The sequence below is a fragment of the Triticum aestivum genome, chromosome 3A (genome assembly GCF_018294505.1).
Source record: "Triticum aestivum cultivar Chinese Spring chromosome 3A, IWGSC CS RefSeq v2.1, whole genome shotgun sequence".
Classification (NCBI taxonomy): Eukaryota; Viridiplantae; Streptophyta; class Magnoliopsida; order Poales; family Poaceae; genus Triticum; species Triticum aestivum.
The window spans coordinates 340,755,630-340,827,718 of NC_057800.1; the positions used below are offsets into that span (position 1 = coordinate 340,755,630).

Here is a 72,089-nt window from a genome sequence, read left to right on the forward strand (position 1 = left end):
ACTTAAGGTGGCAAGTTTCATACACATCTGAGTGGATTGAGGCACCTGGGGAACCCAGTGTTGCCTGTATTTTTGGAAATCCCGGGGTACCGTGTGATTCTCCTATGGACTGCCACCCAGGCTCAAAGGGATCATAAGATTATTCGTGCTAGAAACTTCCGTGTGCAGCCACATGCCATTATGGGCTCTGGCGTAGTTGAGTAGGTTGTGGGGAACCTTTCCATGATGGGCTAGCAGATGTAGGGGATTGTAGGTGTACAGGCCTATCTATCGGTTAAGGAGACCTCTTCGGAAAGACTGTGTCTTAGTCATCCATTTCTGAAACATCATGTAGTGCGAGAAATCCAACGGAGGAGATCTGGTCTTGTGGGGAAAAGTGCACAAACCTTTGCAGAGTGTACAAACTAATCATGGTTAGCCGTGTCCTCGGTTATGGACATCTTGAGTATCTAGTTCTTGGATTATCATGTGGATCTCATCACTCCTAATATAATTCGATTGGGTTTAATGATGATGCTTAATTGGGATTGAGTTGGGTGAACCTTCTCAATGTTTAACAACCACCATGATAGTTAAATAAAATGTATTCCTTTATTGTAGGGGAAAATTGGCTTTCCGCAAAACATATTAACCATACAACCTCCACCAGCCAAATATGCATGTAGTGATAGCATTATTCTGTTCATTACTCTCTTGTGTTACATTGCCAGCATATTCCATGTGCTGGCCCATTTTCAGGCTGCAACGTATCATGTTGCAGACTATTCAGACGACGAGTAAGGAGCCTTAGGTCGTGGTCTTTCACTCAGTGATGACGTTGGAGTTGATGGACTCACTTTATCTTTCAAGCCTTCTGTTGTTATCGTATTAGATGGCCTTAAGCCATATTTATTGTAATAAGTTCTCTTTTGAGACATCCGATGTAATAAGTGTGTGATTGTTACTCTGTTATAAATCCTCAAATACTGTGTGTGTCAGCATTACCGATCCAGGGATGACACTGATGCGCAGAGATCACACTGTTTGAGGTCTGGTCGCTACAATACTTCTCAAAGCGACGATGTATTTCATTCATATTATCATTTGTCGAAGCTTTGATCTATATGTTGTCATCAATTACCAAAAAGGGGAGATTGAAAGTGCAACTAATCCCTGGGTGGTTTTGGTAATTCATAACAACATATAGCTCATTGAACTAATATTCATTCAAGTTTAATATCTTAGAAAGTTCAATGAATGGCATGGCATGGACTAGAGATGTGGACCCCTCAAAATGCTAAGGACACATATTGGCAAAAGCTCAAGACTCTTCATTTATATTTTAGTGATCCAAGATCAGATTGAGTCCATAGGAAAGCCAATACTATTAAAAGGGCATGAGGTGTTGCTTAATGGTCTACTTGCTCAAAATGCTTAGTGATATTGCTCCAAAGCCCTCAACCACTTTCTCATTCCAAATATGTCAAAACCCTAAACTCTAACTCGGCCTCACCGATTCTTTCTACCCGGCGCCACCGAGTTCATTTGTCATAGCCAGTGCCAAAAACCCTAACAGGTTGGTCACACCAATATGGATCTCGGTCTCACCGAGATGGCCTTGCCAAGTCTCTGTTGCCTGTTGCAATTATTTCGGTCTCACTGAAATAGCGATCGGTCTCACCGAGTTGGCTTGACATCTTCTCTGTTGCCTTATTGCTTCACTTCGATCTCATCGAGTTGATGCAATCAGTGCCACCGAGTTGATGTTTGCCCTAAGCCCTAGCACATCGGTCCCACCGAGTTGTTCCAGTCGGTCCCACCGAGATTCCTAACGTTCAAATTTTGAACTAAATCGGTCTCACCGAGTTCTTCTATTCGGTCAGACCGAGTTGGGTCAAATATGTGTAACGGTTGGATTTTGTGTGGTTGCTATATATACCCCTCCACCCCCTTCTCCATATGTGAGAGAGCCATTAGAACGTGCTTACACTTCCAGCATACATTTTCTGAGAGAGAACCACATACTCATGTGTTGAGATCAAGATATTCCAATCCTACCACAAGATTCTTGATTTCTAGCCTTCCCCAAGTTGATTTCCACTCAAATCATCTTGCACCATATCCAAACCCGTGAGAGAGAGTTGAGTGTTGAGGAGACTATCATTTGAAGCACAAGAGCAAGGAGTTCATCATCAACACAGCATCTATTACCTTTTGGAGAGTGGTGTCTCCTAGTTTGGTTAGGTGTCGCTTGAGAGCCTTCGACAAGATTGTGGAGTTGAGCCAAGAAGTTTGTAAGGGCAAGAAGATCGCCTACTTAGTGAAGATCTACCCGAGTGAGGCAAGTCCTTCGTGGGCGATGGCCATGGTGGGATAGACAAGATTGCTTCTTCATGGACCCTTCGTGGGTGGAGCCCTCCGTGGACTCACGCAATCGTTACCCTTCGTGGGTTGAAGTCTCCATCAACGTGGATGTACGATAGCACCACCTATCAGAACCACGCCAAAAATCTTCGTGTCATCATTGCGTTTGCACTCTCCAAACCCTTCCCTTTACCTTCATATGCAATGTTTTACTTTCCACTGCAACACTTAGAATTGCATGTGTAGGTTGATTGCTTGACTTGTGCTAATTGATAATAGCTGCCCACATCTAAAATTAGGAAAATGTTAGATTTTTATTTGGTCAAGTAGTCTAATCCCCCCCCCCTCTAGACCTACTTTCGATCCTACATGGTGAGACCAACCAAGAAAGCGTTTATGCCAGGGCAACACGTCCTAGAGGGGGTTGTTGTCTTGCATGAAATGATTCACGCGTTACACTCAAAGAAACTTGATGGAGTTGTCTTCAAAGTGGATTTTGAAAAAGCCTATGACAAAGTTAGATGGCCATTCTTGCAACAATGTATGCGCATGAAAGGCTTCCTGAGAAAATGGTGCCAATGGATTGACACATTTGTGAAAGGAGGAAGCGTAGGTGTCAACATAAATAATGACATTGGTCACTATTTCCAAACACGAAAGGGTTTGCAACAGGGAGACCCTATGTCGCCTATTCTTCTCAACATTGTGGCAGATCTTCTACGGATTCTCATTAGCCGGGCCAAGGAAGCGGGTCATGTTGCGAGCTTAATTCCTCATCTTGTGGACAGTGGGGTATCGGTACTTCAGTATGACAATGACACCATATTCTTCATGGAACAAGACATTGAAAAGGCAAAAAATATGAAACTTATTCTTTATTTATTTGAGCAATTATCTGGTCTCAAAATTAAGTTCCACAAAAGCGAACTCTTCTGCTTTGGAAAAGCCAAAGAAGAAGAGGATCAGTACAAACAACTGTTTGGTTGTGAGTCAGCCTCTTTCCCCTTTAGATACCTTGGTATCCTAGCATTTCCGTAAACTTCTTAATAAGGAATGGAAAGGTATTGAGGATCGCTTTGAGAAAAGGTTGAGTTGCTAGATTGGTAAGCTTATGTCTTATGGGGCAAGGCTCACTCTAATCAATGTTGTTCTGACAAGCTTGTCTATGTTCATGTTACCTTTCTTTAAAATACCTAAAGGGGTAAGAAAAAGATTGGATTACTACATATCCATGTTTTTCTGCCAGTCTGATGAACATAAGCGTAAATACCACCTGACAAGGTGGGATGTGATCTGTCGCCCTAAAGACCAAGGAGGTCTAGGGGTGGAAGACCTTGAGATTAAAAATAAGTGTCTGTTGAGTAAATGGCTTTTCAAGATACTTACCGGGGATGGGTTTGGCAAGAATTACTTAGGATTGAGTACCTTCATTCAAAAACCCTCTGTAAGGTTCAGGCAAAACCAACAAACTCGCATTTCTGGAAAGGACTCATGGGAGTTAAAAATGATTTTTTCGCGAAGGGATGTTCACTGCAGGAAATGACCTACCTACTAGGTTCTAGGAAGATACATGGCTAGGGGACAAGCCACTAGCCATGCAATACCCTCGTCTCTATCATACTGCACAGCAGAAAGATGTCTCGGTTGCCTCTGTGATGGGCCACATATCGTTGAATGTTGCCTGAAGACCACTGATTGGGGACAGATGGACAGACTTGTTAAACCTTGTTGAAAGGTTGATGATGGTCAACCTTTCACACGAATAAGACACATTCCGTTGGAAGTTGGACTGCTTCTGGTGCCTTAACAGTCAAATCCATGTATATAGACCTCATCAATGATGGGCAGCCTTTTCACATCAAATATATATGGAAAATGAAAGTCCCATTGAAAATAAAAATCTTCATGTGGTACTTGGATCGCAATGTCATCATGACAAAAGATAATCTCAAAAAAGATTGGCAGGGATGCACTACATGTTGCTTTTGTGGTGATGAGGAGTCGATTCAGCATCTATCCTTCAATGCCCACTTGTCAAGCTACTATGGCGAACAGTCCATATAGCTTTCAATCTACCTCCACCCACGAGTAGTACGAATATGTTTGGAAACTGGTTAGTGAGGGTGCACCCCAAGTTGAAGTCTCACATCTGTGTGGGAATTTGTGTTTTACTTTGGGCCATTTGGAACACTAGTAATGATTGTATTTTTAATAGAATGAAAGTTTCGAACTTTGTGCAGGTTATCTTTAAGGCTGCCAGTTGGATCCATATATGGTCATTACTACACAAGGAGGATCGGGCACCCACGGTTTTTTGGGTGCAACCAATGGGAAATGGTCTATCGAGATTTATTCAGCCGATTTGGTTGGTGGACTACTAGTAGGTTTGTGATACATGAGGCTCATTTCCCTATGATTAAAAATTTACCCTAAGGGTAGTCATGTGTGACAATTTATTGGTTGAACTTTGTTATGGTCGGATGATGAACTTTGATATGATAAATAAAAGGATATGTGCATCACTTGATGTAGAGGCCAAGCGATGTCCCCTTTTTACGAAACAAAAATACGTAAACAAGACTAGCCAGAAAAGCAGACAAACAAGACCAGCCAGAAAAGTACCTAGCAAACACCCACATGGTAGGCAAGGTCGGCCATGCAACACTCACACCCCGTGTCGTGTGCACAAGCTCACGCGGCGCATGCGTACGAGGCAACCTAGCGGCCAAATTTAGTGTTTTGACCCTTTTTAGAAAGTTAAGCCGGATATGACCTTGTTTTAAAAAAAACGGGATCTAACCCTTTTCCTATCGTCGGGGTCGATGGCGGTAGGGTATAACTGCCTACCGCCGAGGCCCCTTGCGGTAGGATTGACGGCAAAGGCGGACAACCGTTGGTTGTTGCTGATGTGGTTACAGTGTACCTACCACGAGAGAAAGTTGCGATAGGGTGAAGTACCCAACCACCAATGTATCTAGCAGTAGGCTTCAAACACCCCCCCCCTCCCTAGACACCGAGCTCCAGACGGTTCTGGTCCTGAAATTGGGGTTTATTTTGCGATAGCCTATAATACCCTACTACCAACTACCTCGGCGGTAGCTGTCGAAGAGGGGAAATCTATGTTGTTCCTGAGAGTGGGTTATATTTTACGATAGGGTATGCAACCCTACCGCCAAAGACCCTGAGGGTAAGGGCTGGCTTGGTGGGTAGACCCCGCCAGCCGGCTTATAACTGTTCAAAACCTACCGTCAGGCTCGCTAGCAATAGGGTATAACAGCCTACCGCCAAAGGCCTCGGCGGTAGGGTTGACGGCACGGGTAACAAGTCCTTTACTTAAGCTGACGTGGATAAGTGGCCTACCGCTAAGGGCCTCGGCGGCAGACAGTTATACCCAACCGTCATCTACCCCAACAGTAAGGATAGAGACCAGATCCTGAATGTTCTTCGAACCAGGGTCAAATCCAGCTTAACAGGTCAAAACACTAAATTTGGCCCAACCCAGCAGGGGCGACGAACGCCGGCCGTCCAGACAAGCACGCACATTAAACCAACTAGTAGCTAATCTAAAAAAACATAAAACCAACTGGCAAGCACGCAAATAAAACCGACTGGCGTACCAAGCACTGCCAGTTGGCCCTCTCCAAACAGCCGTCTGTCCCATGCCGAGTCGGCCACGCATGCCCGTCTAGAACGATGCTGACAGCCAGCCTCCATGCGTGAACTGGTGTCGCGGGCGGAACGCACGCCCCGCCTGTCGCAACCGGGCAGCCGACACGTGGCGTACAAGCCAGCCAACAGGCAGGTCCAATCACGCCATCACGAGCAAGAGGGCGCAAGGGGGGCTCCTCACAAGCACAACCGAATCTGCTCCATGATGGTGGCACCACGCCTGCCCACGATCCACCTGTCATAGACCGCCGAGGCATGTCGCCTTGCCACCGCGGCACCAGCATCCTTTATATAGGAGTATAATCGTCATTGTTGAAACAAAGGGTGTGACACTTCCAAAGGAAAAAGTGATAACATATGATCAGCTACAATAGCTGGCCAAATATTCTTCTAAAAGCTTAAATCAACGTGAATGGACAATTAGCATGCCATCGTTCTTGATGCGCAAAAGGAGAAAAGCATGCCAACTTTCTGTAGACAACGATTTGCTCCTAACAACTATGCAGAATGAATTTAAAACAACAGGGTTTCTCCCTCACGGCAAAATACAAACCTCTGGATCCGTCTACTTTTACCAAAATCTGTCGTCAACAGCTATCTTTTCTTCAATAATGGACAAATGGCAATGCAACCACGATAACGAACCATTACAGCCAGAACTTACGATTCAGCATTGCAAGCACATTGAAGATTTGTTGGTTTCCATCTTTCAATTAGGAGGACAGGAGTTGGTGCATGAGTCGATTGATCATCTCATAACTAGTAAAAGTAATGACAGCGTTCGGCGTTGTTCGCAACAAATTTGTAGCACAACCTCGGTAGAATCCAGCAATCCCCTCCTTCTGTAACACTTGCTTTATACAGTCCGTTACACCTATATACCGTATAGCACCATGGGGAACACGGCCTTGTTCTTGCAACTTAGATCGTACAACCTGCGTGTAAAACAATGACTGAAAATTAAAATAATAGCAAAGGGCCTTTTGATGTGCCAACAGAAGGTGATTATTCCTTGTTAAATTAAAAACATCTCTCTGTTTCTTTCTCTAATTTAACTCCTAAAGGAGATCAGATATATCATACTCCATCCATGTCAGGGTCTATTTTGTTTCATCAAGGCATGTTATTGGTGTCACTAGATATGCTGTCCAAAGAATCCTGATTGTGACTTTGTAGACGCAAACCACATATTAATAGACTAATTATTGGTCAAATCCTCGTCTGGCCAAAAATACGGCTTACATTTTGTAATGGATAAAATATTTCTTTAGCCTCTCATTTCATAAGCTTATGTATTTCATTTGAAAATAGACTCCTCATTTGTAGTAGGCAGTAACAACTGCTCCATTCAGTTATCCCAGTGAGAAGTAAAAAGACTTTGTGAATTGTTGCACTCCATGATTTGCTATTCCATAATGGGGACACAAACAGATCTGGCAGACGTTACAAACAACACTGCACTTGTACTACCATAGAAGGAGAAGCATGTATGCAGCAAATGATATAGCATTTGGATGATGAAAGTATACTATCGAATAGGGAGGATCGATAAACATACCTCATGAGGGTATGTTATCAGCGAGGCTGCTATTTTGGATCCTGAAGAACAAATTGCTACTTGACCAGGGCCAAGCTTGTCAACTGTAGTATTGTCTGGAAAACACATACACTTTTCAGTCAATCTCTTGCCCAGATTCGTCTCACTTTTCATTGTAGAAGATATCTCATTACCTCTTTTGGCAAGGTACAGCTTCGCCTTCTCGTATACTGGGAACTGGATGGCTACATGAGTAACCCCAGCTAAAGAAGGAAGAAGACCACTGTTGTTGTGGAAGAAACAATCAAGGACACAACAAAAAGTAAAAACGATTGAGCTTTATAGTCAAAATGCAGCCAACCTGTACAATCCACGGAGACCTTCTTCTGCTGCAATCCTACGTAACGCAGATAAGACGCTCGTGTAAGGCACCACGCCAGGCCTCATCCCTTGTGTCTTCAGGAGAAAACAGAGTAATATAGTTGTTGAATATCATTCAATGTGCCACACAAATGCAAGATTGTGCCCCAAAATTAAGCAACAATGAAAATTCATGTATGACTCCTTATAAATGATCAGGTCCAAAGATCTTGTGACTTAGTTTAAGTTGTTAACGATAAACATTCAATTAAATCGGAGAGAAGTCCATGTTACAACCCTGAATTGTCATCAAAGTCTAAAGATACAACCCCGAACTTCAAAACCGTCTACTTTACAACCTCAAACTTTCAAAACCGTTCAAAAAACAACCCTAAACCGGTTTCACACAGTTTTGACTGGTTTTGACCATTGACTGCCTAGTCATCCCAGCCAGTTTTGACCATTGACTGGTTCCCATGATATTCAATCAGGGAAAATTTCAAAACGTTTTGCCAAACAGATAAATAATTATAAGGAAAATGCATATTCAGGACCTTTTGGGCTAAAAATTGGCAACAAAAAAAAAGTCTCCAGACCACGCCCAGACCTCAGGATCCGTCAAGAAACCAGTGCTCAAGGTCGACCTACATGGGAAGATTCTGGGACTTGGTCCACTGAACTAGGAAGTCGGACAGGGCCTGTGACTTTATCACCTTGCAAGACTGGTAAGTGATCTTGAAGGGAAGGAGCTCGATGCGCCAATTGGCGACCAGGCCCATGGCATTTCTATTGTTGATGATGTCGGCCAGGGGTGTGTGGCTGACCATAGTGATCAGGTGAGCCTGGAGGTAGTGTAGCAGCTTCCGAGCCACCATGAACACCCCATAGGTGATCTTTTCATAGTGGGTGTAACGAGACTTCGATGGGGACAACACCTCACTGACGTAATACGTCAGGTGTTGGACCTTCTAAGCTCGGCCTTCCTCCTCGCATTAAACCACGACCACCACGCTTACAATCTATGTAATAGCACAGATATATAAAAGCATGGATTCGTCAGTTCTTGGAGCGGCCAAAATTGGTTGCTTCACAGCAGCTGCTTGAGGTTGTCCGGTGCCGACTGGGCCTCATCTATCCTGACGAATTAGTCTGAATTCTGAAGGAGACCGTACAGCAGCAAGGCCTTTTCGCCAAGCTGGGAAATGAAGCGGCTTAGGGTTGCAACCTGCCAACTTCTGGATGTCCCTCGGCTTCTTGGGTTTGCCGAGCTTGGAGATCGCCGCCATTTGGTCAGGGTTTGGGCTCGACGTCGCACTGGGAGACGATGAAGCCGAGAAGCTTGCCCGAAGGAACCTCGAACAGGCATTTGTCCGGGGTTAGCTTCATCCGGAATCGGCGCAGTTTAGCAAACGTCTTCACAGGCAAACGTCTTCGCGAGGTCGGCCAGGTGTCTGTCCTCCAAACCTTGACTTGACCACCACGTCGTCGACATAGGCCTCGACGTTGACGTTGATCTACTCGCCGAGGCACTTCTGCATGGTGCACTGGTATGTTGCGCCAGCATTCTTGAGTCTGAAAGGCATCATGATGTAGCAGAAGGGCCCAAAAGGCATGATGAAGGAGGTCCTCTCCTGGTCAGATTCTTTCATCCGGATCTAGTGATATCCCGAGTAGGTATCCCGAAAGCATAGGCGCTCACACCCCACAATGGAATCGATCACCTGGTCGATGCAAGGGAGCAGAAATGGATCCTTGTGGCATGCCTTGTTGGGGTCGGTGTAGTCAGACGCACATGCGCCACATGTAGTTTTTCTTCCAGACGAGGACTGGGTTTGCCAGCCAGTCCAAGTGGGAAACTTCTCGAATGAAACCGGCAGCCAAGAGCCAGGCTAGCTCTTCTCCAATAGCTTTACACCTTTCTGGTGCGAATCAACGCAGGGCTTGCTTCACGGGTCGGGCGCTCTTCAAGACGTGCAATGAGTGCTTGGCATTTTTTGCCGATACACTAGGCATGTCAGCAGGCTGCCATGCGAAGATATCTCGGTTCTCACGGAGAAAATTGATGAGAGCACTTACCTATGTGTTGCTCAGGTCAGCGTTGATCTCAACGGTCAGCTTGACCTTCTGGGTGTCCTGGCCGAGCTAGAAAGCAGAGGTCACTTGACCTTCTTGCTCGACGAGAGGGCCTCGGGATCCGCCGTCTTCTGGATTTTGGCGAGCTCAGCTTCAGCTAGGTCGACATTGCCACCATGCAATCATGTGCGCACTTGAAGTTGCCGCTGACCATAATTACCCGGCTGGGGCCCGGCACCTTCAGCTTTAAGTACACGTAACATGGGATTGCCATGAATTTCGTGTGCGTTGGTCGGCCGAGGAGGGCATGATAGGCAAGATTGCCATGAATTTCGCGTACGTTGGTCGGCCGAGGAGGGCATGATAGGCGCTCCTGAAAGGGATGACCTCGAAAGATAGTGTCACAGCCGAAAGTTTGAGAGTGACAAAAACAACCTCCAAGGAGATCCATCCCAATGGCTGGGCACACTTCCCCGGCACGATGTCGTGGAAATAGCTGGAGGTCGGCTGCAGGCGTGAGATATGCCCATCTTTTCCAGCGTGAGATGTAGAATATGTTGATGTCGTCTTCCATCAGGACCTTGGACAGCTGACAACCCCCATGACCAAGTCGAGCACCAAGGTGAATCTCCCTAGGTGAGGAATATGTAGTCCGGAAGGTTGGACTGGTCAAACAGAATCGCACAGTAGGACCAGTCGAGGCATTGGGGGACGTCGGGCACTAGCACATTGCCTTGCACTGTGTGATCCTTTAGACCCGCTATGATTCGAGGCCGCAAAAGACCCCATCACCTTCTTTACATCATGAGGGAAGTCCTTCTCGGGATGACTGCCACCCTTGGGGCACTGTTCTCGAAGTCGTCGTTGCTTGTTGGGTTTTTCGGCGACCAACTAGTCGTTGAAGTTGCATTGTTGGCTTGCGTGTGTCGCCTGGTAGCCCAGGTAGGTGTGGTAGCTACAAGGCCATCCATTATCTCATCATAGGTTTTTCTTGGGGTTTTCCCCTTCAGCTGCCACATGCGCTACTACTTGTTTCCAGGGCCGCTTCCTTTACATCGGGGTGTTGTACTCGGCTGCGGCGACAAGGTCAGAGTCCGACTCGACATTCTTGCGCTTGCGCTTCTGGTTCTGCCTGGAGCGATCATGGTAGCCCCTTGACTTGGAGGACTCGGGCTTGTCCTGGCAGGTCCAGTTTTTCCTGCCAGCTCACACGATCTCTTCTTCGGCCGCGAAGTCGTTGGCGATTTCCATGAGCTCGCACATACACTTCCTGGCCCCGAATTTGGCCTAAATAGCCTGCTCACTGGAAACATCGTCCAAAGAGTTTCTCTTTGAGCAACCACGAGATGAACCAGCGGATCGTATCCTAAGGCTCTTGAATGCAATAAGTGAGGTCATAGGCACTGCATGACATCTGGTAGGTGCCTTCAAAATTTGTCATGAACGCATCCTAGAAAACCTGACACTCATAAATAGAATTGGCTACGGACGTAGCAAAGTGCATTCAGTTCATCTCCTCTGGCTTGGTTGACGACTGTGAGGTAGTCGGCTAGCCAGTTGTCCGACTTGGAGTCGCTCATATATTTGTCGACGCCCTACACCTGGAATGTTGGCGTGAAAGGGTGCTCGAGGATGTCTTTGATAAAGCATGCCAGGTTGATGAATGCCGCCCGACTTGAGTGAACCAGGCTAAGGACCTCTGGGTCCCATCGGTATCGTGGTGCTCTACGAGCGTGAAGGGCTTGGATGGTATCCCACGCATCGGCCGACTTACGAGTCGGTCTTGAACCATGAGGGTCAGATCGAATGGTGACGGGCGGCCTAACGAGTTTGAGCTACAGGTCAGTTGCGATTGGGCGCGAAGAATTGACGTTTGTGCGCAGCTCAGAGGTGATCGCTAGTCGGTTGCGCATCTGGGTTGACATGTCGTGCTGCACCACTGCTGCCTTGATCACAGTGTTGAACCACTCGGCCATCGGTTGATCTGGCATGAGGTTGATGTTGTCGTGCAGATCCACACGACCGCCATGGGGTTCCGGAGAAGGGTGAGATAAACCATTGCGTCATCGAGCTACCAGTCCAGGATGGAAGCACGGGATGGAAGTTTAGCTGAGAGTGCACACGAAGCAATTACCCAAGTTCAGGCCCTTACGGTGGAGGTAATGCCCTACACTCCTGCTAGATTGATTGGGTTTGGAGTACAATGATCGCATAGGTGTATTGAGACTAGATTAGATGTCTATCCCTAGGCCTCACTTATATAGGGGACAAGGCCTAGGGTTTACATGAGCCCAGGTTGATTACGACCCGGTGGAGATACCCCGTGATCTCCGAGATAGCCACGCTTGATCCCCAAGTAAATAGCCATGCCCTGAGGAGCCCGCCAGCCAGAAAGCGGGCATGGGCCGCATCATGGCTTGATGGGCAAATGTCCGGCCTGGCGGGTCAACTTCCGGCCCGCTGGTGTAACCCGGTACATGGCACTGTCATTCTTGTTTCCCTTTTTTTCTCAGCTTGCTCGACATATCTTTCACAACGATGCCAAATGGGGCACATAGTCATTTTTCGAGCAGCTTCGGGCATTGGCCATCGCCTGATCAGGTTGATCAATAGCACTCCACTCCCCACATGCACCGTGCCACTATTGCCACACCGCTGATAATCTCGCCTCCAGCAATGTGTGTCGTTGGAGATAGTTCGACTATGCATGGCTCGCTACACATGGTCCTTCTCAGCTCTGGGTTATCTCAGCAATAGAGCAAGAGAATCACATAGTGGCACCCCTTAAAGTGCCTTTTCTCACCTCTTTGATTGCTTGCCTTGTCGCTGTTAGACTGTTACCATTACCGAAGAGAACCAAACAAAATGAGCAATAGTCTCAATAGAGACACAACACGTTGTAACCTAATTACATTATCATTTGTGTTAACAATGCCCTAACCAAACACTTCCTTAGTTTCAATAACAAGCATCCAAGTAATACAGCTGATCTTTGCTAGATTGGTCAACATCCTAAGTTGTGTGTGTATTGTACGTTGTGTTCTCTTCTGGTTTGGTAAAACAAAATATCAGGTTTTACAACTTAAATTTGGGATCACCATATATATGCCCGTGGATTCATGTGAAGACGATGCCAACATGCGACACCCCAATGGATAGCATCATCCCTTACAAGGTTGAGACTAACCTTGCTAAATATCTTGTGTCCGGGGCTAGGATTTACTTGAATTAGTTGTTAGACAATTATGCACCTTGATCAACATTAATACAAGCACCATTTACGCTAACGCTGTGTTTGGATGTCTGTATTGGGCTGTCGAATTGGATTTGGTATTGGGCTGCTCTCAATACAGGTGTTCCGATGTACTCTGAAATATCACACCAAAACTGTAACGAATACACAGGCATTACAGCTCGCAGGCAAACTATCATCCCAACGATTCGGAGCCCTCTCGCTCCGATTTCGGTCGAATTGGCTCTTCCGCAAAACATAGCGGTTAAGGATGATATGTTTCGTCCCACGACCATGAACAGAGAAAATGGGAGGAAACGAGCCCTCTCGCTCCGATTTCGGTTGAATTGGCTCTTCCGCAAAACATAGCGGTTAAGGATGATATGTTTCGTCCCACGACCGCGAACAGAGAAAAGGGGAGGAAACGAGGACAGGAGAGAACACAGCGAGGCAGTCGACGGCGGCGCCCAGCTAGATCAACCACGGCAACGCGGGTATCTTCGGCAGGCCGTCCCTTCCCTTCCTCCTCCGCTGTCGTCCCTTCCTCTCCTCGCCACAGTTCGATCTTGTCCTCCCTGGCCCTGGCCCCATGCCGCCAGGTCCCATCTGAGCTCAAGCCCGTTGCTGCATCCCCTCCGACACCTCCAAGGGGGAGCTGATGCACTGGTTCACCGATATTCAAGGAGCCATTGGATGTTGAGATCGATGTGGTTCATGCACTGTTGGGCTCCTCCGGCTATCCAGCTCCGCACCTCCTGCAAAGCGCACGCCGTCTGCCCGTAAGACCAGGGGCCAGCTGCCAGGAGGACCAAGGGCCGCTGCCCGCATGGCGTGGCGTGTTGTCGGGGAACCAGCCCTCTTCTGTATCTCAAGAAGCTTTGGCTCGACAGGAACGAGCCCTGTTCTGTATCTCTGTTCTTCAGGTTCAGTTGCTGTTCTTTCGTCAGTACTATGTTTCCGTCAAAATCTGCGTGCTTATGTTTCGCCTTTATAGAACACTTCCAAGTGTGTTTGCCATATAGTTAATGGATAATTGCAACCGCGGGATTTTCAATCGGAATGTCATAGGGCTAAACAATCCAGCGCGCCACAAGGTTGAACCTGAACCTATCTATTGTTTTGTCAAATTTGGAACTATGTCATGTTTAACTTGAAGCTATCTGAACTATTGTGTTGTTAAATTTGGTAAAAGAAATCCTATATAATCATCCAATTATAGTCACACATTGTAAACAAAATTGTTTTGATGCATACATATGTTGCTATGCAATTCCATAGTTTGCCATCCAAACATGATTCCGTACTGAAACCTCAGTATGATTCCGTGAGCCAATTCAGTTAACACCCAAATAACCGAATTCGTATTCATGTCCATTACAATTTCATGTGAGCCAATTCAGTTAACACCCAAATAACCAAATTCGTATTCATGTCCATTACAATTTCATGGCTGAACTGGAAATGAAACCAATTCAATATGGAGGCCTCCAATACAGCCATCCAAACAACAACAACAACAACAAAGCCTTTAGTCCCAAACAAGTTTGGTAGGCTAGAGGTGAAACCCATAAGATCTTGCGACCAACTCATGGCTCTGACACATGGATAGCAAGCTTCCACGCACCCCTGTCCATAGCTTGTTCTTTGGTGATACTCCAATCCTTCAGGTCTATCTTAACGGACTCCTCCCATGTCAAATTCGGTGTACCCCGACCTCTCTTGACATTCTCCTCACACTTTAGCCGTCCGCTATGCACTGGAACTTCTGAGGCCTGCGCTGAATATGCCCAAACCATCTCAGATGATGTTGGACAAGCTTCTCTTCAATTGGTGCTACCCCAACTCTATCTCGTATATCATCATTCCGGACTCGATCCTTCCTCGTGTGGCCACACATCCATCTCAACATACGCATCTCCGCGACACCTAACTGTTGAACATGTCGCCTTTTAGTCGGCCAACACTCAGCTTCATACAGCATTGCAGGTCGAACCGCCGTCCTGTAGAACTTGCCTTTCAGCTTTTGTGGCACTCTCTTATCACAAAGAAGGCTAGAAGCTTGGCGCCACTTCATCCATCCGGCTTTGATTCGATTGTTCACACGCAAACACAGCGTAAAGAAAACTAATGCAAGCCAAGGTATACAATCAGTCTTGCATGATCTTAATGATATCATACTCCATCCTTTTGGGTTTACAAGGCCCCTCACAAAGAAAACCCATACCAAGACAGTCATTAACATTTCAATCTTTTTTATTAACCACATCCTAAAATGCTCGCTATAATCTCCCACCTAATTTCCCCCCTTTAACTCTGCCCATGCACAGCCAATAGCACAAAGGAATTGTTTTGCATATGATGATTTACATCTGATCTGTGTACAGCAACGTGATCCTATGCTTGTTTTTCAAGTAGCGATGTGATCCCTTGGTAATTGGCTACCGTCGGACAAAGATCCAATGAGAAATCATCGGACATGTAGCACTACTCATAGCATAGTTAGTGCTCGTATTAAACTCTGCACATCAACCAATGAGTAAATGGTCTAGCGAGTAATGTGGGGACAGGATGGCAAGGGTAATGGAATTTGCATTAGCAACATATCTGATTTTGGTAAGAGACCTTCTAAACCCAAAAGGTGGGAATATACAAGACACAAGTTTGGAAGTAATTTGCAACACCATAAATCTACAGAATCGATATGTGCCTCTGTTACAAAAATAAATTGGGCCTTCTGAAATAAAGACAAGCATAGCAATGTAGTATACATACTTGTAGTCTAGTCTTCACAACCCATAATGGATTAGTTGCAACAGCTGTTGCAATCCCTGCACAGGAAGCAGCTAAAATATTTTCCTGTATGGACAGTTCGCCATTTTTAGTATCTGCAAAATGAACAAGAATAGTCAGGAGCTGACACCAGAGTATGTACGTTGTTCTATTATCTGCATCAACAAAAATAGAACATGGCTAATGTTTAATATTTAACATGGTATGCTGTCAACAATCAGTACAAATTAAATTCTTGTTTAACAAAATCCACTACTGTGGGTTAAAAAAACTACCGTTAATTTATCATAACAAAAATACATCTGCAGACAAAAAAAAACACCACGTGGGTAATATTTATGCCAAATTTTCTCCTCGACAATGTGATGTTACATCAATTGCCCAGACACTCTGAAAAACACAATTTGCCAAGTACCATTACAAAAATACCAGAATTTGCTAGAAAACAGTCACTAAATTAACTCCACATGTTGGGAGGAGAAATAGCACCTATGAAATGCCTAATTTGCCCCTGGCTTGAATGAATCAAATTGTCTCAACCGACTGAACATGCATGTTCAAATGTTGTTAAATTGCTTCAGCTAGCTAGGTGATAGCTGTAGTGATATATGTGTGCTTGAGCTTGATTGCTAGTGATATGTGTGATTATATCAGCTTGTGCTTTTTCTAAGTAAATTGTTAAGAAAAAAATGGTGAATAGATGTGTTAAAACTGCTAAGTGTGGTGCATGGTGCAAGTGAAAAAAAGGTAAAACCATTTTGGCTCTTGTAGCAGAGGATAATAAATAGGTCTCCATAACCGAATGGTTAAATAAACACATTTTGCATGCAAAAGGCACTGAATCAGAAAGACATTACGAACTTCATGTAAGGACAAGGAACCAAATACTTTAAAATTATCAAGGCCACTAGTAGCAAAAACCAAAGTACAACTTGGCACCTGGTAGTGACAATCTTTTAATGTTGCTAACCAGGATTAAGATATACATTTGACCTGATAATTTATCAGCTCAGTAAAAAAGATGGAACATCTTTCTTGCAGATTGAATGTATTTCAGGTGTTCAATCTAAAAGTCCAAGTGGGAAGAAAGAGAGAAAGGCGAATCCTAATACAGTATAACTGTGTACAGATAAAATTTTCTTCCATTCCACAGTACAAAATCAATTCAACTTCAACTCGCAGTATCTTCCTTTCATCTGCATGGGCATCACCCAAACTACTCCCTCATTTGGAGATGTCCTATATGAATGTCAAAGAACCCCTATTTCATGTGAAATTCAATCGCTGTTAGGTCTGATGAAGTTAGGTGCATTTAAGATTGTTGCAATAACATGGTGTTGTCCTGTGGAACATGTTGCTGTGAAGAATGTTTGCTATGATTAGCCAGGTTCTGCTATTTTATTGTATGGCTCTGAGCTTACCTGTAGTTAATACAACAAGGAGCAATGTGCTAAGGCGAGGCGCTGCAGCATTGAGGGAGGGGCCTGAAGCGCGCGCGCGCGCGGGGGGGCGGGGGGGGGGGGGGGGGGGGGGGGGAGAAGAGAGAGGATGGGAGAGGGGCCAGATGGGGAGCAGCAACCGGAGAGGAAGCTGGCGGATCTGGTCGCCGACGGCCGCCTAGAGAGGAGAGCAGAGGAGGGCGGGGAAAAGTTAGACGAGGGGAAAGAAGAGAGGATGGAATCCATCCATACCTTGTTGCCGGTGGCGCAGATCTAACCGACTCCTCAAGCTCCAAAGCGGACACCTTCTGTGGCTGTCAAAGGCAAGCTCGACGCCTTGAGATTGGAGGGCACCCTGACGCCTTAGGGATGCCTTGAAAACAATGAGAAGGAGTTAGATTGTTGTGCTATAATGGAACCATGTCCACCTCCAGTTGATGCAATCATCATTTGTGGCTTCTCACTCTTGGCTTTTATCCAACAATTTGAATGTCCAGGCCCCACCAGGATCCACACCAGCCAAGCTAGGTCCGACAGGCCCTAGAGGAAAGGATCGCGGAAGGTGCCCCCAAGTGGAGCCAAGAGAATGACGAGGCGCCCGGAGCTGACCGGGATCTAGTTCTGAGGACCAGAGGGCCCCGAAAGTCAACCTTTAGTCAAGGGCCCAGCAAATGGACATGAAGCCCTTTCCGTGGCTAGTTTGCCGGCACTGACGGAATTCAAAATCCCAAGTCAGGCTAGCATATGGACACGAAGCCCTTTCTGTGGTCAGTTTCCTGGTACTGACGGAATTCGCAGATGAATACAAGGTCTCCAAATCCCAAAAATACCTCTCTTACATTTGTAATCACTTGCATGGCATTTTGAGTTCATTGCGGTTCGCTTCCAACTTCTACAACATCTTGAACTCCAAACTGCTTGAGTCATGCCACTAACCCCTACTGAGCTCCACTAAGTCATGCCTTTGTGTGTAGGTGTGAGGTTGGACAAGATTCATCACCAAGTGCACTCATTTCACATTGTCAGCTGTGAGATCACTTGATCCTTCACCCTATGTTTTTAAGGCGACGCCTTACCGCCTTAGGGAGGGGGGGCGCTTTGGCGCCTAGGCGACGCCTAGGCGGGCGCTTTGGACGCCTAGGCGCCCAAAGCGGTCGATTTTCCAAAGCGGAGGGGGAGCGCTTCGACGCCTAGGCGTCGCCTAGGCGTCGCCTTAGGGACGCCTTTAAAACATAGCCTTCACCAACATCAAAAAGAGGTAAATTTGGTATTGTTCTTTTCCATCTCTACTTACACCTTGTTGAGTGTCATTACGGATAGGGACGGTACATCTCGCCCAGTCTACGGCAACCAAGAGGATGCGAACGACTATGTCACCAAGACGCACCACTTCAGCTTAAAACAAGCTATGAATGATGTGAATGCCATCTTGCATGAGTGCATCAACAACCTCGCCACCGACTTCCGTGCAGAGATGCGCAAATTCGAAGCTCGCAACAAGGACTACCTCGACGCCACAATGAAAGGGCAAATGGAGAGCATCCAGGTCATGTTCAACAACCACAAGTCTTCATGATATTCGCCTTCTTCAAGATGGCGATCAAGTACCCATGCTTTCGAGATACCTTCCAGCGCTATTCACACCGGGCTCGACGACATCCCACCATGAAGACCAAGCGCCACCTCTTCATAGGGGCAATGGACTTCGGAACCCCATACTCCACTGTGAACGCCGTGAAGAAGCTCATGAAAAACGCGTCTAAGAGGATTGGGCACCACAACTTCGCCAAGAAGAATATCGACGTCGTCAACATGAAGTGTCGCCTACAAGAAGAGCGCATAGTGCATTGCCAATAAGAGGCTGACCGTGTGGAGGAAGCAAACCAAGCTCTCCATGATGTCAACACTTTGAAAAACTTCCTCTCTCTCTCAGTCAAAAACGAAGAACAGAGGAGACACAAGAGTTTTTGTGTAGCGTACTTAATGCTGCGTTTCTCCCTTTTATTCTTGCAGGATTGCATGCTCTCCTACTGGACCGCGCCATCCCATGACCGACAGCATGCACTATACTTGCACTCATGGTCAGACATACCGCGTCCTCGATGTAGTCACTCCAGTGGGAGTTACTGCCATTGCAGGGCTTTCGGCTGAAGCCAGATTTGCAGTCGTGGCAGCATTTTCCCTTGCCATGGCAGCGTTTTCGTTGTCCGCTCCCCCATGCACCATGTACTCCACGGTGAAGCTGCCGGACCAAAGGTCAGTCGCTTGTCCAGCTTGTCCAACTTCCGATCTCAGGGTAGCGTGATGAGGGCAAGGCATGCCTTGGTGAGTCCTTGAAATGGTTGAATCTGGACCTCACCGAGGCTCCGGGATGATGGGCCAAAGAGCCGAAAGCTTAAGGGCCCCTTGAGCTCTTGGTATTGGACATTACCAATCGAGCCCGCCCCACGGAGATCACCGCCTGCAAGGCGGCGGCTTCCTCAAACTAGACCCGGATCTAATGCAACTTCTCATGTCCCGGGACTCCTTCCAGGATCTCAATTGCGTTGGCCGCTATCGTAACCATGATGAGGTTCCAGACCGGAGAGGAAGACGAGGACTCCTCTTCTTCAGGAGACCGAACTAGTTGTTGACCTGAAGAGTGTGGTCACGTAGCTCTTGGAGGCGTTTGAGGCGTCGGGAGGTGAACTTGTCCTTCTGGCGCTTGAGTTCCTACTGCTCGACGGAGAGGTGGAGGCGCATTCCTTGAGTTGTGCGCCCGCAGGGCTTTGCTCCGTTATGAGGGTTGACAGGACGTCATGACTTCCGACAGCGCCGAGGATCAGGCCCGTCATGAAGACTTCTCACGCTAGCCCATGGTCAGCCCAGGGCCTTCTTTGGCACAGATTCTCAAGGGGCAAGCAAGGCGGCCGAGTGGAGACTACAGAGCACGACCCAAGGACCCCGGTGACGAAGTCCACGCCCTCGAAGCTAAAGGCCTACCCCTTACGGAAAGGGGTGGGAAGGATCCAGGCCTCTGCCTTCTTTGAGACGAAGTAGAGGATGCGAAGGGTAAGATCTTGGTTCGTCACAGAACCGCAGATCATGGTTGCGGAGGCCATCTCGATTTGGTAAGTTAGATTTGCATACTTTGCCCCTACTTGGTGCGCCAAATGTCGGTAGTACAGGCAACGCCGTCAAGGGACGACGTTTTGTTCGATAGGGCAAGCACACAGCGAATCGAGATGATGAGGCACAGGGTGAAGGATTTACCCAGGTTCAGGCCCTCCGAGAGGAATTAAGGCCCTACTCCTGCCTCTGATGTTTGTATTGATGTGGTGCACGCCATGGATCGAGAAGATCGCCGAGGAGATCTATATCTCTTGGGTTACAAGTCTCTCAGCCTGGCGCCGGACAAGTAAAAGAAAAGAGATGGGTGGGAAAATGACTTGCCTTACTATATATACTTGGTCAAATCAGGGTTACATGGCTAGAGTCGGACCAGTCTCGAGCTAGCTCTATTGGGTTGCGCCGAACAACGTCTGTTATGTTTCCTTCTCCTCCAAAGCTTACCGAGCCCATGAGGTCTCGGCCGTCGACTTCCTAGCACCTATGGCCAACGTATCCATTCCCAGGATCCTTGTCACCCCTCTACTGATCAAGGTGCCGTTTTATCAAGGCGCCTAAACGGCGACGATCCTTGCGTCCTGCGAGTGCCCCACCCTACAACCTCCAAACCAAACATTGGCTACAACACCTACATATTGTGAGACCGACGGCTTTGGACTGAAGGGGCGCCATAACTTTATATCGTCAATACGGTGACGATATGAGGACGACATAAAAACTATGCACTATTGTTGGGCCTGAGCAAATTAAAAGCAGCATGAGCAACATAGCGTTGGTCAATACTGACTCAACTCATCACCAACCGCAGAGACAAGAACTATCAAACAAAGAATCCAAAAAAATGAAATGGTACCTAGCTTTATCAAGGGGAATGCACAAACACTTCGAAGAATAACTGTACGAAACATTCTACGACATCAATAACTTGATGCGAATATGCTCACTTGCAAGCAAGATCTAGAACCAACATCCCAGAAGGTGCATTTTATGAGGAGGTCCACAACCCTTCAACAAAAGGAATTCTAAAAATCAATTTGCTTACAACTAAGCAAGAAGATTGGCACTCAAAAAATATGAAAATACTTGGGAGGAAGTGAAGCCAAAAGCGGAAGGTGAAGAACTCATAAAAGGACATTCAAGAAGGCCTCTATGGGTCACTTGGTGCCAAGGCATGCCACCATTCTATTGGCGGACAACCCTGTCAGGCGCCCAGGAATTTGTCAAGAGATGTCTACATGCCAATGGATGGCATGAGATGCAAACAAAACAGCTCATGAGTTACAACCGATTCCACCAACTTGGCCCATCACAAGATGTGAAATAGATCTAATCGAACGACTGAGCATAGCCCCCAGAGAGGCGAAATACGTAGGTGTGCCTCTAGTTAAGAAAGCAATAGTCGTTGTCCAGCAATTTGTCTCGAAGTTCATCATTTGCAGATCTGAAGTCCCAAGCAACCTCATAGTAGACAATGCTAGACAACTTGACTGCAGGACATTCGAAACATTTGTGAGAACCCAGGCATCAAGCTATGCTCTGCATTAATGGGCAATCCAATAGCAAATGGCCTTGTGGAAAGGGCAAAAATAACCATTTTGACAGGATTGAAAACATGTCTTGATGATTTAGAGAAGAGACGATGAGTAGAAGAGCTACAAAAGTTACTACAATCCACCAAGACTATGGAGACTTGACCAATAGGCTTCACCCCATTCAAACTGTTATTCGGGGAAGAGACTGTCACAATAGAAGAGTTGAAGCTCAAATCAATACGCATTGCCAACATCCTAGATAACGACAAGCACAAAGTCACAGTGGAGAACGTGGAGCACAGTGACCGACCTTGTGCTCAAGAAGAAACGCACAAAGTCACAATAGAGAACAAGCACAGTGGGCGACCTTGTGCTCAAGAAGAAACTCAATCCAGAAGAAGGAAAGCTAAGCTTCAAATGGGGAAGGCCATATGGGGTCTCAGGGGTAACAAGGCCAACCACATTCAAGCTACATGAAATAAATTGCCATGCCCATTACAGTTAATCACATAACGCTGAAATATATTCTTGTAAAGAAGCATCGGACTCTAGAAATGAATACGCCTTCACTCAAAAAGTCACGAATTAAATATGAAAGATAGCATGACCTTACTCTTATAAAAAAACATATTTTTCCTAGCTGAAGCACTTTGATGGTATCACAAAGGAGATTTCATGAACAAACAGATATCAGATTTTCATTGACATTGCCAATTAAACATGGTTTAGTGCTACAAATAAAAAAACAAAAGCATATCAAGATGGTGATGTTCTTTTGAATGCTTCAATAACTGAAAATAAAATTGTAGATGTACAAAATAAACATAATGCCACTCAATCACAACTATCCACCTACAAAAATGACAGTTCTGTCCACTACTAGTAACATGTTACACACATAATAAGACCGATGCGTAAAGTACGGTTGGATAACCTTGAGATCGAAGAAGACCCCTCACGTAATTATAAACTGAAAATGTAACCTGCAGAAAAACAAAAAAGACATTGAAGGTTGTTGAAAGTATAGCAAAAAAGTGAACTACGGACAAAAGATTATGTGAGTTTTCCATCTCGCAGATTCATGATTACTCGACCATTCAAGCCTTGAATTGAGGTATATAGTAATCATTAATAAGGTATATTAGAAATAATAATAAGGTATAGTGGTATTATCTATATGGTATATGAAGAGCGGGAGTACATACTCCCAGGAGTACATATACTAATTTTCTGTACTCCTAGGAGTATGTACTCACACGTTCAATATACCTCATAATCAAATGTTTTATACCTCTTTTTCATTCTCAATATACCTTATTAATTATTCTAAGATACCTTGATACAAATTTTATAAACAAAATCTAGGCCCATAGTCTCTACTCCTAATGGAGCAGTTGGTAACCTCGTACGGTTTATTTTCGTCCCACCTTCCATGGTTTTTTTATACCTCCTCCCACCTTCGCTGGTTTTTTTTGTCCCCTCCCTCCACCTCATTGGTTTATTTTCGTGTCACTCTCTAACACAACGAAAGAAATCTCAGTAGATCAGAACTTTCCATACTAGCGCAAGTTATTTAGTAATGTAGAATCAATCACGAACAATCTCTAAAAATAAAATCTAAATTGATGCGGTGGTTGGTGCGGTTGTGAGGTTGTTCGTGAGGTTGTCCCCTCCCTCCACTTCCCTGGCCGTGAGGTTGTTCGTGATTGATTCTACATTACTAAATAACTCCCAGGGCCACGGCCAGGGAAGCCGCCCTCCTTCCCTGCCCGTGGCCCTGGGAGTTGGTGCGGCACTTGAAGGACCCGGCGTGAGTGGCCGGCGTGCAGACGCACTTGGAAGCGGGCCCGTGGCCCGCGCCGGACGGCGCCGATGCCGACCCGGGCCACCTCCTTCGCGTATTCTTGGAGCTGTGGCTAGCCGATTTACATGAAATTAATTCCCTCAGTTGTGGTGGCAAATATAATACACATAATCCATATTGTTATGCACTAGCGTGTGTGTGTGAAATAGATGGATTATGGTCCCGTACCCAATAAGCTGGATATGTGTGTGTGTGTTAGAGAGAGAGAGAGGGAGGGAGAGGGGGAGAGAGAGTGAGGAAGAGGGAGTGAGAGAGTGTGTGTGTGAGTATTTGATGGTAAAAAAGGTCGCCAATGTAACTTGATATTGTATAAGAATATTAATATTGAACTCTTTAAGTTAATTGACCCCGTTGCAACGCACGGGTGTTCTTCTAGTTTGCGTAATATACCATTTGTACGTACAAAAAAGCAGTTTGTGCATATAAATAATATACATGCACCCAAATGAAAAAAAAAATCACAAAACTAACTTTGAGGTATCTAGTAATCATTAATAAGGAATATTAAAAATAATAATAAGGTATAGTGGTATCATCTATGAGGTATATGAAGAGCGGGAGTACATACTCCCAAGAGTATATAATCATTTTCCTATATATCCTACATATATATACTCCCAGGAATATATGATCATATGGAGAAAATCCCTCATACAACCGGGATACTACACTGTTGGCGTAGTGACAGGAACACCAAAATCGTCAAACAAAATCACCCTAGCCAAGTCACCTTTGTTGTCGAAAGAGCCATAGCCCGCAACTCAACCTCTGTACATGAACGGGAAACTGTAGTTTGTTTCCTTGTCTTCCACAAAAACACAATAAGCAAAAAGGGGGAAAACAATTCGAAGGATTACGGCCCCAGGTAGCATCAGGCCAAATTTTGTAATGAACCGGAACATGGAATGAATAGACAGCGACAGATTGAAGACATTATAGAACAGAAAGAAGGTGACAGTAGTGAACCGACTAGGAGCAGAGACAAACTGACTTAAAATGTGAACATGATAGGAGAAAACTGGGCCAGTGAGCTATATAGACAAGACTCCTAACAACATGATGATAACGCATCAGATCAGATAGAGGCTCGTCATTAGAAGCTCAGACGTGGACTCTGAGATCCATAAAGGTCAACAGTGCTCTCACCAGGAAGAGCAGGACGAGCAAAAAGATCCTCAATACTTCTTAATAGAGAAAAAGAGGCCGTCTGAGGTAGAAGAAACCTAAATCCCAAGGAAGTAAGAGGACCAAGATTAGAAAATGTGCTCTAAGACAAGCCTTCACAAAGATAATGTACTCGGGGTCATCACCAGTGATGATCATGTCATCAGTATAGAGAAGAGTTCAACCACGTGACAAATAGTGGACAAAGAGCACAGGATCATGATCATCACTGGCCAGAAAATAATAGCATTGACCAGTGAGGCCAAGCACTCAAACCAGACACAAGGCGCTTGCTTAAAGCCATTTAGAGAGCGACAAAGATGGCATACCATGCCGTTAATAACAGAGTGCCCAAGTGGTGGCCGGCGTGTAGATATGCTCACGGAACTCACCATTGAGAAGGCATTCTTGACATCAAGCGGAGAGATACACCAATGGTGAACATAAGTTATGGCAAGAAGGGTGCGAACAGTGGTCATGTGGGCCACATGAGCAAATATCTTGTCTTAGCCATGATCGTGCTCCTGCTCAAAGCCACCAGCCACAAGACGAGCCTTGTAGCGCTCAAGAGAACCATCGAGACAAGATGCAGGACGATATCCATGTCCAGGAGCTATCTGCGAGGCTCTCCACCAATGTGTACGGAACATGGTTGGACTCCTGTGCCGAGCTGTTGCTTCTTATTCTCCAGGCATCCTGACCTGCGAATAATGTGAAGGTAAAAACAATGCAATTATATTAAGTAGATTCAACAAGTTAGGTACTAACCTGATCATTGTGTGCAGATGGTACTGCTAGGGACTCGCACATGTGGCCAACCTGAAAGGAGACCTGTTGGACTTCAAGGCCAAGTTGCTTGTCTAGGAGAAGGACAATGTTCTATTGACCGCACGATCCTAACTCCTAGAACACCACCTGGCCGCCCCATGGAGGGGCGGAGCGGACGACTTGCACCGCGTCGAAATAGGAGTTGTGCTTGTCAGGAAATATGCAACTTGTATTACTAGGAGGCCAAAACCACCATATATATGATGTACATGAGGATGCCAAAAGGCAAGAATACAAAAGGCCAAAGGCCATCATCAATATAACTCTAACACCCCCCCCCCCCCTCAAACTCATGGTGACTCGACAACACTGAGTTTGGAGAGGTGAAATCTATGTTGTGCTCTAGTCTGTGCCTTCGTGAAGAAGTCCGCTAGTTGTAACTCGGAAGGCACATACTGAAGAGCAATAACATGATCCTACACAGCAGCGCGCACATAATAAGCATCAACACCAATATGCTTGGTAAGCTCATGCTTCACAAGGTCCCGCGCAATACTGATAGCACATGTACTGTCGGACAAGAGGGTGGTAGGTGTAGTCACAGAAACACCAAAATCCTCCAGTAGCCATCGTAACCAAGTCACCTCTGCCGTCAGAAGAGCCATAGCTCTCAACTCGGCCTCTGCACTCGAACGAGAAACTGCAGTCTGTTTCTTCGTCTTCCAGGCAATGAGAGAACCACCAAGAAAAACACAGTAAGCAGAAAGTGAACGGCAATCCGAAGGATCACTGGCCCACGTAGCATCTGAATAAGCCTGGAGCTGTAACAAGCTGGAACGAGGAAAAAAAGAGACGATGAGAGATCGTGCCACGAAGATATCGTAGAACACGAAGAAGGTGACTATAGTGAACTGAAGTGGGAGCGGAAACAAACTGGCTCAGAATATGGACAGGATAGGAGATATTCGGACGAGTGACAGCAAGATAGACAAGACTCCCAACAAGATGACGATAACGCGTCGGATCAGACAAGAGCTCACCATAAGAAACACGAAGGTTAACATTGGGCTCCATAGGAGTCTCAGCAGTGCGCTCGTCACTAAGAGCCGCACGAGCAAGAAGATCATGGATATACTTTTCTTGGGAAATAAAAAAGGCATCAAAGGAGGAGGAAACCTCAATCCCAAGAAAGTAACGAAGGGGACCAAGATCAAACATAAGAAACTGCTCACTGAGATGGGCCTTGACAAAGGCAATGTACTCGGAATCATCGCCAGTGATGATCATGTCATCAACATATAGAAGAAGAAGAGTGCGACCACGAGCAGAAAGGTGGACAAACAACGCTGGATCATGAGCACTGGGCGAAAAACCAGCTGCAGTGACCACAGAGGCAAAACGCTCAAACCAAGCGCGGGGGGCTTGCTTAAGGCCATATAGAGAGCGACGAAGACGGCAAACCATGCCATCAGGAACTGAATACCCAGGTGGTGGCTGCATATAAACTTCCTCACGCAACTCACCATTAAGAAAGGCATTCTTAACATCAAGCTGAGACACAGACCAGTGGCGAACAAAGGCCACGGCGATAAGTGTGCGGACAGTGGTCATATGGGCCACAGGAGCAAAAGTCTCATCGTAATCACGACCATGCTCCTGCTGAAAGCCACGAGCCACAAGACGAGCTTTATAACGCTCAAGAGAACCATCAGAGTGAGTCTTAATCTTATAGACCCACTTACAAGTGATGGGACGAACACGGGGGAAGAGAAACCAGGTCCCACGTGTCGTTGCGCTCAAGGGCAACAATCTCCTCTGCCATTGCGAACTGCCATTCAGGATGAACAATAGCATCTCGATAAGAAGTCGGCTCAAGAACGGCCGAAAGACCATAACGAGAAGGAGAATATCGGCCAGGGGGCGGACAAGGCCGAGAACGAAGACCATAAGTCGGATGAGAGGAGGAAGACGACACACCAGAAGTAGAGGGCACATCGGTAGACTCATTCACAACACGTGAACGGCGAGTATAATGGAAAGGAAAGGACGGAAGAGGTGGAATCACTGGAGGTGGAGACGGGGAATGTATCGATGATGAAGGTGGAGAAGGGGAAGCTATCGGCGATGAAGGTGGGGAATCATGCGACGAGTGAGTAGAAGAAACGATAGGAGAGGACGGCGTCGGATCTGCAACAGCAGGATGAGGAGTAGGAATACTGGGCAGAGAGGGAGGTGTATCTGGAAAAGTAAGAAAAGAGATGTCCTCCGTAGAAAAAGCCGAGGAGGATGGACGCGAGTAGAAGGGATGAGATTCATCAAAGGTCACATCCCGGGAAATACGCATCCGGCGACCGACAGGATCCCAACACCGATAGCCCTTATGCTCATCACTATATCCAAGAAAGACACACTCAACAGACTGAGCGGTCAGTTTGGTGCGTTCACAAGGGGCAAGCAAAACATAGCAGACACAACCAAACAAACGGAGCGCTGAATAATTAGGAGAACAACCAAAAAGACGCTCGAGAGGAATACCACCTTGTAGAGCAGCAGATGGTTGAATGTTGATGAAATAGGTGGAAGTAGTAACAGCCTCAACCTAGAAGTGAGGCAGAAGAGAGGCGGCGATCATCAGCGCACGCGCCGTCTCAAGAAGGTGACGATGCTTGCGCTCAGCCACGCCATTCTGAGCATGAGCACCGGGGCAAGAGAACTGAGCAAGAGTACCCTGCTCAGCAAGAAATCCTCACAGCGCATGGGAGATATACTCACTAGTTGAATCTGCGCGAAAAACACGAATAGGAGTGAAAAACTGGGTACGAACCATGGCAGCAATTTTTTTGTATATAGATAAGACCTCACTACGAGAAGACATGAAATAGATCCAAGTGTATCGAGAAAAGTCATCTATAAAGACAATATAGTAGCGATGACCCCCTTTCGAAGCGAAGGAGCCGGACCCCAAACATCAAAGTGAACGAGATCAAAAGGACGCTCGGACACTGACTCGCTGAGAGGATAGGGTAGCTGGATCTGCTTACCAAGCCGACAACCCATACAATCCAATGAAGCGTTACCAGAGACAGACCCCAGAACACCACGATGAACCAGAGACGAGAGACGAGAACCACATAAATGGCCAAAACAATGATGCCACTGCTGAAAAGAGCTGGTAGATGCAACAACAGGGGTTGCGAGACTGGCAAAGGAGGCAGCGGAGGGAAGACGAAGCAAGTCAAGCTCCCAGAGACCATCAGAACGTCGAGGGCCAGCACCAAGTAGAGCGCCCGTGCGACGATCCTGAACAGAACATGAATCAAAGTCGAGAATGACCCTACAACTAGAGTCAACAATCTGACCACCAGATATGAGCTGCATCGTAAGTTGAGGAACATGAGCGACAGAGGGAACATGAAATGAAGAAGTGCTAAGAGTGCCTCGACTAGCTACAGGGAGGGGAGTGCCATCAGCCGTAAGAACACGAACAGGAGACTCGACAGGTCGAACGGTGGTCAAAGTGGAAGAATCATAAGTCATATGAAAAGACGCTCCAGTATCAAGAATCCATGGGGATGTACCTGAATGAGTAGGAAGTGGTTTCTCAATGTCGGAAGAGTCGGTCACGGAACCTGCAGAAACTGTCGGTGAAGAATCCCAATCATCAAGCAGGCATCGCAGCTGTGCAATCTCACATGCAGACAAGGACATGACATAAGAGGTCGAGGTAGAAGCATCTGCCAACGATGAACAGTCGCCACCACCCGTGGAAGCCGAATGTAGAGTCGACCGAGAGTAGCGAGTCGACATAGAGCCACATGTGGAAGCCACATGGGGAGTCGACATAGAGCGGTCACCGCCGTGCGCATAAGCCGCAATAGGAGTCGATGTAGAGCGACTACCAGCACCGATGGATGTCGCAATAGGTGTCGAAGTAGAGCGACAGCCACCACCTCCAAGTGGGCGAGCACCAAGCACCGAGGAACGGCTCATGTGCGAGACGGGATCAATATATAGAACACCGTCAAAAACATCGAGCAGTGAGGGAAAGGTGTACCAGACGGAAACATTGCACTCTTTCTTTTTTTTCTGCTTCTCTTTTTTTAAATCAGCAGGAGAGCCAAGAGCCGAAAGAATTGGCAGACCACTCACGGCAGCCCACCAGGAGCCCAAGCAACCAGCGCCTGTGAAATCGCAGGAATCGATCTGAACAGGAACTAAAAGTGCGGCAGTTTCACACGCACACGACCACACGAGCGCATGCAGAGGCCAACTGCACCGAGAGACCGGGGCCAGACGGGCGGCCGGCGGCGACGGGCGGCGACCTGCAGACTGGGCCGGAGTCGGGCGGTGACGGGCAAACGGGGCCGGAGGAGCAGTCGGGCGGCGACGGGAAGACGAGGCCGGAGGAGCAGCCGGGCGGCGACGGGAAGACGAGGCCGGAGGAGCAGCGCCCGATGGGCTGCGGGCGGCAGCCGAAGGAGCGCCGGGCGGCAGCCTGAAGTTCACCGGCGGCGGTGGAGAACCTCCTCCGTGGCGGCCAGGGCGGCGTGAACAGTTGGAGGAGCCGGAAGGTGCAAGACGCACGGGAGCGGCCTTCAGCCACGCTCTAGAGTGGAGACAACAGCAATCTGGTGGAAAGAAATGGCAGCAGCGGAGATGAGGGGGCGGCCACGCCGGGCAAGAGGAGACGCGACGCGATGGAAGGATCAAGCATGAGTTGCACGTGCGAAAAAATTGACCTAAGCTCTAATACCATGTCAGGAAATATGCAACTTGTATTACTAGGAGGCCAAAACCACCATATATATGATGTACATGAGGATGCCAAAAGGCAAGAATACAAAAGGCCAAAGGCCATCATTAATATAACTCTAACAGTGCTAACTGAAGGAACGCCTTGGCGCGGTGGAGGCAGACCCATCGCAGGAGAGGTCCTTGGCGATGCCACGCCAAGATCGCCACGCCAAGAGCGAGCCTGCGGCCAGTCTTCAACTTTTGTGATCGCTTCTTGTCTCGTGTGGTCCTATGGATGAAGCCCCTTAGGGATCTTGATAACCTCGATGAACTACAACAAGTTGAGGACTCCCTTATTGCCTCGATGCGCCAGGCAATGGGTGCAAGAAGTGAGATCAGCGAGCGAGAGAGCAGTCACTGAAATCTTGGCCCGTGTCGTCAACAGCTTCCATACGATTCATTGACTACACGTGTGGGTTTCGAAGCGTGGCCACTTCCCTGTGTGGCGACTCGATCCCTAACAGCCGGCAAGGATGTTCCAAGCCCTAGTGGTTCATGCTCGTAGGGTCTTTCCCTGTAATAATGGATGTACAACCCAAAAATTTATGTAACTAAAGAAAAATAATACCAACCTCCCCTTCCATGGATTGTTCTTCTCCGTAGCATTTAATCTTTAGTTAATTTTCAACTCCTTCCTAGCCCTCGAGCTGCTTATCCCAAGGGCAGTGTCTTGGGTCAGGTGGTCTAGCCTGCTTATTCTGGAATGTGCAAGCAGGTTGCGATTTCCTAGTCATCTTTGAGGTCGTCCCCTCTTACCCCGCTTACTATACAGGTTACCACATGGCAACTCTACCCCTCTACCCGAATGCCATGCAATGCCAAGGCCGGAGCACCAGTAGTGTTTTGAAAGGGGCTTATTGTGGCCTGCCCCAAGAGATCAGGGTGCTCAAGTTGGCCCTAAGGCTGAAAGAGGTGTGGGTTTGCTAGGAGGTACAAATATCTTGGGTAGGCAATTTAAGTGCCATGTCTAACCTTAATTAATGGTTAGGTTGTCCCTCTAATTTCCGCGCGACCATCCCGGTCATCCATGGCTCAAATCTGCCTTTGTCTCATTCCTATTAGAAAATAGTCTACATGAGGAGCGAAGGGTTAGTCATGAACATTCTCGACCGAAGTGTTGTCGCAAGTATACTTTGGCTATTTGGTTTATTCGATCAGCCAAGTTAGTTTAATTATGGATCGTTAAGTTGGTTGCTTGACAAACCATTCTCTAGTATGACTAGCATCTTGCACAGAATATTTTATTGCTTGCATTGTGTACTAATGAACAACCATAAAAGAAGAATGTTTGGAGGTCACGTTCTGCAAGCTAGTTCGTAGCTTCTGCCTAATAGCCCTGGAGTTTAAATCATCTTTGTCGTTTTGTTCAAAAAAACGGTCGTCTCTCCTCCACGAAAGCGAGGAGTCTGTGGTGCAACACGGATCAATTGTGTGTGGCAATAAGAACTCTGCGACGCAGAACTCTCCTCCCTGTGGACGCCCGCAATATCTCAGTTAAGACATACCCATCTACGCATGAGGCACCTTATCATGGTTTCTCCTCTAAAGGAAAGGTGTCCTTATGCTCACATGAATGGTGTTGCAAGTACTAGGTCGAGAGGTGCATTCCATTGGAGTTGTGTCGACCGATTATCAGATCGCACCCTGGGCCGCATGTTCAGGGGCTCAGCACCCTATGAGTCCAAGAGGCAGTACAAGGTCGCTAAAATACAACTGTTGACCATCATTTCCACCCCTAGCAAGCGAGAACTTTTATTTACTGACGAGGGCATAAGCTTGAAGGATGCCATAAGCATGCCAAAGGTGTTCTTGCTTTTATTACCTCTACCCCGAGGCATTCAGATCTTCCCCTTGGTGGGGGCTGGAAAGCGACGGCGGTGGATGTAGGCTTGTCCTTCCCCTTGTATGGAGGGGTTGGGCATGTTGTTAAAAGCAACTACGACTGAGGTTGACTTGGGAGTTGTTGCTTCCCAAGGACTTATTTTTACCGGACACATGGTCGTTGTGGTGCGACCTTAGCCTGGATGAGCCCGAGTGCTTGTTTAAGAGAAGTTTCATGGCATCTTCAGCATCATGGCTTCCCATGCCCACATGACAGCTTTCACATAGCGTGCCTAAGCCTTTGCTAGGTTGGCAGCGCAAGCAGTGGAAAATAACCCTCAATTGAAGGCTTGAATGGTCGAGTAATCATGAATCTATGAGATGGTGTTGCGACTCCAAACAACGTTGGATTAAATCCCAAAGTGGCTTGTCGTCTCCCTATCGAATGCATTGTAGATTGTGCTTGGTATTGGATCGGCCGTGTGGCCCTAGAAGTTGGACACAAACTTATGACATAGGTCATCCCAGGAGTGAATCGATGACATCAAAATCAGCACTGGATGGCTCCATAATTCATTTGTTGTTTGGATTCATACTCGGGCAACAAAACACAAAAGGATTACTTAGGTACAAACAACTTACAATGAAGCCCAACATTTGTGGACCATTAGATACAAGATTAATGACTACTTACAGCCCAAGTTGGATATAGTGCTACTATTGTTGGAGAAAGGCCACGATACAACCCAGGAAGGCCTTCAGTTTTGAGTATGTGTTGCAATCCTGAAAGAATTATCCTACCTAATAAACAAAGGAACATTACTTAGCAAAACGAAACAAAAAAAAAGATATCATAGTAAAAATGTTGATCATAAAATCAAATGAAGACGGCATGGTGGATTTTACGATTTGGAATGCATGCACATGACATCGGTGCTTTCTGAATATCCAAATTTATCTACCAAGATTCTATAGTGATAATGGCGATATAGCAAGTAGTGTAAATGTTGTGACATTCGATCAATCAAACCATCATATTTATACACACACAAAAGGTTGTATTGTGCAGTCCATAATTCATACAAAAACAACCCCTCTTCAAGTACAAATCTTGCGTAAGTACAAGGCGATTTGGAACACCGGAAATGACTTTATTCTTGAATGAGTCTTGCAAAGTCTCTACAGATGCAGAAGGAAATTCAAGAAAGCAAGCAAAAAAAGGAAAGCATACACAGGGTGACAAGCTCGGCTTACCATTAAGCTTTCATCTAACTTCTTCTACAGCAGTAGAGGGCTCGGGGCCTTGTATTAGTTTTTTGTTTTCCTTTTCTGCCCTTCTATACAGTTATTCTCTCATAAAATACAAAAATACACACATTATCTGCAAGTACGAAACATCTAGTAATAGGTTTTCCACCAGGTTTTCCAGTACCTCACTTGATCTTAATCAAACGGCATTAGAGAGCACCTTACTCCCAAATCACATGATGTAGGCCCCGTTCAGATCCTCTCCAGCTTCCCGAAATAGCCAACTTCGCGAGAAGCCAGACAGCGCCAGCTTCCGATGGGAGCAGCGATCCGTTCGGCAGCAGAGAGCAGCTCCTCTCCGTCAACAAAAAAACAAAGAGAGTTAAGGGAAGGGGCAGCTCACCTTGAGCTAGGGTTAAGGGCAAGGATGGCTTCGGCGCATGGTGACGGGGTGCTAGAGCTGCTGGGGGTGAGGCGTCCTGCTGTCGAAGATGTTGGGGTTGAAGCGTCATGGTGTCGGCGCCCGTGGGGTTGAGGCGTCCCGTTGCCGGCGAGGTGGACGCAGTGAAGATGCGAGGGGCGGTGGCGGAAGACTGCCAGCGGCGCGTCGGCCAGTTGACTGGCGATGGGGTGGCGGCGGCGTTGGCGACTGCTAGGGTTAGTGCTAGAAAGGAGAGAGGAGAGGCGTCGGGTATGACTGCATGTGTGCGGCCGCTCTATATCGCTCGGGGGGCTTCTTCAGATCGAAACGGTACGCATGCACCACTTTGGAATGGCATTCTCGCATAAATTGGATCAACTTCTTCCACTCTTTTAGGAGTTGGGCTTCCGCTGCTCCAAAGAAAATACACTAGTCGGGGACGGGCTCCACGAAGCTGGCTTCTAGGAGCTGACGCGTCCGGGGTGGCTTCTTCCAGAAGCCGGTGAAGCTTGGAGAAGATCCATGAGTAGAGTGCATATTATATAAAATGGAGAAGGGCAACCATGAGGGTAGCAGAGGTGGGTCAAAGTTGGGACCACGGTGTGTACACTGCCAATCTATGCTGGCCATGTATGCTTGTAATCATAGAAGGTTAACCATTTCCCTCTACCGAACACAACATCTCATTAGACCAGTTGGTTGGAGCTGCACTAGCAAGCAGTGGGGCATGATGTCGATATGCTATTGTGCATGTTGTTGAGCTATGTTCAAAATAAGTTCCAGCAAAGTCTTAGTGTTCTTTTGGCGATTATCATCGCTTGTATCTCCAAAATTAAAAGAAAACAAAGTTCGTAAAATGTTCTATTGCACATCTAAATTGGACAAAACCATGCACCTTCAATCTCACTTTTTCTTTGTTGCAGTACCACTTGGGCGGTTGCACCTAGTGGCATGGTTCAAGAAAGCGTTTTTAAGTGCCGCTAAAGCGCTCAAGTGCTGAGCGAGAGTTAATTGCTCAGAACCACCACACTATGGCTAGGGTAACAAGTAACCACCGGTTCTGCCAAAATTCAATAAAAACACCACTTCAAACCCGGTGAGTAACAAAAAAGACTAATTCATGGATTAGCTCGGACAAATAGCAAAACCGACTAGCAGGACCCACCCGTCGGGCTGACACGCATGCTTATGTGTACACTTTTACCCACCTCTTTTCCCCTTTTTCTCCTCTCTCCCTCCCCCAAATCATCCATGCCATGCCGATGTGGAGCTCGGTCCGTGCAGCCGGAGGGAACGCGCGCCGAGGGGACACCACCAGGGAGTAGAAGCCACCACCGCGAAGCCAAATGCCCGAGCCATGGAGCGACGACGAGACTTCCGCCATGAGGAAGCCCCGCTGCCTCCACTAACCACGGTCTCTCCCCGACTCCATTTCCCCCGCTTGTGCATCCCCTTTTTCCTGCCACGCAACTCCTTTTGTGTTGATGGAGGACAAGGGTGTCATGGCCAGCAAGGCGTTGTCGAGAGGACACAAGGTGTGGTTGAGGACTCAAGTTCATGGTCGACGGCCACGCGTTGTGTGCCACCACTCCTCCAGCCCACGGGGTCGTAGCACTCATTCCCAAGTTGTGCGACAACCTACGAGAGCCCACTCATGAGAGGTTGTCACCGGCTGGGAGAAGCCCTCTTAATGCCCGCCGTCGTGCTGGTCCTAGTCATTATCTTCACTACGCCGCGGTTTGCTAGGAGCATGGGCAAGTGCGGCTTGACCGCACCAGACCAAGTGTTCATTATGCTGGTGACTAATGGCTCAGACACAACGATTTTGTCATCGGTGAAGGCGTGAAGCCCCGCTATCCAATTCCTTCTATGCCTAGGTTCCTCCGGTCCCTGCTCATGATGCACGCATTAATTTCAGGCCATAAGGCCTCGGCCAACCACGCATCGCCACCGTTGTCAGCCATAGCACTGGAGCAACGCTGCTGCTATTCCACTCCATGCAACTATCCGATCGTCTTGTCCAGGTGCTTGGAGCCCCGCATCAACGAGGCAAGGGCAACAGCACCACCCCGCATCCTCCAGAACACCCTGGCGAGGGCACCAACATCGTCTTCCTCATGCCTGGCGAAGCAGCGAGTCAAGGATCTCCGTGATGTCAACGGCCTTCAGCCACTTGGACTTTCGTCCTCTGCCGCCGCATGAGCATGAGCCACCTGGACTCCTACCTGCTGCCGTCGCACAAACCTCCGAGTCGTCCCCTTGATCACGCTCCTCGATTGCACGTCCTACTTCATCTGTGCCCTGTGGCTCGCACGTCCTTGCCAGACCGCAAAGAGACGTCCCTTCGACTATGTCTCTGCCAAAGGGAAGCCAGACGAAGGAGGCTACAAGTGTGGGGTGAGGGTGGGGGAGAGGACAACGGCATGGTCGTCAGAGCAAAATGGAGCGACGCTTAGGATGATTCAATGAGAGATAGAGAGAGATGGAGGTGGGAGGCTAACAGGTGGGACCCCTGGCCATCTCAACGCACTGTGCATATGGACATGTCAGGCAAGCTTGACAGGTGGGCCCAATTAGTCAGTTACTATTAGACGCAGCTAACATGTGAATCGGTGTTTTTTACTACTCACAGGCCTCTGAAGTGGTGGTTTTTAGTGACTTTTGACAAAACTGGTGGTTAGCTGTTACCCTACCCACAAATGTGGTGGCTGAGCAATTAACTCCGCTAAGCGGCTGATGAGAAAATACAGTGAGAAAGTGATCTTCGATGAGAAATCGGCCTTCTCCGACGAGGAATCAACAACTACGAATGGGAATAGTCTTCTTCGGCGAGGAATCAAGGATCTACAGAGACCTAAAGGGAGAAGAGACACTGGCAAAGGAGAAGCATTAGAGGAGGCGAGTGAAACTGGGAGGTGACCATCACGAATAGGAGTGAATATTAAGTGTTGTTGGTTTCAGTCTGACCCTTTTCTATTTATGATGGACGGTCTTTATGGCATGGAGAAAGATAGGCCGTTTGGATGACATGAAGAGGGTTTTTTTAGTGGGCTTTCATATAGACCAGAGGCCAGATCTGCCATCCGAGAAACGTCTTCTCCCTCAACATGAACTCCTCTCATTCCCTCACCATGGATCTCGAGCTCCTTCTCTCTCGCCACAACTCCTCTTCCTTCCCTGCGATGAGACTGGCAAAATCCCGCTCTTCCCAAAAAATGCTTATGCACCCATTTCTCTAAGCGACAGCCTCTTGCTTCACTTACACCTTACGCTTTTTGAACATTGCCTGGTGAAGATGTTAAGGATAGTCAACTTGAACAGGCAAGTTGCTCGTTGTTGGAGGACTGCTGGTTTCGATCAATTTTGTTCTCACAAACAACTCTCTACATGCTCTCTTTTTTCAAGTTCCAAAAGGGGTCCTGCAAAGGCAGGATTATTTCATATTCTTTTGGCAAGGAGACAGTGAAAAAAAAAAGTACAGGCTAACCAAATGGAGTGTGGTTTGTCGGCCGAAAGACCAGCTGGATTATTCTAGATTCAAATTCCATTGGCAAGGAGACAATGAAAAGAAAAGGTCTGCTAACCAAATGGAGTGTGGTTTGTCGATCGAAAGACGACGGAGGTTTTGGCCTTCAAGACAATAATGATGCCTTAGTTAGTAAATGGTTGTTCAAGTTACTTACTGGATGGTGTTTGGCAGACACTGCTACGTAATAAGCATCTAGGCCAAAAAGCGATCACGGGCTTATCGGAAGCCTGGATATTCGCATTTTTGGGCCAGTATGATGACCGTAAATTCTGAGCTAATAAAAACGCTTTTCGTCGGGAAAAAAAGCGATTATATTTCTAATTTCTCCTAATGCTGCCCGTAATGGGAGTATCATAGGTAGTACCATGCATGACAACTAAGCAATTTTGATGAGGTGGCATTGAATTAAATGAAGAAAGAGATGATTGAGTATCATATTATGATACCGTATCATAATAAATGATGTGCTACTATGTGTCATGCATGACAATTAATGATGCCATCTATGATACTAGTACTATGCACTACGAATGCAGTATCATAATACACTAGTATCATATGCATGATATACTATGATATTACTATATGATACTCCCCATTATGACCGGACTAATTATGTGAGATGTTGCCTCGGTACCAACAAAATGATTTTTGTGAGACTTCCAAATATCAAACAATATCTTCGCAACACTGAACAGTCATCCTCGTCAGGCGAGCAAAATTACCAGGCGGCGCAGTGCCAGGGGAAAGGTTTGAAGGGAGACCGTACACCTGCAGACGCGTCTTGAGCACGTCCAGCGGGCACAGCACCGTCGCCGAGATGACCCCTGCGCGACCATCAACCCCACAAAAGTACAAAACAAGAAGGATCATCAAACCAGCACCAAGGAAATAAGCCCGATACAAGGAGTGGGAATACTTACCAGCCGAACCGCCGGCGACGGCGTTGCAGACCGCCTCCCGGACTTTCACCCGTGCACCGCCGCGACTGCGGCCCTTGTCCTCTGACATTGTGGCACGGGCGCGTGTCGGGAGCCTGATAAATAGAGAACCGAGAAGGAAGGAGGCGCCTCTTCAGTCCTGTGAGTCGACCTTCGGAATTGGCAGCACGCAGCGGCAGCTAGAACAAAGGCGGGATCCCGGGCTTGCTCTCTGGCGGAACGGCCGGACCAGATCGGAGAAGTGACGCGTGTGCGGGCACTCGCTCGCTCGCTCCCCGCTCTTTGAACGCTTGTGGTGTGTGACGGAAAGGAGGACGAGGGCGGCGGCGGAGGGGTAGTGGAGTGGCGGCGCGGTGGAAGGGCGACGCTGCCGACGGTTTTGCAGCGGGGGTGGGTCGGAGAGAAGGGGAAGGGCCGGATCGGCCGGAGGTTGCGCCGCGCAGGTGGCAAATGTAATGCGTGCCGTTCCGCGGTCGCCGCAATCCGAGCATCTCCAATGCCCCTAAAATAGTGCATCACCATTTTTATTTTATTTTTAGGGAAGTGCAGCACCAATTTTTAGACCAAAACGTTGGGCTTCAACACGTGCCCCTATCTCTACTTCTAATATCTCAGTTGTTAGTCTTCGTTTCACGATTAATTTTTGTCTCATCTTTGTCTGGTTTATTTTCGTCCCTCCTCCATCTCCCCGTAATAACCCTCGCATGAAAAAAAAAGGACGACGACAAAGGCCCCTCGCACCAAAAAAAAACGGACGAAGCGAAGGAGCGACGACCCCTCGATCTATTCGCGACGCGAACGACGCAACCGCCGCCATCGCAGATCCCAGGCGCTAGCCGCGGATCCCTTTGCCGGCGCTGAGGGGTCGTGGAGGCGCCGCCGCCGAGGTCCTAAAGGAGGCGCCGCCGCCATCGTTGTGGACCTTCGGGTCGCCATCGAGACACCTCTGTTGAGTATTCCTTCGCCTTCACACGGTGATGGGCATGGTGGCGGAAGAAGGTCGTCTTCTCAGAGCACCGCACGCTGGCCGCCGTCTTCATCCGCGGCCGCACCAACAAGACAGGTATGCCGCCGTGCCCTCGACGTATTCCCTACTCCCATGCACTCATGGAACTCCGCATCGCCTCTTTTGCCCTTTGGCAGACTCCACTAGAAATTCCTATAAAGGGGATTTAGCTTAGAAGAACAATAGACAAATTCTATAATTAATTGTGGATTTCTTCTGTTATTTAGTGTTTCTGAATTAGGTCAAGAATGTACTGCTTACATTGCAGACTGTATAATTCGGATGGGTCTTCTTCTACATGGTGACTATTGACGCAAAGAAGGATTGCACTTCGTCCCCATCTTCTACATAGCCTATACGTACGTGATTACTCAGATTTCAATTTAGTGTGAATATTCACTATCATGATACTTGTCTGCATCAAGATGAGTTGGTCGGTGCTTAATCTGAAATGGTTGCTGCTGTCCAGCCAGCAGCACCGTAGACGAGCCCATCAACAACATGATGGGAACCAACCGTACTTCTTGATCCGGTATCTAAACCATTGATCGTCAGTGTTGTTACGGAAGGTGCGGAGGAGGGAGAAGGTTTTGCCGATAACTGGCACAACGAGGTTAGGTGTAGGTCTGGGCGCTGGTGCTGGTGGAGGCGCACCACTGGAGCTCGACCATGACTCGGTCGGACAGCACTTTGAGCCATCATAAAAATATCATGATCATCTTTTGGCGAATACAAAGGTGTTTATAACCTCATAAGCAAAGACATGTAGTATTGCTTGTATATTTAGAGATACTATGGGAATTGATACACTCATAGCTTTTTTTTCTTAGTTGTATGTTGTGTTGTCACTTTTTTCTGATCTCTGTCATGCATATGTTTTGACTAAATTATGGTTGTTGTTTATGGTTGTCAAATTAAGCCATTGATAGAGATAAGCAAAAGTAGTTGTTGATTGACCAAGCGGAGAGACAACTTAGAGACACTATAACAGTTAGGAATTTAAGTAGCGGGACCAAATTATGTCATGCTTTATAACATGTCATCGATTCTTCATGTAGCTTACTACTTGATTCTAACACTTTTTCTTTGGATGCAGCAAGAATCATACCCCACCCACACGGTGGCACGACGCAGAAGGGCTACATGGGTCTATAGCGGCGCGTGCAATGGAAGGACACCTATGGGAACAAGCTCACCGAGGTCTTGGAATTCCAACCTAGATAAACAAGTGAACTCATTTTAACAGTTTTCCTTTTTTTGTGATGCAGGCTAGCTCATTCATTAAGGGCTACTCAGCTCTGCTTTTGCCCTCCCTTTGGAGATTGGATTATATGGTACTCTGTGTTGAAGGCTCTTCATACTAAATTTAATAAATCTTGTCATGTTTTCATAGGTTGCCTATTTTCTCACCCTGCATGGAATGGTGAATGTTTGTAGCATGGTCACTTGGTCAGGTTTTGATTACTTTTATCACTGCACATACCTTCAGAAAATAACCCAATGAGGCTAGCTCGTTCTTTCTACTTATACACCTACACATGGGATGCTCTGTTAATTTTGTTGTGCAAATAATCATTATTCCTGTTGATGAACAATGATAATGGCTCCCAAAACTACAACACTTGCTGCTTCAGTGTATGTCTACTGTATCGTAAAAGAATATGATTATATCTTTTGCTTTGTAGTGCCCTGTTCACGAGAATGATGCTGAGAAGGCAATAGGTCATGCATGCTAGCTTTGGCATGGACACGCTTCAAAACTGTCTCTGTCCATAGGGTTACTGATTACTGCTTGTGATGTTTAAGAGTGATGCACAGGAACAGGATTATTTTTATGTGAAGGTGGATAGAAATAACTTTACTTGAGAAGGAGCTTTTCATTGCATCTGATTTGTACTATCAGTATCAGACTTCATTCCTGTGAAGTAACATTTGGGCAAAATGGGCAACATGTGTTTGGTCATTGCCGTGCTTTGTTTCTTAGGCTCGTGCTATGATAACTTGATGACACCCCTTTATAGACATTATAGTATAGAGCATTCTCATGCATTAAGTTCAGTGCAAGGAAAATGGATAAAGTATGCAAACTGGAACAAGATAGTTGATCCTTTAAATGGGGAGTACAAATTTATTGCAATAATCTATATATGCCCTGCAGAACCTGTACACCTTGCAATAGGTAGAGATGGCTAAATTTTGTAGCTTTTTGTTCCCATTTTTCCCCATGAAAATTACGGGAAAAAGAAACTATTCATGGAGCGTTTCAGTTGCTTCCTATATTATGGATTTGCAATGAGCACAAGTGATAGAGGCAAAGGTGTCCCGATGTTTTGATGAGATGGTGGCTATCGTTTTCTGTGGGAGTCGGCCTTGACGATCCGACTACGAACGTGCGAGACGTCGCCCCTTAGCAATCGCTAAACCAACTTTCGAGGGTTATTGACCACGCCGGAGCACGATCAACCTGACCACGAGGGTCTGTTTCCTGCAAGCAAACAAAGAACAAGCAAGAAACTGAGATTGCAATCTGGATATTGCGAATATAAGATGAAAGCTTTATTGATCAAGATGGGGTTCTGTGACGCCTTGGTCTGGTCGTTGAACACAAACGAAGTACGCGAAGTTGCAGCTATGGCGAATTTTTAATCTAAACAAAACCCAAAGTCTAAACGATGGCCTAAGGGTTGTATATATGGAGGAGAGAGGGGAATTTTGTGGCCCTTGGTGGAGGGGTCCGAAACCAACCCTAACTCTTGTTTCCCCACACATACGGACTCTAAAAACAGCCTATACTTAAGTACTTCGAAAATACATGGGCCTGGCTCAACAATAAGGTGATGCAGCACCTAAAATAGCCTCTGGACGAAATTTATGAAGTGGCATCTTGTATATTTCGTCTCAGCTTCATGCACTCATTATGGTGGCTTCAAAGTCCTGGAATCATCACTTGTAACTACGTTCTTGATCCCCTTGCGCATGCCATCATCTCCATGCTTGAACTTGCTCCAAGGTTCATCTTTCTTGTCCAAGCTAGGCCCTTCATTTGTAAGCAAAACAAATGTATCCAATTTAGGCAGCATCATATTCTCATGAACATTAGAATCGTTACCAAGAAACGAAAGTACCTGATAATTCAATTGGCGTGCTCGAGCTCTAGTAATCGGTCCAGTATGTATAGCAGCAGGGGTTGTGGGTGTAACAATGGTATTGATGTCCTCATCATCCTCCCATTCTTGAAATGAAGTCGTCCTCGATGAAAGTTCATCGTCCTCACCCAAATAAGGCTTCAAATCTGCAATGTTAAAAGTGGGACTAACCCCAAAATCTGCAGGCAGCTCAAGTTTATATGCATTATCATTTATTTTCTCTAACACCTTAAAAGGACGATCAGCACGTGGCATTAGCTTTGATTTGCGCAAATTAGGAAATCTATCCTTACGCAAATGTAACCAAACAAGATCTTCAGGTGCAAACACAACATTTTTTCTACCCTTATCTCCAGCAAGTTTATATTTAGCATTCATACGCTCAATGTTTTCCTTAGTTAACTCATGCATTTTTAAAATCAATTCAGCACGTTCTTTAGCATCAAAATTAACCTTCTCCGAAGATGGAAGAGGCAACAAATCAATAGGTGCACGAGGTAGGAAACCATACACAATTTCAAAAGGGCACATCTTAGTAGTAGAATGCAATGAACGATTATAAGCAAATTCAATATGAGGCAAGCATTCTTCCCACATTTTCTTGTTATTCTTCAAAACAGCCCTAAGCATAGTAGACAATGTTCTATTGACTACTTCAGTTTGTCCATCAGTTTGGGGGTGACAAGTAGTACTAAAAAGCAGCTTAGTCCCCAACTTAGCCCATAAACATCTCCAAAAGTGGCTAAGAAATTTAGTATCACGATCTGAAACAATAGTATTTGGCACACCATGCAAGCGAATAATTTCACGAAAGAACAAATCAGCAACATTAACAGCATCATCGCTTTTATGACATGGTATAAAGTGTGCCATTTTCGAGAACCTATCCACGACAACAAATATGCTATCCCTCCCCTTCTTTGTTCGAGGTAAACCTAAAACAAAGTCCATAGATATATCCTCCCAAGGAACACTAGGTACAGGCAAAGGCATATATAAACCATGAGGATTGAGTCGTGACTTAGCTTTTTGACATGTAGTGCAGCGAGCAACAAAACGCTCAACATCCCGTCTCATCTTTGGCCAAAAGAAATGTGTAGCAAGTATATCCTCCGTCTTCTTGACGCCAAAGTGTCCCATTAATCCTCCTCCATGCGCCTCCTGCAACAACAAAAGACGAACGGAGCTAGCTGGAATGCATAGCTTGTTAGCACGAAACACAAATCCATCGTTAAGAACGAACTTGTTCCAAGTTCTCCCTTCCTTACAATTCTGCAATACATCTTTAAATTCAGCATCATGAACATATTGATCTTTGATGGTCTCCAAACCAAATATTTTAAAGTCAAGTTGTGAAAGCATAGTATAACGACGAGACAATGCATCAGCAATAACATTTTCTTTACCCTTCTTGTGTTTAATGACATAAGGGAAAGTCTCAATGAATTCAACCCATTTAGCATGTCTACGGTTCAGTTTTGCTTGACTTTTAATGTGTTTCAAAGATTCATGATCAGAATGTATAACAAATTCCTTGGGACATAAATAATGTTGCCATGTTTCTAAGGTCCGAACAAGAGCATATAATTCTTTATCATAAGTAGAATAGTTCAGACTAGGCCCACTCAATTTTTTAGAAAAGTATGCAACAAGTTTGCCATCTTGTAATAACACACCTCCTAATCCAATTCCACTAGCATCACATTCAAGCTCAAAAGTCTTATTGAAATTAGGAAGTTGGAGTAAAGGAGCATGTGTCAACTTATCTTTCAATACCGTGAAGGCTTCTTCCTGTGCGGTACCCCAAACAAAAGGCACATCCTTCTTTGTAAGCTCGTTGAGAGGTGCAGCAATGGTGCTGAAATCCCTCACAAAACGCCTATAGAAACCAACGAGGCCAAGGAAACTCCTCACTTGTGTGACCGTTTTGGGCTGCGGCCAACTCTCAATAGCTTCAATCTTGGCTTTATCAACTTCAATTCCCTGTGGAGTAACAACATAGCCAAGAAAAGATACTCGGTCGGTGCAAAAGGTGCACTTTCCAAGGTTACCAAACAAACGTGCATCACGTAGAGAAATAAAAACAGCACGTAAATGTTCCAAATGTTCCTCCAAAGATTTGTTATAAATCAATATGTCATCAAAGTAAACTACCACAAATCGTCCAATGAAAGCACATAAAACTTCGTTCATTAACCTCATGAAAGTACTAGGTGCATTAGTTAACCCAAAAGGCATGACTAACCACTCATATAATCCAAACTTAGTTTTAAATGTTGTTTTCCATTCATCTCCCAATTTCATACGAATTTGATGGTATCCACTACGCAAATCAACTTTGGAAAATATTATAGAGCCACTCAATTCATCAAGCATATCATCTAGCCTAGAAATAGGATGACGATAACGAATAGTAATATTATTAATGCCTCTACAATCAACGCACATACGCGACGTGCCATCCTTTTTCGGCACTAAAATGATAGGAACAGCACAAGGACTAAGGGATTCACGTATATAACCTTTGTCGAGCAGTTCCTGTACTTGACGCATAATCTCCTTCGTCTCCTCTGGATTGGTATGGTATGGTGCACGGTTGGGTAATGATGCACCGGAAATTAAGTCAATTTGATGCTCAATCCCTCGAATAGGTGGTAATCTCGGTGGCACGTCTTGTGGAAAGACGTCAGTGAACTCCTGCAAAATGTTAGTGACAGCAGGAGGCAAAGAGGAAGGCACGTCCTCGAATGAAAATAATGCCTCTTTGCACACAAAAGCATAGCAAACAGATTTGCTAAAATCTAGATCATCAATATCAGACTTGGTGGCAAGTAAACATGCACTTTTCAATTTAATTTCAGAAGCAATACTAGATTGTTTTTTATTAGGCTGCATTTGTTGCTCAAATTCTTTTGCCACAATCTGATTTTCACTCTTATTTTTCTCCTGTTTTGCTTTATTAGCTCTATTAATATCATCCTTCAAAATGGAATCAGGAGTCATAGGAAGCAAAGTAATATTTTTATCCACATGAACAAGAGTATACTGATTGTTTCTACCATGGTGTACATAATTTTTATCAAATTGCCATGGTCGACCAAGTAATAAGGAACATGCTTGCATAGGTACCACATCACAATCAACATAATCAGCATATGTAGAGATACTAAAATGCACACGAACAGTACATGTTACCTTAACCTTGCCGCTGTTGTTGAACCATTGGATGTAGTAAGGATGTGGATGTGGTCTCGTGGTGAGAGATAGCTTCTCCACCATCTCCATGCTAGCCAAGTTATTGCAACTCCCTCCATCTATGATCACGCGAACAAAACATTCCTTCACAACTCCCTTTGTATGGAACAAATTATGCCTCTGATTTTGCTCAGCTTGTGTAACCTGCACACTCAAAACACGTTGAGCAACTAAACATTCATACCTGTCAGCATCTTTAGGAGCCATGTATTGCGTCTCATGATCAGAATCGTCTCCACCGTGTTCGTCACGTGTAATAAGAGCCAAAGTCTCCTCATCATAGTCACTAGCGGACTCATACCCACCATCTTCAGTAACAATCATCACACGCTTAGATGGGCATTCTCTCGCATAATGACCTCCACCCTTGCAACGTCGACAAATAATATCATGTGTTTGCCCTGTTGATGCCATGGATGAAGAAGAGCTCTTTGCAGGCCCAGAAGGTGTGCTCTTGGCAGATAGTGGTGATTGTGCCTGCTTTATTGTATCACGGTTGGAGGTGGCAACCGACAGAGGTGCCGGTGTAGCAGAACGTGTGGAAGTAGATGATGCACGTGGTGTCCATGATGAAGGTCGACCTGCAGAAAAGTTAGTCCACGCCAATGCCTGTCGATCCCGCACTTCACGTTCAGCTTTACAAGCAAGATGGAATAAACGAGTGATATTAGTATACTCCTTATACTCTAGAATGGTCTGAATCTCTCTATTTAATCCACCCATAAAACGTGCAAGCATAGCTTCATTCTCCTCAACAATACCACATCTAATCATGCCAGTTTGCAATTCCTGATAATATTCTTCTACAGAATTTTTTCCTTGTCTTAATCGCTGCAGTTTTTGAAGTAATTCACGTTGATAATATGGTGGAACCCAATGAGTACACAAAGCAGTTTTCAAAGCAGCCCAAGTAGCTGGAATAGGATATAATCTACAATGTTCAGACCACCAAACACATGCAAAGCTAGTGAAAGCACAAACAGCAGCAGGAACACGTCTCTCCTCAGGATATTGTAAACATGTAAATCGTTGTTCAGTTTCTAACTCCCAAGTAAGATATATATCAGGAACATATCTACCCTTAGATGGTGGAATATTCAATTTCAGTTTAGGGAGATGGTCATGATCTCGTACCTGAGGGGGAGCCCTAACATTGCCATTATTTGCATGTGGACGACTTGGTGGTTGTGGTGCTGGTGGTTGCACGTAGTTCTGATTTTGATCAACCTCATCCTAGTAATCTCCCACATAATCATCCCCCTCCACATCAGCAGCAGGAGCCACAGAAGTATCAACAGCAGCACCAGCAGTTTGGCCAGGCTGAAGAGGGACACGGCTTGCTCAGCGGAGGGCTATTTCCTGACATGGAGGTAGTCGGTGTTGTTGCTGTTGGTGCAGAGGTGCGGCAGGAGCAGCCGGTGGTGGAAAACGCGAAAGCAATTCAGCAAACTTGTTGTCGAGCTTTGTTTCAAACGTCTTCTCCATGCCATCTATCTTCTCCATGGCCTCTTCAAATCTGTTTAGCACATCTTCCACCTGTCCACTCATCATTTGCTGAAACTTATCATGTAACTCTTTGTTCGTCATGTTCTCCCAGTCAATCGCGTTGGGTTGTGATCCTGCCATGGTTAGCAGCAATAGAAACACACAAGAATATGAACCTACAGACTACTAGAAAACGGCAGTGGTAGAGTGTCACAAATCCGTCAAGCAAATCTCAAATTCTTACCAGTTCTTACCCAGCAGCAGGCGGTGATCGGCAACCGTCGTAGTCAAAACTCTCAAAGCTTGGATAGAGCGATTACTAGGGAGAGTCAAACGCACAACGTAGATATATGTGGAGCTAGGAAGGCTTATAATATGGTAGCAAAAGGGGTCAGCAATAATCAATTCAGAGATGCAAAGTTGAATAAACGCTCAACGACGGTACTATGCTGGTCCTAGGCTAGACCGTCCTAGAGACGCGAGCCTAGAACACTAACAAAATCACGGCGCTGCACGTAAACAAGGGAAAAGCACACTCTGGAACTTTTTTTTGCTCCTTTTGCGCTCCTCTTTTTTTGCGAAAAATCACTATAATGGCGAGTGTCTCAAAACTCTTCCCTCGTCAAACTGATTGGATGGGCACGGGATTTTTTTTTGATTTTTTTTTCGGAAATCAGGGCAGCGACGACGAAAAAGTGCGACAAAAAATCACTATGATGGCACGTGGCTCAAAAGACTCAGAAAAGCCTAAAAATAGGATAGGGAAAAAATATTTTTGGTCGCTGAAATTTTGGCCTAAAAACTACCCGGGGGTCTCCAGACTCTTTTTTTTTCCGAGACCTACGCAGGCTAGGAAACACGAATCAGAATTCAGATTGATCTCAAAAACAAACCTAATATGAGAAAAACTCGGATTGGTGGTGGATATATGGTTGTGGTATATGGCAGCGGTGGTGGCATATGGTAGCGGTGGTGGTATATGGATACAGATTGGTGGTGGTATATGGATACGGATTGGTGGTGGTATATGGATACGGATTCAGAGCGGTGGTGGAGAAGCAATGGTGGTAGATGGCAAGGCGATGATGATGGTGCGGCGGCGGCATGACAACTTATGACCAGAACTCAAAACTCTAAAAGACTAGACTCTAAGACCAGCAACTTGACACGACTATGCAACCGCAAATTCAATAAAGCAAAAACCCTAAAAAGATTATGCAAAGGCTCAGATTGGTTTGGATATGATGAAATAACCCTAATTTTTTTGTGGCTTTTTCGTGGACTGTAGGTATGAAGAACAGACTCGATCTAATCTACAAAAAACTGTAAAATCTCACCGAGCAACCTGGAAATCTGATACCACTTGATAGAGGCAAAGGTGTCCCGATGTTTCGATGAGATGGTGGCTATCGTTTTCTGTGGGAGTCGATCTTGACGATCTGACTACGAACGTGCAAGACGTCGCGCCTTAGCAATCGCTAAACCAACTTCCGAGGGTTATTGACCACGCCGGAGCACGATCAACCTGACCACGAGGGTATGTTTCCTGCAAGCAAATGAAGAACAAGCAAGAAACTGAGATTGCAATCTGGATATTGCGAATATAAGATGAAAGCTTTATTGATCAAGGTGGGGTTCCGTGACGCCTTGGTCTGGTCGTTGAACACAAACGAAGTACGCGAAGTTGCAGCTATGGAGAACTTTTAATCTAAACAAAACCCAAAGTCTACACGATGCCCTAAGGGCTGTATATATGGAGGAGAGAGGGGAATTTCATGGCCCTTGGTGGAGGGGTCCGAAACCAACCCTAACTCTTGTTTCCCCACACATTTGGACTCTAAAACAGCCTATACTTAAGTACTTCGAAAATACATGGGTTTGGCCCAATAATAAGGTGACTCAGCACCTAAAATAGCCTCTGGACGAAATTTATGAAGTGGCATCTTGTATATTTTGTCCCAGCTTCATGCACTCATTGTGGTGGCTTCAAAGTCCTGGAATCATCACTTGTAACTCCGTTCTTGTTCCCCTTGCGCATGCCATCATCTCCATGCTTGAACTTGCTCCAAGGTTCATCTTTCTTGTCCAAGCTAGGCCCTTCATTTGTAAGCAAAACAAATGTATCCAATTTAGGCAGCATCATATTCTCATGAACATTAGAATCGTTACCAAGAAACGAAAGTATCTGATAATTCAATTGGCGTGCGCGAGCTCTAGTAATCGGTCCAGTATGTATAGCAGCAGGGGCTGTGGGTGTAACAATGGTATTGATGTCCTCATCAACAAGCCTGCAACCTTGAAGGAAAAGTTGTTGCTGCTGATGACATGACTGAAGGAAATATGCCCTAGAGGCAATAATAAAGTTATTATTTATTTCCTTATATCATGATAAATGTTTATTGTTCATGCTAGAATTGTATTAACCGGAAACATAATACATGTGTGAATACATAGACAAACATAGTGTCACCAGTATGCCTCTAGTTGACTAGCTCGTTGATCAAAGATGGTTAAGTTTCCTAACCATTGACATGGGTTGTCATTTGATTAACGGGATCACATCATTAGGAGAATGATGGGATTGACTTGACCCATTCCGTTAGCTTAGCACTTGATCGTTTAGTTTGTTGCTATTGCTTTCTTCATGACTTATACATGTTCCTATGACTATGAGATTATGCAACTCATGTTTACCGGAGGAACACTTTGTGTGCTACCAAATGTCACAACGTAACTGGGTGATTATAAAGGTGCTCTACAGGTGTCTCCAAAGGTACTTGTTGGGTTGGCGTATTTCGAGATTAGGATTTGTCACTCCGATTATCGGAGAGGTATCTCTGGGTCCTCTCGGTAATGCACATCACTTAAGCCTTGCAAGCATTGCAACTAATGAGTTAGGTGCAGGATGATGTATTATGGAACGAGTAAAGAGACTTGCCGGTAACGAGATCGAACTAGGTATTGAGATACCGATGATCGAATCTCGGGCAAGTAACATACCGATGACAAAGGGAACAATGTATGTTGTTATGCGGTTTGACCGATAGAGATCTTCGTAGAATATGTAGGAGCCAATATGAGAATCCAGGTTCCGCTATTGGTTATTGACCAGAGATGTGTCTCAGTCATGTCTACATAGTTCTCGAACCCGTAGGGTCCGCACGTTTAACATTACGATGACAGTTATATTATGAGTTTATATGTTTTGATGTACCGAAGATTGTTCGGAGTCCCGGATGTGATCAAGGACATGACGAGGAGTCTCAAAATGGTCGAGACATAAAGATTGATATATTGGAAGCCTATATTTGGATGTCGGAAGTGTTCCGGGTGAAATCGGGATTTTACCGGAGTACCGGGAGGTTATCGGAACCCCCCGGGGGCTTAATGGCCCTACATGGGCCTTAGTGGAAATAGAGGGCAGCAAGGGAAGTGTGGGGCGCGCCCCCCCCAAGGACCAAACCGAATTGGTTTAGGGCAAAGGGGGTCGGGCCCCTCTTTCCTTCTTCCCCTCTTTCTTTCCTTCTCCCGAATCCTATTCCAACTAGGTAAGGGGGGAGTCCTACTCCCGGTGGGAGTAGGACTCCTCCTGGCGCGCCCTCTCCCTGGCCGGCCGCACCCCCCCTTGCTCCTTTATATACGGGGGCAGGAGGCACCGCAAATACACAACAATTGATCTCTTGATCTCTTAGCCGTGTGCGATGCCCCCTTCCACCATAATCCACCTCGATAATACTGTAGCGGTGCTTAGGCGAAGCCCTGCATCGGTCGAACATCAACATCGTCACCACACCGTCGTGCTGACAAAACTCTCCATCAACACTTGGCTGGATCAGAGTTCGAGGGACGTCATCGGGTTGAACGTGTGCTGAACTCGGAGGTGCCGTACATTCGGTACTTGATTGGTCGGATCGTGAAGACGTACGACTACATCAACCGCGTTATGCTAACGCTTCCGCTTTCGGTCTACGAGGGTACATGGACAACACTCTCCCATCTCGTTGCTATGCATCACCATGATCTTGCATGTGCGTAGGAATTTTTTTGAAATTACTACGTTCCCCAATAGTGGTATCCGAGCCAGGTTTTATGCGTAGATGTCATATGCACGGGTAGAACACAAGTGAGTTGTGGATGATATAAGTCATACTGCTTACCTGCATGTCATACTTTGGTTCGGCGGTATTGTTGGATGAAGCGGCCCGGACCGACGTTACGCGTACGCTTACACGAGACTGGTTCTACCGACGTGCTTTGCACACAGGTGGCTGGCGGGTGTCAGTTTCTCCAACTTTAGTTGAACCAAGTGTGGCTACGCCGGTCCTTGCGAAGGTTAAAACAGCACCAACTTGACAAACTATCATTGTGGTTTTGATGCGTAGGTAAGAACGGTTCTTGCTAAGCCCGTAGCAGCCACGTAAAACTTGCAACAACAAAGTAGAGGACGTCTAACTTGTTTTTGCAGGGCATGTTGTGATGTGATATGGTCAAGACATGATGCTAAATTTTATTGTATGAGATCATCATGTTTTGTATCCGAGTTATCGGCAACTGACAAGAGCCATATGGTTGTCGCTTTATTGTATGCAAAGCAATCGTCTTGTAATGCTTTACTTTATCACTAAGCGGTAGCGATAGTCGTGGAAGCATAAGATTGGCGAGACGACAGCGATGCTACGATGGAGATCAAGGTGTCGCGCCGGTGACGATGGTGATCATGACGGTGCTTCGAAGATGGAGATCACAAGCACAAGATGATGATGGCCATATCATATCACTTATATTGATTGCATGTGATGTTTATCTTTTATGCAATTTATCTTGCTTTGTTTGAAGATAGCATTATAAGATAATCTCTCACTAAATTATCAAGGTACAAATGTTCTCCCTGAGTATGCACAGTTGCGAAAGTTCTTCGTGTTGAGACACCACGTGATGAACGGGTGTGATAGGCTCTACGTTCAAATACAACGGGTGCAAAAAAGTTGCACACGTGGAATACTCAGGTTTAACTTGACGAGCCTAGCATATAACAAATATGGCCTCGAAACACGGAGACCGAAAGGTCGAGCGTGAATCATATAGTAGATATGATCAACATAGTGATGTTCACCATTGAAACTACTCCATCTCACGTGATGATCGGACATGGTTTAGTTGATTTGGATCACGTGATCACTTAGAGGATTAGAGGGATGTCTTTCTAAGTGGGAGTTCTTAGGTAATATGATTAATAGAACTTAAATTTATCATGAACTTAGTACCTGATAGTATCTTGCTTGTCTATGTTGATTGTAGATAGATGGCTCGTGCTGTTGTTGTGTTGAATTTTAATGCGTTCCTTGAGAAAGGAAAGTTGAAAGATGATGGTAGCAATTACACGGACTGGGTCCGTAACTTGAGGATTATCCTCATTACTGCACAAAAGAATTATGTCCTGGAAGCACTACTAAGTGCCAAGTCTGCTGCAGGAGCAACACCAGATGTTATGAACGTCTGGCAGAGCAAAGCTGATGACTACTCGATAGTTCAGTGTGCCATGCTTTATGGCTTAGAACTGGGTCTTCAACAACGTTTTGAATGTCATGGAGCATATGAGATGTTCCAGGAGTTGAAGTTAATATTTCAAGCAAATGCCCGGATTGAGAGATATGAAGTCTCCAATAAGTTCTATAGCTGCAAGATGGAGGAGAACAGTTCCGTCAGTGAACATATACTCAAAATGTCTGGGTATCATAATCACTTGACTCAACTGGGAGTTAATCTTCCTGTTGATAGTGTCATTGACAGAGTTCTTCAATCACTGCCACCAAGCTACAAAAGCTTCGTGATGAACTATAACATGCAAGGGATGAATAAGACTATTCCCGAGCTCTTCGCGATGCTAAAGGCTGCGGAGGTAGAAATCAAGAAGGAGCATCAAGTGTTGATGGTCAATAAGACCACCAGTTTCAAGAAAAAGGGCAAAGGGAAGAAGAAGGGGAACTTCAAGAAGAACAACAAACAAGTTGCTGCTCAGGAGAAGAAACCCAAGTCTGGACCTAAGCCTAAGACTGAGTGCTTCTACTGCAAGCAGACTGGTCACTAGAAGCGGAACTGCCCCAAGTATTTGGCGGATAAGAAGGATGACAAAGTGAACAAAGGTATATGTGATATACATGTTATTGATGTGTACCTTACTAATGCTCGCAGTAGCACCTGGGTATTTGATACTGATTCTGTTGCTAACATTTGCAACTCAAAACAGGGTCTACAGATTAAGCGAAGATTGGCTAAGGATGAGGTGACGATGCGCGTGGGAAATGATTTCAAAGTCAATGTGATCGTGGTCGGCACGCTACCTCTACATCTACCTTCGGGATTAGTATTAGACCTAAATAATTGTTATTTGGTGCCAGCGTTGAGCATGAACATTATATTTGGATCTTGTTTGATGCGAGACGGTTATTCATTTAAATCAGAGAATAATGGTTGTTCTATTTATATGAGTAATGTCTTTTATGGTCATGCACCCGTGAAGAATTGTCTATTTTTGTTGAGTCTCGATAGTAGTGATACACATATTCATAATATTGAAACCAAAAGATGTAGAGTTGATAATGATAGTGCAACTTATTGGTGGCACTGCCGTTTAGGTCAGATCGGTGTAAAGCGCATGAAGAAACTCCATACTGATGGACTTTTGGAACCACTTGACTATGAATCACTTGGTACTTGCGAACCGTGCCTCATAGGAAAGATGACTAAAACACCGTTCTCCGGAACAATGGAGAGAGCAACAAATTTGTTGGAAATCATACATACAGATGTATGTGGTCCGATGAATATTGAGGCTCGTGGCGGATATCGTTATTTTCTCACCTTCACAGATGATTTAAGCAGATATGGGTATATCTACTTAATGAAACATAAGTCTGAAACATTTGAAAAGTTCAAAGAATTTCAGAGTGAAATAGAAAATCATCGTAACAAGAAAATAAAGTTTCTACGATCAGATCATGGAGGAGAATATTTGAGTTATGAGTTTGGTCTTCATTTGAAACAATGCGGAATAGTTTCGCAACTCACGCCACCCGGAACACCACAGTGTAATGGTGTGTCCGAACGTCGTAATCGTACTTTACTAGATATGGTGCGATCTATGATGTCTCTTACTAATTTACCGCTATCGTTTTGGGGTTATGCTTTAGAGACGGCCGCATTCACGTTAAATAGGGCACCATCGAAATCCATTGAGACGACGCCTTATGAACTATGGTTTGGTAAGAAACCAAAGTTGTCGTTTCTGAAAGTTTGGGGCTGCGATGCTTATGTGAAAAAGCTTCAACCTGATAAGCTCGAAACCAAATCGGAGAAATGTGTCTTCGTAGGATACCCAAAGGAGACTGTTGGGTACACCTTCTATCATAGATCTGAAGGCAAGACTTTTGTTGCTAAATTCGGAGTTTTTCTAGAGAAGGAGTTTCTCTCGAAAGAAGTGAGTGGGAGGAAAGTAGAACTTGATGAGGTAACTATACCTGCTCCCTTATTGGAAAGTAGTTCATCACAGAAACCGGTTTCTGCGACACCTACACCAATTAGTGAGGAAGTTAATGATGATGATCATGAAACTTTAGATCAAGTTGTTACTGAACCTCGTAGGTCAACCAGAGTAAGATCCGTACCAGAGTGGTACGGTAATCCTGTTCTGAAAGTCATGCTACTAGATCATGATGAACCTACGAACTATGAAGAAGAGATGGTGAGCCCAGATTCCGCAAAATGGCTTGAGGCCATGAAATTGAGATGGGATCCATGTATGAGAACAAAGTATGGACTTTGGTTGACTTGCCCGATGATCGGCAAGCAATTGAGAATAAATGGATCTTCAAGAAGAAGACTGACGCTGACGGTAATGTTACTGTCTACAAAGCTCGACTTGTTGCGAAAGGTTTTCGACAAGTTCAAGGGATTGACTATGATGAGACTTTCTCACCCGTAGCGATGCTTAAGTCTGTCCGGATCATGTTAGCAATTGCCGCATTTTATGATTATGAAATTTGGCAAATGGATGTCAAAACTGCATTCCTGAATGGATTTTTGGAAGAAGAGTTGTATATGATGCAACCGGAAGGTTTTGTCGATCCAAAGGGAGCTAACAAAGTGTGCAAGCTCCAGCGATCCATTTATGGACTGGTGAAAGCCTCTCGGAGTTGGAATAAAAGCTTTGATAGTGTGATCAAAGCATTTGGTTTTATACAGACTTTTGGAGAAGCATTTATTTACAAGAAAGTGAGTGGGAGCTCTGTAGCATTTATGATATTATATGTGGATGACATATTGCTGATTGGAAATGATATAGAATTTCTTTATAGCATAAAGGGATACTTGAATAAGAGTTTTTTAATGAAAGACCTCGGTGAAGCTGCTTACATATTGGGCATCAAGATCTATAGAGATAGACCAAGACGCTTAATTGGACTTTCACAAAGCACATACCTTGACAAAGTTTTGAAGAAGTTCAAAATGGATCAAGCAAAGAAAGGGTTCTTGCCTGTGTTACAAGGTGTGAAGTTGAGTAAGACTCAATGCCCGACCAATGCAGAAGATAGAGAGAAAATGAAAGATGTTCCCTATGCTTCAGCCATAGGCTCTATCATGTATGCAATGCTGTGTACCAGACCTGATGTGTGCCATGTTATAAGTCTAGCAGGGAGGTACCAAAGTAATCCAGGAGTGGATCACTGGACAGCGGTCAAGAACATCCTGAAATACCTGAAAAGGACTAAGGATATGTTTCTCATTTATGGAGGTGACAAAGAGCTCATTGTAAATGGTTACGTTGATGCAAGCTTTGACACTGATCCGGACGATTCTAAATCGCAAACCGGATACGTGTTTACATTGAACGATGGAGCTGTCAGTTGGTGCAGTTCTAAACAAAGCGTTGTGGCGGGATCTACGTGTGAAGCGGAATACATAGCTGCTTCAGAAGCAGCAAATGAAGGAGTCTGGATGAAGGAGTTCATATCCGATCTAGGTGTCATACCTAGTGCACCGGGTCCAATGAAAATCTTTTGTGACAATACTAGAGCCATTGCCTTGGCGAAGGAATCCAGATTTCACAAGAGAACCAAGCACATCAAGAGACGCTTCAATTCCATTAGGGATTTAGTCCAGGTGGGAGACATAGAAATTTGCAAGATACATATGGATCTCAATGTTGCAGACCCGTTGGCTAAGCCTCTTCCACGAGCAAAACATGATCAGCACCAAGGCTCCATGGCTGTTAGAATCATTACTGTGTAATCTAGATTATTGACTCTAGTGCAAGTGGGAGACTGAAGGAAATATGCCCTAGAGGCAATAATAAAGTTATCATTTATTTCCTTATATCATGATAAATGTTTATTATTCATGCTAGAATTGTATTAACCGGAAACATAATACATGTGTGAATACATAGACAAACAGAGTGTCACTAGTATGCCTCTACTTGACTAGCTCGTTGATCAAAGATGGTTAAGTTTCCCAACCATTGACATGGGTTGTCATTTGATTAACGGGATCACATCATTAGGAGAATGATGTGATTGACTTGACCCATTCCGTTAGCTTAGCACTTGATCGTTTAGTTTGTTGCTATTGCTTTCTTCATGACTCATACATGTTCCTATGACTATGAGATTATGCAACTCCCGTTTACCGGAGGAACACTTTGTGTGCTACCAAACGTCAAAACGTGACTGGGTGATTATAAAGGTGCTCTACAGGTGTCTCCAAAGGTACTTGTTGGGTTGGCGTATTTCGAGATTAGGATTTGTCACTCCGATTGTCGGAGAGGTATCTCTGGGCCCACTCGGTAATGCACATCACTTAAGCCTTGCAAGCATTGCAACTAATGAGTTAGTTGCGGGATGATGTATTACGAAATGAGTAAAGAGACTTGCCGGCAACGAGATTGAACTAGGTATTGAGATACCGACGATCGAATCTCGGGCAAGTAACATACCGATGACAAAGGGAACAATGTATGTTGTTATGCGGTTTGACCGAAAAAGATCTTCGTAGAATATGTAGGAGCCAATATGAGAATCCAGGTTCCGCTATTGGTTATTGACCAGAGACGTGTCTCGGTCATGTCTACATAGTTCTCGAACGTGTAGGGTCCGCACGCTTGACATTACGATGACAATTATATTATGAGTTTATATGTTTTGATGTACCGAAGGTTGTTCGGAGTCCTAGATGTGATCAAGGACATGACGAGGAGTCTCGAAATGGTCGAGACATAAAGATTGATATATTGGAAGCCTATATTTGGATGTCGGAAGTGTTCCGGGTGAAATCGGGATTTTACCGGAGTACCGGGAGGTTACCGGAACCCCCCAGGGGCTTAATGGGCCTACATGGGCCTTAGTGGAAATAGAGGGCAGCAAGGGAAGTGTGGGGCACGCCCCCCAAGGCCCAAACCAAATTGGTTTAGGGCAAAGGGGGTCGGCCCCCTCTTTCCTTCTTCCCCTCTTTCTTTCCTTCTCCCGAATCCTATTCCAACTAGGGAATGGGGGGAGTCCTACTCCCGGTGGGAGTAGGACTCCTCCTAGCGTGCCCTCTCCCTGGCCGGCCGCACCCCTCCTTGCTCCTTTATATACGGGGCAGGGGGGCACCCCAAATACACAACAATTGATCTCTTGATCTCTTAGCCCTGTGCGGTGCCCCCTCCACCATAGTCCACCTCGATAATACTATAGTGGTGCTTAGGCGAAGCCCTGCGTCGGTAGAACATCAACATCGTTACCACGCCATCGTGCTGACGAAACTCTCCCTCAACACTTGGCTAGATCGGAGTTCGAGGAGCGTCATCGGGCTGAACGTGTGCTGAACTCGGAGGTGTCGTACGTTCGGTACTTGATCGGTCGGATCGTGAAGACGTACGACTACATCAACCGCGTTGTGCTAACGCTTCCGCTTTCGGTCTACGAGGGTACGTGGACAACACTCCCCCATCTCGTTGCTATGCATCACCATGATATTGCGTGTGCGTAGGATTTTTTTTGAAATTACTACGTTCCCCAACAATGACAACTGTGCGTGAGATTTCTTATTATGTCAGTACAGAGTACATACTGATATTATGTGACAACAACAATGTATGGAGCTTCAGAGCTCATCCTTCTCTTCACATAAGGTTCGGTTTAGAGTTCATGCTTTGTGCTTATTAAAAAACAAAGAAAAGGAAGGAGTTGCTTGATATATTGACATGTATACAGTGTAAAAATCAACATGCTTACAGTTCTAACATGAATTTTATTGAACTGAGAGTTGTGATATGCAAATGTTTTATGGTCGAAGGTTCTGTACCATCGGTTATATTGTATAAAAATGGTCTCTGCTTTCATCTTCTTTGATGACATATTTTATTATAAAAATTGAAATGCATTATGCACCTGTTCTTTTCATGGTGGTTCCATTTTTTGTCAATTTATAAACTTTTTATGAATAGTAATATGGACGCATGTTCTTAATCTATTTTGGATTTTTGTTCACCCCCAAAATGCAGTGTAGATCTGCCATTGACTTGTTTTTGGAGCACTGGTTGAACATTTGCTGAGATGTTGATAGGAAAAGCCTTTGTTTCCTCATAAAATGTTGCCCATTAGTTAAACTTATTGGATACATGCAGTGGGCATGATGACCATGTACAATTTTTTCAGTTTGAATTGTGTCTGCTATTGATCTATCTTGCTTAATACAAAGAACTCTGCATGTTTTGGAAACAAAAGGTAATGCAAACATTTAATTCTGTTGTGAACTTCTGATTCAGCCTTGGGGCATGGGCGGCGAGAAGCGTAGGCATGTGCCTAGCGTACCGGACCATGATGGATTGAGGAGCTAATGTCATGTGGCGGCTGGTTAACCGGCGGAGGCTGGAGCCATCATCGACCACGATTTCACGCTAGGAGCACATGGGCAAAGGCGAGGAGATGTTGGTGTTGTTGGAATAAGTTTTATTGGGTCGTCCTCCTCCAGCAATATATTACACAATGTACTTAAGCCGATTTATTCTCTTTGGTAAAGATGTCCCTCATTTGCTTGATGAAACTTTACTTTCGTAAAATTAATTGAGTTAGGAACCATAACATATACTGCTACATCTATGTCTGGTACCTATCTGGTTATATCAAACTGACAGTTTATTCTTCTTGCTGGAAGGGGTGTCGTGAAAGATGATCTGGATGCTATTAAAGTTTTATATATGTTGTTGTCCATGTGAGTCATTTCTTTGAACTATGCTACTAATCGTCACATAAGGTGTAACGACCACGATGCGGCTATATCTCCCACGTGTCAAGGCACGACTTAAAGGCATAACCGCATGGTAGTTTTGTCGCAAGAGGGGTAATCTTCACACAATCCCATGTACTGAATAAGAAAGGGATAAAGAGTTGGCTTACAATCGCCACTTCACACAAATAACAAGTTAAACATACATCATCCAGAGTACAATCAAGGTCCGTCTATGGAACCAAAATAAAGGAAGACAACCCCAAATGCTAGATCCCCAATCGTCCCAACTGGGCTCCACTACTGATTATCAGGAAACGGAACATAGTAATGACCAAGGTCCTCGTCGAACTCCCACTTGAGTTCGGTAGCATCACCTGCACTGGTTATCATCGGCACCTGCAACTATTTGGAAGTATCCGTGAGTCACGAGGACTCAGCAATCACACCCACGGGATCAAGACTATTTAAGCTTATGGGTAGGGTAAGGTAATGAGGTGGAGCTGCAGCAAGCACTAAGCAAATATGGTGGCTAACATACGCAAATAAGAGTAAGATGAGAAGCTACGCAACGGTCGAAAAGTTATAAGTGATCAAGAAGTGATCCTAAAACTACTTACGTTCGAACATAACCCAAGACTGTGTTCACTTCCCGGACTCCACCGAAGAGAGACCATCACGGCTACCCACGCGGTTCATTCATTTTAATTAAGTCAAGTGTCAAGTTATCTACAACCAGATATTAACAAAATCCCATCTGCCACATAACCGCGAGCACGGCTCTCGAAAGTTTATACCCTGCAGGGGTGTCCCAACTTAGCCCATCACAAGCTCTCACGGTCAACGAAGGATATTCCTTCTCCCAAAAAGACCCGACTAGTCTCGGAATCCCGGTTACAAGACATTTCGACAATGGTAAAACAAGACCAGCAAAGCCGCCCGATGTGCCAACAAATTCCGATAGGAGTCGCACGTATCTCGTTCTCAAGGCACACCAGATGCGCCAGACGTCGGGTTGGCATAGACCCTGGTTGCCCAGGGGGCGCCGGACATCGCCCAGGTTGGACCAACACTCAGAGGAGCACTGGCCCGGGGGTTTAAAATAAAGATGACCCTCGGGCTCGCGAAAACCCAAGGGAAAAGGCTTAGGTCGTCAAATGTAAAACAAAGGTTGGGCCTTACTGGAGGAGTTTATTCAAAGCAAACTGTCAAGGGGGTCCCATAACCCTAACCGCGTAAGGAATGCAAAATCAAGGAACATAACACCGGTATGATGGAAGCTAGGGCGACAAGAGTGGAAGAAAACACCAGGTAAAAGGCCGAGCCTTCCATCGTTTACCCAGTATATAGATGCATTAAATTAAAATAAGAGATATTTGTGATATCCCAACATGTCAATGTTCCAACATGGAACAGACTTCAACTTCACCTGCAACTAACAACGCTATAAGAGGGGCTGAGCAAAAGTGGTAACATAGCCAAACAACGGTTTGCTAGGAAGGTGGGTTAGAGGCTTGACATGGCAATATGGGAGGCATGATATAAAAAGTGGTAGGTAGCGTGACATAGCGATAGAACGAACAACTAGCAAGCAAAGATAGAAGTGATATCGAGGGTATGGTCATCTTGCCTGCAATGTTCTCAGAGTCGTCAAAAGCTTGCTCCTCGTTAGCGTACTCAACAGGTTCCTCGTTCATGTACTCGTCTCCCAGCTCTACCCAAAGCAAGAACACAAGCAAACGGAAACAACAATCAATCACGGTGCAATGCACAAGCAACATGATGCAATACATGGCATGATATGCAAGATATGATATGCAATGCATATGCGTGCTCCGGAAGGGAAAGAATGATCAAGGCATCAACTTGGCAAACCAAGTATGCCCCTGGAAAGATGAGGTGATTTCGGCCGAACTCGATATAAGGATCACCAGAAACGGATGCACGGTTTGCAAATGACAAGCAATGCAAGGATGATGCAAATTTGCGATTAACAGCAGGATAGCACTTAGAATGCAACAAGAAACTAAGCTACTGCACTCCAATATAGCAACAAAGCATATGACAGTGATGTACAAGAGATGCTTGACAAAACATGAACACTGAGCTATGGCTAAATCACACTAGAACAGGTTCAAACAATCATGGCAAAAGTGCAAAAGATATCAGTTTCATGAACTTAGTGAAAATACTAACATGTCAAAAACAACATCAGGAAGCAATGTTTAGAGCAAGCAAACAACATGCTACAGGAACTTAACATAGAAAACAAAGGCATGGCATGCGTCTACTAAATGCATAGAACAAAACTCCCTTACTGAACATGAGCCAAAAAGGCACAGAAGATATGATGGCACCCATGTAAACATAGCAAGTTTTATAAACAGATCCAGACCGTGAAATTCAGGACATGGCAGAAACAGATTCATGATGGCATCTTTGCAAGCTTGTTGCACTCATCACAGTCCACCAAAAGACATGGAATAAAATCTATCATGATGTAGGCACAAAAATGAAGCTAACCATGTGTCAAATAACCTCATAGCATGCTTGAAAAAAATCACACAAAAATAACGAAATAGCATCATGATGTAAAATGACATGTACATGAATTTGCTCAAATACAAAAACAAATGCCGCCACTGGATTGGTGGGATTTTTCTACCCCAAAAACATATATAATATGTTGGGGTTGGTGTAGAAAAATCCTCACAAAAGCTATAAGTTGAAACCTGCCTAAAAGGGAAATAGACAGAAAAGGAAAACCTAAAATGGGTTATGTCCCGATCTAGACTTGCCAGATAAGGAAGGGCTCGAACTGGAAAGGGCCAAAATGGACAAGGAACCCGATTTGGCTAGAGACAGAAACATGCGGATGACAGGTGGGCCCGTGGGTCCCATATGTCATGTGAGAGGGTGTGTGTGCTTGTGTGTCTGGCAGGTGGGCCTGGCGACGCATGAGACTGACTGGTGGGCCCAAGCGCGCGGCTGAAGTAGAGCAAAAACAGGGGCGCTGCCGGCAGGCGACGGGCACGGCGGAGGGCCTCACTTGAGTTGTTCCGGGGACCCTACGACACGGCGGAGAGGCGCAACAGGGTCGTAGGAGGAACCCGCATACGCGCATGGCAAGCGCGGCACCGGACGATGATGGGAATGACGCCGGTGACGAGGTGACAGGGACGGCGATGGATACCGCAAACGTGATGAAGGAGAGGCCTAAGCGGGTGGCAGGGCGCGCAGATCGGACGCGTGTGACGCGAGGAACACGACGGACATACGCACCTAGCGAGAGGGGTCGTGGCACTCACCGGAGACGAGTGCCGACAACGACGAGCTCGGGGCGGCCATGGCATACTACAGCGGAGCAAGCTAGTGGAAGGGAAAAAAGGTCGGGGAGGTGCGCAAGCTCACCACGAACACGCTGGGGTGCTCGGCTTGGCGTGACGTGGACGGAGACGGCGGTGAGGGCGACCGAATAGCCGCGGTGGCCAGAGTCGAAGACGAGGAAGAAGACACTGCAGCAACGAGTTCCGGCTCCACGTAGTCGACATCGTGGACGTAGACGATGACGGGGAAGAAGAAGGACATGGCGGGCGGGGCTGGTGTCGACGGAGTGCTCGCCGATGACGAGGCCGCGCTCTCAGATGCATTCAGGCACGACGGAGCACGGTGGATCTAGAGGGTTAGGTGGCCTAGCGGCGGCAGGGAGAGGGAGAGGAAACCCTAGAGGGTAGGTAGGGCAAGGGGAAAGAGCTTATAGGGTCCTAGGGCGATGGGACGAAGCTCGCACTCTCGTGCTCGCAGTCCCCATGGCGACGGCGAGAGGAGAGGGAAAAGCGGGCTAGAGACTAAAGTGAGGCGCTGACATCTGGGGCCGGCTTGGCCATGTGGGCGTGAAGCACAGGGAGTGCGTGGGCGCATGGGTGAGAAAGGGGAAGGCTTCGTGCGCGTGGGCTAGCTGGGCTGGCTGGCGCGCGGCCAGATGGGCCGACTTGGTGGACGAGGCCCAGGTGCCCACGCTGCTGCTGGGTTGCACTATAGCTGTTGCTCTCTTTACTTTTCCTGTTTTCCTCAAAGAGAAGAAAACAAGAAAAAAAACCAGAGTGATAGGGGAAAGCTATGGAAGATATAAAAATATATCTGGAACCCTTGTATGATGCACATAATTGTAAAAATGGTTTGGGAAATTTTAGAGGAAGAAAAGTATTCCAAGTTTGAATTAGGTTCAAACTTGAGGCATTTTTTACCCCAACTAAACCACCTCCAAATTAGGTGAAACTTGTCACAGAGGTTTAAGGCATGATGACTGATTTATATGGAGAGGACGAACATTAAAGGAGTAGTGCAATATGAGACCTGCAAAAAGAAAGGAAGAAAGGGGTAGGAGGAGAAGTGATGCTGCAAGAACCACACATGGAGCATGCCACCATATAACATGCATGAAAACAAACACACAATGCAAATGATGAGGATGGAATGCAAAATGACAAGAGGCACACATGCAATATTATGATGAGGCCATGATGCAACAATGAAGGCAAAAGAAAAATGACAAAACAAGACAAGACAATGCAATGAGGAACAAAACAAAACCCAAAAAGGAAAAACCCACAAGATGAAACCACTTGGTATTGAACATGACAAGGTTGGATACATCTCCAAATATGTAAGTTTTACATTTGGGGTGTTACAACACTCCACCACTACAAGAGGATCTCATCCCGAGATCTAGGACTGAAAGAACTCCGGATATTCGGAACGGAGGTGGTCCTCGCGTTCCCAGGTGGCTTCTCGGTCGGAATGGTGTGACCACTTCACTTTCAGGAATTTGATTGACTTGTTGTGAGTCTTGTGCTCGGTTCCTTCAAGAATAGCAACGAGATGCTCATGATAAGACAAATCTTCTTGGAGATCAATCTCTTCAAAGTTGATAGTGCGCTCGGGGGTCTTGAAGCACTTGCGAAGCTGTGACACATGAAACACATCGTGCATGTTTGCGAAGTTGGACGGAAGCTCAAGTTGATAGGCGAGGTCGCCTCTTTTGCCAATGATCTTGAAAGGACCCACGTATCTAGGGGCAAGCTTCCCTTTGATACCGAAGCGACGAGTGCCTTTCATTGGGGAGATGCTGAGGTAGACATGGTCTCCGATCTCGAAAACCAAGTCATGGTGCTTGCTATCATAGTAACTCTTCTGGCGCGATTGTGCGGCTTTGAGATTTTCATGGATGAATTTACACATTTCTTCAGCTTCTGTGATCAAGTCGTTGCCAGGAAGTTGGCGTTCACCAGTCTCTGACCAATTGAGAGGAGTACGTCACTTCCTGCCATAGAGAATTTCGAATGGGGCCTTGCCCGAACTCGCTTGGAAGCTATTGTTGTAGGAGAACTCGGCATATGGAAGACAATATTCCCACTTCATTCCGAAAGAGATGAAACAAGCCCTGAGCATGTCTTCGAGAATTTGATTTACTCGCTCGACTTGGCCACTTGTTTGAGGATGGAAAGCTGTGCTGAAGCGAATGTTGGTACCCATGGCCTTCTGAAAGGAGTCCCAGAACTTAGAAGTGAAAATGCTTCCGCGGTCCGAAGATACCAATTGTGGAACACCATGCAAAGAGACAATTCTGGAGGTGTATAGCTCTGCCAACTGAGCTGTTGTGATAGATTCTTTGATTGGAAGGAAATGATCCACTTTTGTAAGCTTGTCAATGAAAACAAAAATAGCATCATTCCCACGCTTGGACTTAGGAAATCCAGTAACGAAGTCCATCTCGATATGGTCAAACTTCAATTCTGGAATAGCAAGAGGTTGGTGGAGACCAGCTGGTCGTTGGTGTTCTGCTTTCACCCTTCTGTAGACATCACATTCATTCACGAATTGAGCAATTTCTCGCTTCATTCGAGTCCACCAATACGACTGCTTGGGGTCATGGTACATCTTCGTACTTCCAGGATGAATGGAAAGAAGGGAATTGTGCACTTTGTTCATTATGACCTTCCTTAGATCACCTTTAGGAACCACGATCCGGTCCTCGAAGAGTAAAGTGTCTTTGTCATCAATGCGATAGCACTTGTATTTGGATAGGCCCTTGGCAATACCACATTTCACCTTCTTCACCATGGTATCAAGGAGTTGTGCTTCACGAATTTGGTCTTCCAAAGTAGGAGTGACTTGAAGGTTGGCAAGAAAACCTTGAGGAACAACTTGGAGGTTGAGTTTGCAGAAAGCTTCACAAAGATCCGGTTGGAAGGGCTTGAGAATTAAGCTGTTGCAATAAGCCTTCCTGCTCAAAGCATCTACAATGACATTGACCTTGCCTGGAGTATATTCAATACTCGGATTGTACTCTTGAATCATTTTGACCCATCGAGTTTGCCTGAGGTCGAGGTTGCGTTGAGTGAAGATATACTTGAAGCTCTTGTGATCTACGAAAATGTCCACTTGCCTTCCCAACAAGAGATGTCTCCATGTTATTAATGCATGGACAACTGCTGCCAACTCAATATCGTAAGTGGGGTAGTTCCTTTCGTTGGGCTTCAACTGACGAGAGATATAAGCCACAACTTTCTTCTTTTGCATTAACACAGGGCCTAGACCTTGCAAAGAGTGTCGGTGGGAACGACACCTATGAGATCACTGGGATCCCTTCTATGGTCGACGGGCGTGGGGTCGTGAGAAGAGCAGGTTTAGGAGCCAGCACACGGATCGTTTACCCAGGTTCGGGCCGCGAGGATGCGTAAAACCCTAGTCCTACTTTGGTGGATGTATTGAGTGTTCTTGAGCCTTTTGAACTAGCTACGGTGGCTGTCTGTTCCAAAAAGGCCGAATCCCTCTCCTGGTCGCCTCGGGCCTCCTTTTATAGGAAAAAGGGGTTGCCACAGTGGCACACAGGAGGTGGAAAGGCCTACAGTGCACGAGCTTATCCCACGGCATTACGGGACAAAGTGCATTGAATGCGCTACGTAGGTGTCCATTAGTTTTATCGGGGATGGGAACGAGGCCTGTCCCTTCTGTCGCCGCTCCGCCTCGCTTCGACACACGCCCAGGCTAGCGATGCATGCAGCGCCATGTAGGCAGGCAAGCAGCTGAGGTGGCGTGGTGGTAGGGCCTTCACGAAGATCTACATGCCGCCACGCAGGTGCTTGCTGATTTGGCCTGGAAGCTGCATGTTGCCACCAAGGTGCGTGCCCAGCTGGTTGGGCTGGCAGCTACATGCGAATGGTGGCGGGAGTCTTGTCTAGTGCGGGCCTGGCAGTGGCCCTGCTGGCGTCCTCGGCAAGGGCCTTGCCGGGGGCCCGACAAGGGTCTTGCCGTGGTGTCGTAGTCATCCCCGGCAAGACGCTTGCCAGGGGTCTTGTGGATTTCCTCGGCTAGGATCCTACCGAGGGTCTCCGTCTTCTGATCCTCATCTGAACTCATATGTTTATGATCTTGACGAATATCTGCATGCCACTACGGAGGTGCCTCCCGAGCCTTGGTCCCAACATAGTTGTTGACGGCGTTCGGAACCTTCGGGCTCAAGGGTGGCTCACTCTGCTGGCGTTGGGCAAGTTGCCCCGACAAGGCTCTTGCCGGCACTGCGGGGGGGGGGGGGCTTGGCAAGGATCTTGCCGAGGGAGTCCACCTCGCCCTCTTGCCCTCCTGTGCTTCTGGTCTTGGCGTCGCCTTGGTTGTCTTGTGCTTCGGCTTCCCTCCTCTGCCCTGCTAAGTGTGGCCACGGCGCGTGGCTCTGACTGCCCGTGCACAAGTAAAGGGGTCAAAAGGAGAGCCCCTACTTTTGTACACTGACAGGAGCCCGCGGGCCTGGGCCACACATAAGCGCGACGCGTTGTTGGGCCAGGCCCAGAATGGTGCGCGGGTAGTCGGGGCGGGATTTTACCGCAATACTTTTTCATCCGCTGCGCTTCCCCACGACCCGCGTTGAACGCGCGACATGGAGGGTCGTGCGTTACGTGGGGGTCATGCGTGGGGCGGTTTCCGCACGCATGCATCACATCATGGTAAATAGGCGGCCCACGCCTTCCCCATAAAAGGAGGGAGGCGTAGAGGCACGGCCCATTTAATTAGGTGGACTCGGGTCGTGGTCTTTCAAGGCGCCCATGCCCCACGATCACGGGATGGGGAGCGGCTTCTTCGTCCGTACCTTTAATGATGCTCGCTTGCCATGTGTGCCTCATGAAGGTGGCAGGAGGTGAAGGCGTGAAACCGGGCCGTCGCTGATTGGGGCAGTGGGCCGGTCCTGATTCCCTGCGCCCCCGATGACCGGATTGGTCGAGTGGGGCGGCCGAGCCCCGACTCCGCCCCTTTATATGAAGGGGAGGGCGGCATTCCACATTCTTCCATCATCCGTCTCCTTCCACCTTTGCTCCCTTCTCCCATCCGCCATGGCGAGAGGAAGCGCTGGCCCTTCGACGGTGGCAGCGAGGGTTGCTGTTCTTCAGCGCGTTCCTCCTCCCCAAGAGCTCGTGGCGGCGGAACCGGCCACGAGAGGAAGGGGGAGGGGGCAAGGCCGAGGTCATCGTGGCGATCGGGGGAGAGGAGGACGGGGCGGCGCATCGGCCTCGCCTCCGCCAACGATGCCTCCCCCGACGGAACGCCACGTCGGGGACCAGCCCCGCGAGTTCTTCGTCAGGCTACGCCGGCCACCGTGTCACCGCCTCCTAAAGGAAATATGCCCTAGAGGCAATAATAAAGTTATTATTTATTTCCTTATATCATGATAAATGTTTATTATTCATGCTAGAATTGTATTAACCGGAAACATAATACATGTGTGAATACATAGACAAACAGAGTGTCACTAGTATGCCTCTACTTGACTAGCTCGTTGATCAAAGATGGTTAAGTTTCCTAACCATAGACATGAGTTGTCATTTGATTAACGGGATCACATCATTAGGAGAATGATGTGATTGACTTGACCCATTCCGTTAGCTTAGCACTTGATCGTTTAGTTTGTTGCTATTGCTTTCTTCATGACTTATACATGTTCCTATGACTATGAGATTATGCAACTCCCGTTTACCGGAGGAACACTTTGTGTGCCACCAAACGTCACAACGTAACTGGGTGATTATAAAGGTGCTCTACAGGTGTCTCCAAAGGTACTTGTTGGGTTGGCGTATTTCGAGATTAGGATTTGTCACTCCGATTGTCGGAGAGGTATCTCTGGGCCCACTCGGTAATGCACATCACTATAAGCCTTGCAAGCATTGCAACTAATGAGTTAGTTGCGGGATGATGTATTACGGAACGAGTAAAGAGACTTGCCGGTAACGAGATTGAACTAGGTATTGAGATACCGACGATCGAATCTCGGGCAAGTAACATACTGATGACAAAGGGAACAACGTATGTTGTTATGCGGTCTGACCGATAAAGATCTTCGTAGAATATGTAGGAGCCAATATGGGCATCCAGGTCCCGCTATTGGTTATTGACCAGAGAGGTGTCTCGGTCATGTCTACATAGTTCTCGAACCCGTAGGGTCCGCTCGCTTAACTTTCGTTGACGATATAGTACTATATGAGTTATGTATGTTGATGACCGAATGTTGTTCGGAGTCCGGGATGAGATCACGGACATGACGAGGAACTCCGGAATGGTCCAGAGACAAAGTTTGATATATGGGATAGTAGTGTTTGATCTTCGGAAGGGTTCCAGAATTCACCGGAAGGGGTTCCGGATGTTTCCCGAAATGTTTGGGCACGAGAACACTTTATTTGGGCCAAAGGGGAAAGCCCACAAGGCTTTTGGAAAGTGCAAAAGGAAGTTTTGCGGAGACCAGAGGCTAGACGTCAGGGACCCTGGCGTCTAGGGGGTAGACGCCGGGAACCCTGGCGTCTAGCCCTGGAGTCCGAGAAGGACTCTTGCCTTTCGGGTGAAACCGACTTTGAGGAGGCTTTTACTCCAAGTTTCGACGCCAGGGCTCAACATATAAATAGAGGGGTAGGGCTAGCACCAAAGACACATCAAGAAACACCAAGCCGTGTGCCGGCAACCCCGTCCCCTCTAGTTTATCCTCCGTCATAGTTTTTGTAGTGCTTAGGCGAAGCCCTGCGGAGATTGTTCTTCACCAACACCGTCACCACGCCGTCATGCTGCCGGAACTCATCTACTACTTCGCCCCTCTTGCTGGATTGAGAAGGCGAGGACGTCACCGAGCCGAACGTGTGCAGAACTCAGAGGTGACGTGCTTTCGGTACTTGGATCGGTCGGACGTGAAGACGTACGACTACATCAACTGCGTTGATATAACGCTTCCGTGAACGGTCTACGAGGGTACGTAGACAACACTCTCCCCTCTCATTGCTATGCATCACCATGATCTTGCGTGTGCGTAGGATTTTTTTTGAAATTACTATGTTCCCCAACAGTGGCATCCGAGCCTAGGTTTTATGCGTTGATGTTGTGCATGAGTAGAACACAAGTGAGTTGTGGGCGATATTAGTCATACTGCTTACCAGCATGTCACACTTTGGTTTGGCGGTATTGTTGGATGAAGCGGCCCGGACCGACATTACGCATACGCTTACGCGAGACTGGTTCTACCGACATGCTTTGCACACAGGTGGCTGGCAGGTGTCAGTTTCTCCAACTTTAGTTGAACCAAGTGTGGCTACGCCCGGTCCTTGCGAAGGTTAAAACAGCACCAACTTGACAAACTATCGTTGTGGTTTTGATGCGTAGGTAAGAACGGTTCTTGCTCAGCCCGTAGCAGCCACGTAAAACTTGCAACAACAAAGTAGAGGATGTCTAACTTATTTTTGCAGGGCATGTTGTGATGTGATATGGTCAAGACATGATGCTAAATTTTATTGTATGAGATGATCATGTTTTGTAACCGAGTTATCGGCAACTGGCAGGAGCCATATGGTTGTCGCTTTATTGTATGCAATGCAATCGCGCTGTAATGCTTTACTTTATCACTAAGCGGTAGCGATAGTCGTGGAAGCATAAGATTGGCGAGACGACAACGATGCTACGATGGAGATCAAGGTGTCGCGCCGGTGACGATGGTGATCATGACGGTGCTTCGGAGATGGAGATCACAAGCACAAGATGATGATGGCCATATCATATCACTTATATTGATTGCATGTGATGTTTATCTTTTATGCATCTTATCTTGCTTTGATTGACGGTAGCATTATAAGATGATCTCTCACTAAATTTCAAGATAAAAGTGTTCTCCCTGAGTATGCACCGTTGCCAAAGTTCGTCGTGCCCAGACACCACGTGATGATCGGGTGTGATAAGCTCTACGTCCATCTACAACGGGTGCAAGCCAGTTTTGCACACGCAGAATACTCAGGTTAAACTTGACGAGCCTAGCATATGCAGATATGGCCTCGGAACACTGAGACCGAAAGGTCGAGCGTGAATCATATAGTAGATATGATCAACATATTGATGTTCACCATTGAAAGCTACTCCATTTCACGTGATGATCGGTTATGGTTTAGTTGATTTGGATCACGTGATCACTTATAAGATTAGAGGGATGTCTTTCTAAGTGGGAGTTCTTAAGTAATATGATTAATTGAACTTAAATTTATCATGAACTTAGTCCTGGTAGTATTAGCATATCTATGTTGTAGATCACTTGCTCGCGTTTAGCTCCCCTGTTTTATTTTGATATGTTCCTAGAGAAAACTAAGTTGAAAGATGTTAGTAGCAATGATGCGGATTGGATCCGTGATCTGAGGTTTATCCTCATTGCTGCACAGAAGAATTATGTCCTTAATGCACCGCGAGGTGACAGACCTATTGTAGGAGCAGATGCAGACGTCATGAACGTTTGGCTAGCTCAATATGATGACTACTTGATAGTTTAGTGCACCATGCTTAACAGCTTAGAATCGGGACTTCAAAAATGTTTTGAATGTCATGGATCATATGGATGTTCCAGGAGTTGAAGTTAATATTTCAAGCAAATACCCAAGTTGAGAGATATGAAGTCTCCAACAAGTTCTATAGCTAAAAGATGGAGGAGAATAGCTCAAGCAGTGAGCATGTGTTCAGATTGTCTGGGTACTACAATCGCTTGAATCAAGTGGGAGTTAATCTTCCAGATAAAATAGTGATTAACAGAATTCTCTAGTCACCATCACCAAGTTAGTAGAACTTCGTGATGAACTATATTATGCAAGGGATGATGAAAACGATTCCCGAGCTTTTCATGATGATGAAATTGATGAAGGTAGAAATCAAGAAAGAACATCAAGTGTTGATGATTAACAAGACCACTAGTTTCAAGAAAAGGGCAAAGGGAAAGAAAGGGAACTTCAAGAAGAA

General features: G+C 46.1%; 1 protein-coding gene across 1 annotated transcript; it reads right to left on the minus strand.

Moving 5' to 3' along the window:
- Positions 1–6,350: 6,350 nt before the first annotated feature.
- Positions 6,351–39,123, minus strand: LOC123061263 (nicotinamide adenine dinucleotide transporter 2, mitochondrial). Its single transcript, XM_044484278.1, has 9 exons — positions 38,616–39,123; positions 38,418–38,519; positions 33,189–33,295; positions 23,018–23,066; positions 15,987–16,099; positions 7,911–8,005; positions 7,744–7,832; positions 7,571–7,665; positions 6,351–6,947 (listed from the first exon to the last, which is right to left on the minus strand). The coding sequence occupies exons 1-9, from the start codon at positions 38,701–38,703 to the stop codon at positions 6,726–6,728; spliced, it is 960 nt and encodes a 319-aa protein (XP_044340213.1). The 5' UTR covers positions 38,704–39,123; the 3' UTR covers positions 6,351–6,725.
- Between the last annotated feature and the right edge of the window lie 32,966 nt (positions 39,124–72,089).

Coding starts and splice junctions, on each gene's coding strand:
- LOC123061263 (XM_044484278.1), bottom strand. CDS start 38,703: ATGTCAGAGGACAAGGGCCGCAGTCGCGGCGGTGCACGGGTGAAAGTC. Junction 7,833..7,910: donor GGTCTCCGTGGATTGTACAG/GTTGGCTGCATT, acceptor CCACAACAACAG/TGGTCTTCTTCCTTCTTTAG. Junction 6,948..7,570: donor TGATAACATACCCTCATGAG/GTATGTTTATCG, acceptor TTTTACACGCAG/GTTGTACGATCTAAGTTGCA.